Below are 72,089 nucleotides of genomic sequence, written 5' to 3'. Positions count from 1 at the left end.
TTTCTGCCTTATTGACTATGCCAAAGCCTTTGACTGTGTGGATCACAATAAACTGGAAAATTCAAGAGATGGTAACAACAGACCACCTGACCTGCCTCTTGAGAAACCTGTATGAACGTCAGGAAGCAACAGTTATAACTGGACATGGAACAACAGACTGGTTCCAAATAGGAAAAGGAGTACGTCAAGGCTGTATATTGTCACCCTGCTTATTTAACTTCTATGCAGAGTACATCATGAGAAATGCTGGGCTGGAAGAAGCACAAGCTGGAATCAAGATTGCTGGGAGAAATATCAATAACCTCAGATATGCAGATGACACCACCCTTATGGTAGAAAGTGAAGAGGAACTAAAAAGCCTCTTAATGAAAGTGAAAGAGGAGAGTGAAAAAGTTGGCTTAAAGCTCAACATTCAGAAAATGAAGATCATGGCATCTGGTCCCATCACTTCATGGGAAATAGATGGGGAAACAGTGGACACAGTGTCAGACTTTATTTTTCGGGCTCCAAAATCACTGCAGATGGTGATTGCCGCCATGCAATTAAAAGACGCTTATTCCTTGAAAGGAAAGTTATGACCAACCTATATAGCATATAAAAAGTAGAGACATTACTTTGCCAACAAAGGTCCGTCTAGTCAAGGCTATGGTTTTTCCAGTGGTCATGTATGGGTGTAAGAGTTGGACTGTGAAGAAGGCTGAGCACCAAAGAATTGATGCTTTTGAACTGGTGTTGGAGAAGCCTCTTGAGAGTCCTGTGGACTGCAAGGAGATCCAACCAGTCCATCCTAAAGGAGATAAGTCCTGGGTGTTCATTGGAAGGACTGATGCTGAAGCTAAACTCCAATAGTTTGGCCATGTCATATGAAGAGCTGACTCATTGGAGAAGACCCTGATGCTAGTAGGGATTGGGGGCAGGTGGATAAGGGAATGACAGAGGATGAGATGGCTGGATGGCATCACCGACTCGATGGACATGAGTTTGGGTAAACTCCAGGAGTTGGTGATGGACAGAGAGGCCTGGTGTGCTGTGATTCATGGGGTCAAAAGAGTCGGACATGATTGAGCGACTGAACTGAACTGACTGAAGGAAGATAATGGAGATCTCCTTCAAAAGGTCCCATGCAGGCACTGCTGCACTCAGTGCCCTTGACCCTGTAGCTGGCCACTATCGACCTCTCCCAGAGACTCATGGACACTCATGGGCAAGTCTGGGTCAGTCTCTTGTGTGGTCACTGCTCCTTTCTCCTGGGTCCTGGTTTGCACAAGGTTCTATTTGTGCCCTCTAAGTGTCTGTTTCCCCAGTCCTGTGTAAGTTCTGGCAGCTGTATAGTGGGGTTAATCACAATCTCCTTCAAGTGGGCTTGTGCCATACCCAGGTCTGCTGTGCCCAGGGCCCCTGCCCCTGCCGCTGCCCCTGCAGCAGGCTACTGCTTACCCATACCTTTGCAGGAGACACTGAAACACAGTTCTGGCTCAGTCTCTGTGGGGTCTCTGGGTCCTGGTGCACATAAGGTTTGTTTGAGCCCTCTGAGCATCTCTGGCAGATAAGGGGTTTGATTCTAAATGCAATTTTGCCCCTCCTGCCATCATGCTGTGGCTTCTCCTTTACCCTTGGATATAGGGTATCTTTTGTTGGTGGGATCCAATATTGTCCAGTCAACAGTTGTTCAGCAGTGAGTTGTAGTTTTGGAGTTCTCACAGGAGAAGATGAGCATATATCCTTCCACCCCTCTATCTTATGTCACCAATGTTAAGATTCTAATTATCTTAATATTTTTCTATATTTGAGGACATGAGCCCCTTTTCATTCCTAATATTGTGTATAATGGCTTCTCCCTATACTTAATCCATTTAACTGAATAGGATTTCTCAACTTTGACAATTTGGGTCAATGATTCTTTGTTAATAGGAGCTGTCCTGTGCATTGCAGGATTTTTACAAAATTATTTTTTAATGTATTGGCTGTGCTGGGTCTTTACTGCTGCACAGGCTTGTCTCTAGTTTTCAGTGAGTGGGGCTACTCTAGTTGCAGTGTGCAGGCTTCGCATTGCAGTGGCTTCTCCTGTTGTACAGCATGGGCTCTAGGCACTTGAGCTTCAGTAGTTGTAGCATGCAGGCTCAGTGACAGTGAAAGTGAAGTCGCTCAGTCGTGTCCTACTCTTTGCGACCCTGTGGACTGTTTAGCCCACCAGGCTCCTCCGCTCATGGGATTCTCCAGGCAAGAATACTGGAGTGGGTTGCCATTTCCTTTTCCAAGGGATCTTCCTGACCCAGGGATCGAACCCAGGTCTCCCACATTGCAGGCAGATGCTTTAACCTCTGAGCCACCAGGGAAGGGGCTTGAGACATGAACCTCAGTAGTTGCAGTTTGGGACTCTGGAGCACAGGCTCAATAGTTGTGGCACACTGGTTTAGTTGTTGTGGCATGTGGGACTCTTTTGGATCAGGGATTGAACCTGTGTTTCCTGCATTGTCAGGTGGATTCTTTAACAACAAGTCACCAGGGAAGCCCACATGCAGGATTTTTAGCATCATCTTTGGATTCTACCCACCATATGCCAGTGACACACCCCACCCCAGGCTGTATTTCCAATCACAGTTTGTCTTCAGTCATCGCCAGATGTTCCCTGGGGAAGGGTTGGAAGATGAGGAAAGCAAAATTGCTCTCAGTTGCAGATGACTGATATAGAAGCTTGAAAGTATTGACATTATATCTTATCAAAGAATTAATTTTGGCTTTGCAAATTCTATATCTTTTCCTAATTAATTGCTGCTCTTTGTTTCCTTCTCTATTTAGACTTATGTTTATCACCAACATTTTACAGTTGATATTTAATGCTTGGTTTTCACACTATTTTTTAACATGAGCTTTTAAGACTACATTTCCTTCTAAGTATCAATTAAAACAACCCAGAAGTAGGTGGAATCATAGTTCAGTTTTACCTCTCAGTTTTAACTTTCATTATTCTTTTATCCATGGGATATTTAAAAAATGTGTTTATCATTTACAAATTTTCTTACTTTTTTAACTTATTTTTTAACAAAATCAACTTATATCTTAATTGGCAAAGAATGTGTCTGTAATTCTGCTTTTTTGACATATACCAAGGCTTAGTTTATGGCTTAGAATGTGGTCAATAATTTTCATAACTGTTCTATGTGTTCCTGAAAATGTCCAGTTACTGAATATAGTTTTCTATAAAAGCCCACTGTCTCAGTTCCTCAGATGTTTTCATATCATGTATTAGTAGCATTAATGAGTGAGGTTACTTGAGGTCAGATGAGACTGGTCTGAGAGGCTCGGGACACCTAGTGTCAGCACTCCTAGGGCAGAGAGGCTTAAGATCTGGGCCAACTTGTAACCCTTTCACAGCATAACAGTTTGCCAGAGACAGCAGCTTATAAGTTTTTCATTGAGTCAATATTAACTATATTTTCTGCATCTTCCAAGTCGTTATTGATTTCTTTGTGTATTAATCCATAAATTACAGAGAAAGTTATGTTTAAGTTGATGTAGCTCAGGGCAGGCCATGACAAAATATGCCAAAGTGGCATATTGATTATTTTAAAGCTATTTAAGAAACAGCCAGTGCCAGAAGGACACTCTGACACTCTTTGTCCCCTTCCTTTGTTCCCCTGAAAGTAGGAGATAAATCCCCCATGAGAAAGGTAGCCTCCCTGTAGCAGGATGTAGAGAGACATCCTTATCACCAGAGACAGGGGATTAGGACTGAGAAGGCTGTGTAAACAAATTCTGTTAGATTCTTCACTAATTAGTACTCAGACCTAAGCTTCTTTGTCTTGTCAGTTCCTCATGAATTTATTGTTTCTTTGTCTAAAATGTATGAAAGCTTCCTTCTTTGCTTTGGTACCTTCTCTGAGTCTCAGGTTTCTGGGGGACTCCATAGTCACAAAGCTAAATTGGCTTTTCTTCTATTAATCTGTCTTATGTCAATTATTACACCAGCCAAAAGAACCAGTAAGAGTAGAGGAAAAATTTCCTCCTCAGAGTCTTACTTTTATACTTTCTCCTTTTGGTTCTGTAAATTTTGGCTTTATGATATTCAGTTCAGTTCAGTTCAGTCACTCAGTCGTGTCCGACTCTTTGCAACCCCATGAATCGCAGCACACCAGGCCTCCCTGTCCATCACCAACTCCCAGAGTCCACCCAAACCCATGTCCATCGAGTCAGTGATGCCATCCAGCCATCTCATCCTCTGTCATTTCCTTCTCCTCCTGCCCCCAATCCCTCCCAGCATGAGTGTCTTTTCCAATGAGTCAACTCTTTGCATGAGGTGGCCAAAGTACTGGAGTTTCAGCTTCAGCATCATTCCTTCCAAAGAACACCCAGGACTGATCTCCTTTAGGATGGACTGGTTGGATCTCCTTGCAGTCCAAGGGACTCTCAAGAGTCTTCTCCAACACCACAGTTCAAAAGCATTGATTCTTCAGCGCTCAGCTTTCTTCACCCAAATTAGAAACACTATATATTCTTAGTAAATGTTAAGTTTACCAACTGCAGTGCTTTATTATTGCTTTCTGTTGTCATGTCTGTTTTGCCTAACACTATTGTAACTGTCAATTTATTTTATGTTATTTGCTTATTATATCTGTTTTTAATCTTTATTTTCAACTTTTTTATCCTTTTTTTTTTTTTTTTGGATATTTTACTTGTAGGACACTTATAGGTGGATTATTCCTCCATTCTCAAAATATTTGTAAAATATTATTCCTGATAAGTTAGTTGATTCAATCTCCTAGTTAAAACAAGAAAAATTGCAGTCATTGGCTTTAAGTTTTTTGATCATGATTGTGACAAAATTGGAAAATGCTAATGATTATTTCCTGTTGTGACTTACTAATATGACAAGTATTTTTTAGGTTGGTACAAAAATAATTGAAGTTTTGGACATGAATTTTAAATCACAACTAGGCTGAAATACATCTTTACTAATAAAAATAGGGACCATTGCAATCAACACATTTTTGCCAACAAGAAATAAGTCTGTATATTCCTGTAGTGTAAAAATGCATGCTTCAGGATTTGCTGAACCCTTGGAAAGCATTTTCTGCCTCCTGCTGATTGTAGAAGCATTTTCCCTACAAAAAGTTGTCAAGATACTTAGAGTGGTACTCAGTTGGCAAGAGGCTAAGTGAATATGGTAGATGAGGCATAACCCAATTTGTTCAAATTTTGAAGCATTGGTTGTGCAACCTGTGGTTGGGCGTGGTCATGGAAAATAATTGGGTTCTTTCTGTTGACCAATGCTGGCTTCAGGCATTACAGGTTTCAGTGCATTTCATCAATTTGCTGAGCATACTTCACAGATGTAATGATTTCACCAGGATTCAGAAAGCTGTAGTAGATCAGACCAGCAGCAGACCACCAAACAGTGACCATGACCTTTTCTTGGCACAAGTTTGGCTTTGGGAAGTGAGCTGCTCATTGTTTGTTGTATAAAATACACTTCGCTGCACATCAAAATCCAATTGAGAAATGATTCATTGTTGTTGCATAGAATAAGGCACTTTAAAATGACAGTTTTTAAAATTTGCAGTCATCTCATGAGGCATTCACTTACTGAGCTTTTTCACCTTTCCAACTTGCTTCAAATGCTGAACAACTGTAGAGCGGTCAACGTTGAGTTCTTCAGCAACTTCTCATGTAGTTGTAAGGGGATCAGCTCTGATGATCCTCTAAGTTGGTCATTGTTAACTTCCAATGGCCAGCCACTATGCTCCTCATTTTCAAAGCTCTCATTTCCTTTACAAACTTCTTGAACCACCACTGCACTGTACATTCATTTGTAGTTCCAGAGCCAATTGTTGTTGATGATGTTGCAATTTGTCTCTGCTGCTTTGCAACCCATTTTGAATTCAAATAAGAAAATTGCTCAAATTTGCTTTTTGTCTAACATCATTTCTATAGTCTAGAATAAACAGCAAGTAATAAGTCATTAGCAAAAAAACAAAGTGAGAAATGTGCATTAAAATGATGTATAACATAACCACATTTATTTAAGGATGTATTCCAATATCATTGCAAAGTTCAATAATGCAAAACTATAATTACTTTTGCACCAACCTGATACAATCTTAAAAAACCCTGAGAAGACAGTTATAATACTGTCAGGTTGGGTAAAAGAACTAATCAGAACTGCAAATGTCTTTTGGTTATTATTACAAGACATGGAAACAATCTCTAAAGTCTTCAAAGTCTTACAAGAATCTTATCTTTAAATGCTGCTTCCAAGGACAAATTTATATTAATAGAACAGTTATGAATATTCACAAATCCCCTTGTTGCACAGGAAACACGATTGATATTCTTGTGAATACTCTCTGTTTAATACTTTATCAAATCAGATCATTTGAATTTGTTTTATGATGTAGAAAGCTCTCTTTCTGTAACTTCAAGAGAGAGGGGACATCATTTCTTTTAGACTCTTGTTAATTGTGAAGACTTCTACTTTTTTAATGCAAGTCTTTGTAAACTTCATTACTTAGCATAAAAAGTAAAAAGCAGGCCTGTGACCTCATTTTTATTTGCAAAAAAAATGGAATAAGAGATGAATGGGATTTTATTTATTAACAGTGAGAGAGGGTGCATATAGCATTAATCTTCCACATTCTGATTTTGCAAATGAGATATGTGCTATTCCTCATTGAGTGCAAAGTATGCAAGAATAGCAAAATTGACAAGACGATGTCAAAAGATCCAGGAAAAGGTATTCCTTTTTTTAGGATAACTAAAGTTTCAAAACTATAGAGCAGAGGACACTGCAGCAGTCCTAGCTGGAGGAAGAAGGAATCTTGCTTGCCTAAGTGCCCTGCAAGAGGCTGCAGACCTGCCTTCCTTCTTGTTAGAATCTGATCACCTCACATCTCCATTGCTTGCTCTGACCTGTATCAGAGTTGAACTCTGCAGGCCACTTGATTTACATCTTTGCTGGAACCTTGTCTTTCAGAGACAGCTAAGCTGACTGTATTAGGTCAAACTGATACCAACTCGGTAATTAAAAACATAGCAAGTGTTATTGTCCTAACAATTTTATACTAAGATTTAGAGTGGATGAAGTGTAATCAGTTAAGAGATAATTGTTGGTGTTTTAAAACTGGTTGTTTTAATATCTATTTAAAATGTCTGTAAATGTCTTGCTGAATTTTCAGTGATCTCCTTAAGGCACAATTCTTTTGTGTTTCCTCTGAACTTGTAATAACCAATAAAGGTATACAAGTATAGTCTTCAAAATCATATGTAATCGTCTAAATTTAAAAGAAGAAACAAGCTTATGCATATGTGAGAAATTTCAATATGCATTTTTCTTCCTAAAAAGTGGCTTTTCTATGATCTCTAAGATTATTCTGAGTAGTATAAAACAGATGCTAACCATGGATGTATGTCAATGGATCTCATTTTACAAACTTCCCTGCACCGTAAAGGACACAATTTTAGCACTTCTTATTTCCTCTTGGAGAAAAGTTAGGTAAAACGTGAAACCAAGGTATTTGTGGATGCATGACCTGGATAAGGCCCGCCTGGAAGTAAACAGAAAACTCAAAATAGCAATGGCTTAAAGAAAACAAATTTCTCTCACATTAAGAAAGCTGGATATAGTTGGCTCAAGGCTGGAGTGATGCTTCATGTGTTAGAGGCTTACATGCTTTCTGTTGTTTCTCTGCCATCCTTAGCCTATGGCATCAGTCCTGTGATCTAACATGGCTGTTCAAATTCATCCATCACATCTTTTTAATTGAAGTACAGTTGACCTACATAATTGTGTTAATTTCTGGTGTACAGCAAAGTGATTCAGTTTTATATATGCATGCTGCTGCTGCTGCTGCTGCTGCTGCGGCTAAATTGCTTCAGTCGTGTCCGACTCTGTGCGACCCCATAGATGGCAGCCCACCAGGCTCCCCCATCCCTGGGATTCTCCAGGCAAGAACACTGGAGTGGGTTGCCATTTCCTTCTCCAATGCATGAAAGTGAAAAGTGAAAAGTGAAAGTTAAGTCACTCAGGTGTGTCCGACTCTAAGCGACCCCCATGGACTGTAACCTATCAGGCTCCTCCATCCATGGGATTTTCCAAGCAAGAGTACTGGAGTGGGGGGCCATTGCTTTCTCAAGTTAAAATGCTAATGGTACATTTTTATTACTCAACACTTGGACCAGTTTTTTAATCTACTGTCTCAATCAATTTAGATGAAAACCAAACCAAATGTCTAACTCTCAAGTTTGGTGATGGATACTGACTTGTTAAGAAAGTTAATTATATCAGAAGTGGCCAAAGATAGTACTGACTGAAACACTTATTCCATTCTTTCCATTTTTGTTTAAATAAAAATTTCTAAATGAGATAGCTTTCCACACCCATGTTCAATATTAGACAAAACTGGGCACAAAACCAGGTGTTACCTGTAACACTGAAAAATTTTTTGCAAGTTTGTTTTGGGTTTTGTCTTTTATAGGTGTGAACATGACTTTAGCATCCAAAGTCACTGAAGTGATGACCTCTCTTCCCCCTAAAATTGGGATAGAGACTGGTAAAGGCAAGGCATTTAAAAGCAAGTGGCATTAATAAAATACTTGCCTGTGAAAACACTTTAATATGAACCTGTTGTGGCAGATGTCTTGGTGTTTATTAAAAGCTGCAAATTCTCATTTACATGGATTTATATTTAGATTCATCCTAAATTAGAGATGTTCTTAGTTTGTGAAAACTACAATAAATTTTTATTATTTTTCAACATTTCTAATACTTTTTCTTCAATTTGTCTTAGTTAACCTTTTTTACTTTTAAATATGAGAAACCCAATGTATTTAAAGTAGAGATGATTATGATTAAATAGGCAGGATGTAGGGACAATCAGGCCTTGGAGAAGGAAATGGCAGCCTACTCCAGTACTCTTGCCTGGAAAATCCCATGGAAAGAGGAGCCTGGTGGGCTATAGTCCATGGGGTCACAAGAGTCAGATACGACTTGATGACTAAACCACCATGGAGCTGTTAGAAAGGACCCTGGCTCCCTACGTTCATTCAGTCTTGGCTCTGTTGTCCCAGGTAACTGCTGGCACAATGGCTACAACCATCTATGGTGTCACCTAAGACAGACCCATGACCAGAGGAAGGAGAAGGGTGATACCTGAGAACTCATTACTCTGGAGTCAGGCTGCCTGTAATTAAATCCTGGCTCCAACACTCACTAGCTGTTTGACCCTTGACAAGTTTCTTAACCACTCTATACTACAGAGACTTCATCTGTAAAATGAGAGATAATAGTACCTAACCCAAGAAAGTTGAATGGGTTATTTTATTTAAAGCACTTAGTAGTAACAGTGCTTGGCAATGGCAAGTGGAGAAGGCAATGACAACCCACTCCAATACTCTTGCCTGGAAAATCCCATGGACGGAGGTGCCTGGTAGGCTGCAGTCCATGGGGTCGCTGAGAGTCGGACACAACTGAGCTGCTTCACTTCACTAGGGACAATCCAAAACTTGGGCCTAAGGTGCTTTTAACCAACTGAAGGGGTCAATTTCTCAATTTATCCAGCTCTGCACTTGGACTGCTATTTAAATTCTGAATCTATATTTGTGAAATATTGGGCAAGTTAATCTTTATCAGCCTTGGTTTTCTCATATGTAAGATTATAACAGCATCCATCTTTTAGGGCGTTACATGATTAAATTAGGTATGCAGGTAAGTACTTAGCCCAGGGTCTTGCCCTTAGTAAGTTCTTAATAAATAAGTGTTGTTATGATTTTCTTGATCAGAGTCTTGATTTCTGTTCTCTAGCAACAATCTTCTTGTGTTTACTCTTAGTTTCTGCCCCCTTGCAATTATGCCTTGTTTACCAAGCACCAAATTCTCTTTAATAGCATCCTGTTGGCTCTGCCCCCAATGATAGTGCATCTTCTACACCAATCTATAGATTAGACAGCTATCTTGATTCAGGTACCCACTTCAGATACAGTCAGCCATGACAGTAGAAGCTGTGAGTCGGCAGGGTGGCTTCTTCAAAGAGGTTAAAGGAACACAAGCATCATTATTACTGCATCTGTTGAATTTGTCTTATTATCTTCTGTAAATTTTAATGTTCTTGTTTTTCACTGTCTTAATATAAATTATCAATTCTTTTTATCAAATGAAGGCAAAAACCTCAGAGATTTAAGTATATGTCAAAACTAATCATACTGCCTTTAATCTGCTAGAAATAAATCCTTTAATACCAAAGGAAAATGAGTTACTGCTCCTACTCTTGAGATTTGAGTTGAGCTTTTTGGAACCTTAAGAAATTTTCAGTGAAAATCTTAAGACTGTGGAATTCATCTGTTTTTTGAGTCAAAATGTTCTCTGTTTTCTTTACATTTTTTCAGCTGAAATGTGAAAGTTTATAATGATATGTAATACTAAAATAACGGATTTATAACTAATAATCCAGCCATGAAAATAAAATGGAATCATAAAATACTGATATAATCTAGAAGCTGTCATAAAAAGAAGAAAACAAGAACAGATGGGACAAATAAACATATCAAAAGTGTTATTTTGAACCCAATAATATCAATAACTGCACTAAATGAAAATAAACACCCCAATTAAATGATAGATTTTCAGACTGGCTTTTTTAAAAAAGCAAAACTATATGTGGCCCACAAAAAGTGCACTTTAAGTATACAAGATATAACTAGGTTGAAAAGATATAAAAAGATATATCATGCTAACATTAATCAAAAGAGCTAAAACAACAATATTAATATTAGACACAGTAGATTGCAGAGCAAACAATACTACCAAGGACAAAGATGGTTATATCATAGTGATGAAGATTAAATTCATCTCAAACTAATGCTCTGAACATGTATGCCCTAATAATAGTAGAGCTTTAAAAAACATGAAGCGATAACCGACAGACTGGTACAGAGGAATAGACAAAAGTACAAATACAGTCAGATTTCAACACTCTCCTCTCAATAATTGATAGAACACAGAGGCAAAATCAGTAAGGATATGCATGTGTGTGCATGCTCACTCACTTCAGTTGTGTCCAACTGTTTGCCACCCCACAGTCTGTAGCCTGCCAGGCTCCTCTATCCACAAGATTCTCCCAGTAAGTATACTAGAGTGGGATGCCATGGCCTCCTCCGGGGGGATCTTCCTGACCCAGGGAGGAACCCACGTCTCCTGTGTCTTCTGCGTTGGCAGGGGGATTCTTTACCACTAGTGCCACCTGGAAGACTTGAAAAACTCTATCAACCAAATTGACCTAATTGACACTTACAGAACACTCTATCAACAATAGAATACACATTTTTCAAGTGCACACGGTTATCCACCAAGATAGACTATATTCTGACAGTAAAGCCACAATAAATATAAAAAGATTCAAGTCATATGTTCTATGACCACAGTAGAATTAATTTAGGAGTCAACAACAGAAATATCTGGAAAATCCTCAAATATTTGGAAACTATAAAATACATTTATAAGTAACCCATTGCTTAAAGAAGAAATCAAAAGGGAAATTGAAAGTATTTGAAATGAATGAGTATGAAAACATCAAAATTTGTGGGATATAGCAAAACAATATTTTAGAAAGGGGAAATTTATGAGACTGACTACTTTAGATAAGAAAGGTTTTTTATTAATGACCTCAGTTTCCACCTTAAAATGTTTTTTTTAAAAAGAAAAATGAAACATAAAATAGGCAGAAGAAAGGATATAATATATATCAGAGGGTAAGTCAATGAAACAGAAAATATAAAAACAACAGGAAATTGAACAATAACTTTTTCAGGGTATCAAAATTAACAAACCTCTGCTGCTAAGTCGCTTCAGTCGTGTCCGACTCTGTGCGACCCCATAGACGGCAGCCCACCAGGCTCCCCCGTCCCTGGGATTCTCCAGGCAAGAACACTGGAGTGGGTTGCCATTTCCTTCTCCAATGCATGAAAGTGAAAAGTGAAAGTGAAGTCGCTCAGTCGTGTCCTTCTTCGCGACCCCATGGACTGCAGGCTACCAGGCTCCTCCGCCCATGGGATTTTCCAGGCAAGAGTACTGGAGTGGGTTGCCATTGCGGGTGAAAATAAGAAAATTATCAGTATAAAAGAAAAGTCACTACAAATTCTACAGATATTAAAAGAATAATAGAGAGTATTTGAACAACTTAATGCCAATAAATTTAACAAATTCCTCAAAAGACACATTCACCAAGATCACACAATAAGAAATAGGTAACTTAAAGAGCCTTATATTTATTAAAGAATTTAAATTTGTAGCTAAAAATCTTCCTAATGGGCATCAGATATATCTGGTACACAAAACTTTAAAATATTTTAGAATTCAAATGATATAAACCAGAGGCAAAAAATTCAAATATTTCTAGATGCCAGGTAAATAATACAAGTGAATCCTGTGGAATAGTTACAGGAAAAAATAGCTGCCGTAAACACAATCTAACTTTATTTTTATTGAACCATGGTAATATATAAACATGTAACAACATAAACGTGATAGCAAAAATTTTATTTTAAATTAAACATTAAACACAAAGTCAATATGTATTATTAACTTCATTTTGGTTCTTTGGAATCAGAAACCTGACTTCTTCTGACCTTAGATATTAATATTTTTTCCTTTTCTATGGCACTGTGGACAACTTGAAAAATTTTATAATCAGCATTTATTTTTCTACAGATTCATAATGGAAAATAATTGATAGATGTAGGCACTTCCAAATAGGGATAGAAGTTTTACACAAAATGTGCTCTTTCTTCCTCTTTTTATGTGGGTGGTTCCTTCTCATTGTTCAGTTCTCAGAATTAAGATTTCCTTCAGAGATGCCCTCTCACTGTTATTATCTCTCATTATTTTTTCTTAATAGTATTTTTTTTTTTACTAGTAGCTACACTTTTCTTTAACCTAATACTCATCTTCTATTCAATGGGTGCAGAGCCTGTTTCCATCATCATTGTATAACTTATAATATCAACAGCCATGGGAGCTCCACAGGTAATTGAAGAGTCACTAAAATCTTCTAAGCTCTGGTCAGAGGGCAGGAGCAATAGCTGTCAAGTATAATGTTTTTGTTCAGTGATTTAAACCAAATTTTCTACTCCAAATGGAGCAAGATAGAAAGCATTTTAGAAAAAAAATTTTTGGAGAGCAATTTAAGAGTGCTTATTAGCGTTTAAACAGGGCACACACTTTGACCTAACTCTTAGCCTTTCAGAAATATAATCTATAGAGACTTACACAATGCACACCTTTTAAAGCAGCAATCCTTTTCCTAGACATTTGGCCACAAGAAGTCAGAAAAGTACCAAACATGTGCAAAGATGGATCCTCATTAAAATGTTATTTGTAAAAGCAAAAAAACCAGAGATTGGAAATGAGCTAAATGTACTTCAAAATTATTTAAGTTTTGGTGCAATCATCAATGAAATACTATGCAATCATTAAATTAAAATTATTAACTATAGTTAGTTATAGTTAAAAATAACAGTGGAAAGAAATTTATGATATATTAAGTGAAAAAAGCTTAAATAATAAGTGTACAATCATCATTCCCCCTTTTTCTTTTTTGTTAAAAAAAAAAAAAACTACTAGGCCTATATATGGGTATATGTATGGTCATGCTGAGAAAAATATCTAAAAGAATATATAGAAAGTTGATCACTGCAATTATCTCTGGCTAGTGGAATATCTAAATTATTTTTTATACTATTTGTTGTTATAAGGAGTATGCATTAATTTCATTTCTAGAACTAAAATTTCCATTTGTGGAAAATATTAAGAAGCTTATCCCTCTACTGTTAGCAATAAGTTTAAATGCCTCCCATGCCTTTCAATCAGAAATTTTCTCCAATTATGGGGTATTTCACATTCAGAAAGGAGAACTTTAAAAAAAAAATTGACTTCTTTCAACATGATCAAGAACATATGCTTAAAACCCTTTTTCGGGGGAGGTTTATGTCACTGAGTATTGTTGTGAAGTTATGGCTTCTATCAGGATCAATCTGCAAACTTGATTTTATTTACATTTTACTACATACGTGTTTTTTAAGTGAATTCAAATAACTAAATAGCTAATTTGTATGGTATTCCATTTGGCGTGCATAACATAACCTCTGGATAAAAGGTAAGCAACCATCCCACCAACAGACGATCAGATCATCACCATGACAAGTCATGCTGTGTCAAATGGGTCTTCATTTCTCTGACAAACACGTCCAGTAAGAGCCAGTTTACTGAGCTAGATCATAGTCTAGCGAGTGTAAACTTTCTTTCTGTGCACGGATCAATCCAAACAGCCTGATGGGATCATCATGAATGTTTTCCTCTATTGCCTCACTTTCTGGTGGGTAACTGTCCACCAAAGTGGTCTTAGAAAGGCTGATATCCTTTGCATGCATCTGCCCCTCTTCATCCTTGTCTGACAAATGAGATTTCTGTTTCCTGGGCTTTCTTCGCTTCCCCTCATTGTTGTGATCTAATGAGGCATAGCATACCCTTACTGCAGTTTCCTAAAAGAGAAAAGCATAGTAAGTTTTCACTGTTAGCCATTCTTTAACTTTGACCTCTGCAAAACTCTGCTGCTGCTGCTACTGCTGCTGCTGCTGCTGCTAAGTCACTTCAGTCGTGTCCGACTCTGTGTGACCCCATAGACGGCAGCCCACCAGGCTCCCCCATCCCTGGGATTCTCTAGGCAAGAATACTGGAGTGGGTTGCCGTTTCCTTCTCCAATGCATGAAAGTGAAAAGTCAAAGTGAAGTCGCTCAGTCATGTCCGACTCTTAGCAACCCCATGGACGGCAGCCTACCAGGCTCCTCCGTCCATGGGATTTTCCAGGCAAGAGTACTGGAGTGGGGTGCCATTGCCCTCTCCACTGGGAAACTCTAAAGCCTACCAAAAACACACAAGTTTGTTTTCTGGTCTTCACGGCCTTATTTGCCAAATTTGTCAATCAGAGTGATAACTACAAATAGTAAATTCAAGATTTTGGAGTGGAAAATGCTTAAAAGAAAGCAGTTTTCTTTCTTATACTCAGAATACACATGAACTTTTTAGATGGATTTTTTTAACCAGTTTCTCCCCCTGCATTCACCTCAGGGAGTGCCTGCCCTGTATTTCACCTACCAAGTAACAATACTCTGATTTGTTAAACTGGGAACAAAGCATGACAGGAAGGAATATAACCAATCAGATATGCTTTACATATGTTTAATAATTGGTTGATACCCACAAAAGTCTCTACTTTCTCTACATTTGAGACTCAGAAGTATAAGGTTAACAGGGTTTATTTGTATGACTGGGGCTTCCCTGGTGGCTCAGTCAGTAAAGAAGATACTTGCAATGCAGGAGACCCAGCTTTGATTCCTGGGTTGGGAAGATCCGCTGGAGAAGGGAATGACAACCCACTTCAGCATTCTTGCCTGGGAAATCCCATGGACAGAGGAACCTGGCAGGTTATAGACCATGGGCTTGCAATGGTTGGACATGGCTTGGCAACTAAACAACCAACAACCATTTATATGACCAGCATTTGGCAAGAGTTGCATTTCCCATTTTCCCCTATTACTTCCTTCCTGCCTACCTGTCCCCAGATCCTCTTTGAGCTCATTTAGGTTGGTCTTGGATTCATTTGCATCCAAGAAAGCCTGGCGGTCCTCTCTGGCCTAAAGCTGGGTCAGCACTAGATTAAGAAGGGCAGGAGACTAGAGAAACTTGCAGAAAGCAATAAGCCCGAAGACAAGATCTTTAATTTGGTGTTTGAAAGTTTTAGGATTGAATTCCAGCTGTGACATTCTGATCATGGGACCCTGGGCAGTTCTTTTTTTTTTTTTTTTAACTATCAATATTTTTAACCTCTTGCTATCAAATGAGAGTACCTATCTTAGAATGTTGGGTGGTAAGATCCCCTGGAGGAGGGCAAGCAACCCATTCCAGTATTCTTGCCAGGAGAATTCCATGGATAGAGGAGTCTGGTGGGCTACAATCCATAGGATTACAATGAGTTGGACATGACTGCAGTGACTTAACACGCATCTTACAATGTTATTAGCAAATGGAGGTAATTTACAGTTGAACAATGTGGGGGTGAGGGATGCCAACCCCTTGAGCAGGTAAATATATATATAATTTATATGTAATTTAATATTACATATAATTTTATAGTCTGCCCTCCATATCCACAGTTCTGTACCCACAAAGTCAACTAACCCCTTGCTGTATAGCTCTGTAGTATGCATCTAGTGAAAAAACCCAATGTTTTAAGTAGACTGCACACTTCAAACCTGGTTTTCGAACCAAGATAAGGTCCAAGGTATGGTGGTATTATAATTATCAGAGCTGTAGGCTAAAACTTTAGAACAGCCATTGAATAAACAAAAATAAGGGTTTACCATTCAGAGTAAGCCAAAGTTATATCAATTTGTGGGGTTTGGATTAAAGAAGCAACATTTGGATTAACACCCCCCCAATGCATGGATTAGCTTCTCCCTGTTGGCACTTGTTTTCATGCTAAAAGTTAAAAAGTCTTATCTCCTCTACCAGGCAGGGGGATGGTTCTATTTACAACCTCTCTGGTATCTTTGGTCTGACTTTATTTCTAAAATAATTTCTGGATAATTGTAGATAGGTAATTGGTATCATTGCCATCACATCTCTATACTCTGCCAGTTAGCCCATATACTATTTTCAAATTATCTTCCTAAGGCATAACTTTTATATTTTACCATCCTGGCCCTGAAACTTTAGCCTAGAGTCTGAATTTGATAGCATAACATTCAAGGTTTCCTATGCTCATAATTCACACCTTCTATTTGATTCCCAGTACTCTCCTACATAAACTCTGTATTTCAAGCAAACTGGACATTTCACTGCTTTCTTAACATAACTCATGTTTTAAGACCTGCTTTGCCTTTGCCTAGATAGAGAATATGTCAGTGAAGTGAGCAAAATTACCAAAAGGCATTCCGTAATAGAGAGGGGTGGGTAACTTTTTTGACTGTCTAGCACTTTGTTCTATTCTCTTTCTTTAATAAATTCCCCACTTTGTTTTAGGAAATTTCTTTCCTCTATCTGGTCCTGGAGAGACCATCAATTACAATACTGTATCCCATCTCAGCACAGGAATAAGCATTCGACCCAGGCTGGGACCAATTACACTACTCATCCTCCTGCCAACAGAAGCTGGGCCAAGAGTAGGCATATGACTTCAGCAGAGCCAGTTACATGGCCTTTTGGGGACTGAGGTACAGGTGCAGAAATAGAAAAGATATCTTTCCCTGGATTTGGGAAAAAGAAAATCTGGGTCTCCTATGGCTCTCCCAGCCTCAATGGAAGAGCCTGTTGGTAACAGAAGAGAATAAAGTCAGTAACAAAGAAATAGGGAGAAGAAATGGAGGAGCCCTCACATTCAATCATTTCAAAAACACAACACCCTCATATCTCAGTTATATGAGCCAGTGACTTCCCTTTTATGATACAGCTTGAATTGAGTTTTTGTACTTATTACTGAAAGCATTCCAAATGTTTGTCTGGTCAACAACTGGTCAACATTTATCAAGTCCTGCAGAGTTCATCGAATGTGAGTCTTGAGAAAAGACCACAAATTGTACGTGTAATGGTCATTTGTGATTTACCAAATATTGTTTCAGTTGAATAGATGGGTGGAAAATACACGTGCATTGCATGCTCATGCATGTTCAGTTGTGTCTGACTCTTTGCAACCCATGGACTATAGTCCACCAGGCTCCTCGTGCATGTAATTTTCCTGGCAAGAATGCTGGAGTGAATCACCATTTCATCCTTCAGGGGATCTTCCTGACCCAGGGATCAAACCTGTGTCTCCTGTCTCCTGCATTGGCAGGCGAATTCTTTACCACTGAGTCACTTGGGAGGCCCAGAAAACATATAGACAGGGATAAAAAAAACATGTGTATCTGTGAATATAAATGGGAACTGGAGCAAAGTAAAAACCAGTTTAGGAATTAGAGACAAAAACAGGTTGAAGTAAAAGTTTTGTTGTTTTGTGTTTTTAAATATTGCAGAGATTTGGGTATATTTGTAAGTCAATAGTACTTCATTCATTTAAAGAAATGGAGACAAATAATTGAACGTGCAAGATCTTGAAAGAAGTAGAAGAAATAGTCAAGAGCCCAAGTAGGACTATTGGCTTTGGAAAGGGGAAAGGGTGCTTCTGACATGGAGGGAAAGGAGGGATGGGTGAGGTTTTGATGTGAGGATAAGAGAAAAATAAGTTCACATTGATGCCCCTAAAATTTTTTAGGGAACTCTCATGAACCCATTTTGTCACCAAGTTTCCCAGTCAACTTTTCCTGTTTAATAGCAGACTTAGAGACTGAAATTGCAACTTTTGAATTGTACACATCATTTTCAAAGGACAAGGAGCTTTTTTCTGTTTCCAATATTTGATCCATAAGCTTTTTTTGCATTGCATTATGGATTCTTCACACTTTTGTAATGTAATTGACCAAAGTAACTGAGTACCATAGTAACTAACTGGGCAGTGTTTTGATGATAACTGTCATTGTGACCCCATGGACTATATGGTTCATAGAATTCTCCAGGCCAGAATACTAGAGTGGGTAGCTGTTCCTGTCTCCAGGGGATCTTCCCAACCCAGGGATCGAACCCAGGTCTCCCACATTGGAGGTGGATTCTTTACTAGCTGAGCCAGCAGGGATGCCCAAGAATACTGGAGTGGGTAGCCTATTCCTCCTCCAGTGGAAATCTTCTCCACCCAGGAATTGAACCACGGTCTCCTGCATTGCAGATGGATTCTTTACCAACTGAGCTACTAGGGAAGCCCTCTAATAAAATGGAATTGAGCAAATATAAGGAGATTACTTCTGGTGGGATAAATTGGGAAATTGGGATTGATCTATGCACACTGCTTACTATATGTAAAATAGATAGCTAATGAGAACCTACTGTATAGCACAAGGAACTCAACCCAATACTCTGTAATGACCCATATGGGAATAGAATCTATAAAAGAGTGAATATACATATATAGCCGATTCACTTTAATGTACACCTGGAACAAACACAGCATTGTAAATCAACTATACTCCAATAAAAATTAATTTAAAAGGAGAGATTACTTCTAATTTGTGCAATTAAATTTGTGAGAAGGATAAAGACTAATTCCCTTAGAAGTGTCTTTAAATATATAATTTATAAAATAACAGACTTTTAAAGACACTTTAAGGCTCTGCACAATTTCCTCTTGAGTACAAACTAGATGCAGCATAAATAAGGCTGACCTATTTAATTTACATGTATTAAACAGCAACTTCTATTCAAACAGCAACAGAAGTCTCAGCTCTATTACAGCTAAGGTGCTGTGGATCTCTGCATGTCCGGTGGTATAGTTATATTTTAACCTTTCTCAAAAGGTTTTCTTTTTATTATCGTGAATCTTGCAAATCATATTATAACAAGCAGTTTTTTTCATACCTGTTATCTAAAATACATTTAACAATTAATTGAATGTCACATGGCAGATTTGCCCATGAGAGAGTTACTTTACATTCTGCTTAAACTTCACCACATCTTGTTTTCATTAAAAAATTTTTAAGAATTTGATTTTTAGAAGGCTCCTATAAAGAAAAAGGAAATTCTATCTTAATGGGAAGTTTCCAAGTTTTGACCCATCTTTGGGAGGAAAATGTTTTCTGTCAAGTGGGACTAAGTTTGGATCTGTTTCCCTACTTAGTTTCTGAGTCTCTAGGGCAAGTTTTATATCATCTCTGTCAAATGGGAATAATCATGCTGTCTCCCTCATAGGAACCTAAAATGCTAATGCCTGTAAAGCACATAAGACAAGTCTGACGTATAATGACTACATAGGAAATGCTGGCCATATGCCTGTTTCTAGGAAATAGCATGAGAGCACATAACAAAAGGGATGGGATAGAGAAAGAGAAGAAAGAACCATTATAACTGAAATTCATAACACTTCAACCACACATACACTAAGAACTGTGAACAGTAGTGCTATGTCTGAGGAGGCTGAACTGATGTGGGTAGGAAAAGTATGCTGCTACTGCTGCTAAGTCGCTTCTGCTACTGCTACTACTAAGTCACTTCAGTCGTGTCCAATTCTGTGTGACCCCATAGATGGCCTCCCACCAGGCTCCCCCGTCCCTGGGATTCTCCAGGCAAGAACACTGGAGTGGGTTGCCATTTCCTTCTCCAGTGCATGAAAGTGAAAAGTGAAAGTGAAGTCACTCAGTCGTGTCCAACTCTTCACGACCCCATGGACTGCAGCCCACCAGGCTCCTCCGTCCATGGGATTTTCCAGGCAAGAGTACTGGAGTGGGGTGCCATCGCCTTCTCCTAGGAAAAGTATAAACTACTCATTTCTTCTTGGGTTTTTCTATTTCTGCTTATGCTTTAGTCCTGCCTATCCCCCACAAGCCGTGCGTAAATCTTGCCATAATACAATAGCCATAGAGCTTGTATTAAATTTACACTCATTTTCCTTATAAAATAGAGTATGTTCTTTTATAGTTAATTTCTTTTCACTAAGGTCTTTCTCTCCCCATCCACCATCCATTCCTGACATCCGGGTCTTCTGAGCACTCTGTATGTGTCACTTTTTATAATTATTTCTATGATATATGTAACTTTTCTTTGCTCTGAAAGAAAAAAAGCTTAATTATTTAGGAAGAGAATCCACTTTTCCCTTGAAATCTACTGCATTTGTAGTTGTACACAATTTTGAGTCTTTAAGTGCGGCTCTGAAAACTATTTGCCTTCTGAGTTTTTCATTAGAGCTTAGGTGCTAGAATTTGACAGCAGTTCAGAATGCAAAATTTCTAACAGGCTGCTTCTGATGTTTATCAGAATATGCTGCCTTTATGCTCATGAAACAGGCGGTTGTGCCGTGACCTAGGCTGAATCTGGCCCGTGATACAGAAAACAAAACCCACCTGTGAAGGTGGGGCGTCTTGCAGTTTGTTCGCAGATCTGTCTGGTCGTGCTTTCATCTGTTCATAGCAGTTTTCATCCACCGGTTCTGGGGAGTTGAAAAGAGATTTACAATGGAAAAATTAAAAAATGCTGGCACAAATCATAATGCATGACCCAAACACCACTTTGCTATAAATGTGAAACCCTCAGGAGTCATTTGATTAGTCTATTTTTGTGGCAGTGCAAAGATAAGGAGGTACAAACTGCTCTCTGCAGGTCAGACTGTGGAGAAGCCTGTTGCCCAACAGTATTAACAATTAGACAAAATTGGATATTACTTGGTCACTTGGATATTACTCTTCTTATACCATCACAGGACATGACAGTCTCTGCTCAAACTACCCTTTATATGTTACGGGGATCCCATGAGTTAAAGGCTTACCTGTGCCCTCCTATTTAAGTATGATTACAAACGGTGCAGGTGGCATAAAGTACGGAGCACATATATTGATGATCAAAATTTGGTAATTTTTTCCATAAGAAAAATATTTTACTCAGAGGCCTTTTTAACCCTATACTATTTTTGAAAAAATATATTTTAGATTATGTTTGTTATCCCACATATCAGTGACAGGACAGTTCATCCAGGCTGTTTTGAGGGGTATACAGTGGGGTATATAATGCTGATACTAAGTTGCTGGGGGGGGTTTCGCCATGTCCACCAGCCAGCAGGCATGACCCTATTTCCTTCTGTGGGGGATGCTTACTGAGTCATCCATACCTTTCTTTCCCCAGATACTCTATTTAAAAGGGAGAGGAAGGAAAGCTAATGACTTGTAGGATGGAGAATAATGTTGCAGAAATGTTGATTGCACCAATTTGACCCCATAGATGAAAAGATGTGTTTATAATACAAGGTACTTTGTAATGCTCCAACCCTTTCTGAAAAGCAATGTAGAGAACTGGCCCATAATGTTTCTCAAAGATAAACCACGGGAAACATGAATTAGAATCACCCAGGAGGCTTGTTAAATAGGAGGTTCTAAGTCCTACTGTGGAATTACTAAGTCAGAACCTGTAAGAGAGGCACCTGTGCTCACTGCTCATGAAGACTGCAGATATGCTGGGCTTTGAGCTACCAGGATACAAAAGAAATTAAGTTCTCAAATAGTATAAGTGGGCACCACAATTCTGCAAAGGGAAACAGGAAGGAAAATTCTTTAATAGTCTATTCCTGTAAAATAGTTTTGATTCCTCAGAGAGCAGATGATTAAAGGATACTTTACAATGGTGGCGGGGGGTGGGGAGAGACAAAGATTATTTAAATTCTTGACTCCTATAAAATTCTCATGTGTTTAACTTTAGGAGATTTCATACTGTCTTGATATATAGAGGTTCAGATAAATTTAATTCATTACTGGGAATCTGTGTTTGAGACGCCAATCAACAGGAGTTAACCCCACCTACCCACCCTCCACCAATCATGAATTAAGTGCTTACAGGGCAAGGATAGAGATCATTGGTAGTCCTTGTCTGACAGCTTCTCTCCTCAGAGGGCTGGGATCAGATCAGATCACAGCTGTTTGTTTTGAGACATTTAGGGGTTTTTTAGTTGTGGGGGAGTGGAACGTTTCAAGGAATAAAGGATGCTGGGAATTGAAGAGTACTTGTTACAAAAGAACAAAAAGTGTACAACCCATCACTCAGTGATGGTTTGGCTCTTCTCTTTCCCTGCTTGTCATCAGTGTAACCCTATATTCGCTACTTTAAAAGAACCAGTTAAAACAAAGGAAATCAGAGAATCTGTTTTTTGTTCCAAATTATTCACTGTAGATATGCTTTTGTATACAGAGCATAAAGCACTGTTCCCCTGGGCAATCTTCTGTTCTAGAAATAGCTTTATTTCATAGAAATCTGTGTGTGTCACAATTCATTGTAATTGAGTCTTCCGGTATTCTTACTACAAACTAGAGTGAAATAAAGAGAATATAGAAAAACAGGATGTTGATTCACTGTTGCAATACAACTTACAATATGCAGCTTTGAAAATACTTGATAAATGATATGCTAAATATACTCAAATGTATGGTTACCCTTGAAATATTTAAATATGATTGTGACAAAAAATAAGCTACCTCAAATTCTCTGTGGAATTATGTGGGGGTAATTGATTTATAGGTAAATTTAATTTTTGGAAAAATAAAACTTACCTAAGGCCACATTATCTACATTACCATAAATTGGTGAGTCTTCAAGATCATACTCATCTTCCCTATAAGAAGAAAATAATTTGCCTTGTTAGAATCTACATAGTTCATATCTAATTTCTCAGCTATTTTCAGTATTGGGTAAATTATTGCACATTCTTATCCAGCCTTGACCACCCAAGGTAGATATGCAAGTAAGTCAGTAAATACAAGTGTGCATGCATGTGTGTGTCTGAATTTGAAAAGTGTATTCTGGATCTTCTTTTAGTGAATAATAGCAAATACTTATTTAACATTTACTGTGTGTCAGGAGTTATTTGAAGTGCATTATATATATTCATTCCTTTTATATTTCTCACAATAATTTAACCAGACAGGCACTATAGCATTCCCATCTTATAGATAAGGAACCTGAGACACAGATTGGTTATATAATATGCTGAAGGTCACAGAACCAGGAACTGGCAGAGCTGGGATTAGAACCTAGATTATCTGTGCACTAAACAAAATCACTGCAGATGGTGACTGCAGCCATGAAATTAAAAGACGCTTACTCCTTGGAAGGAAAGTTATGACCAACCTAGATAGCATATTCAAAAGCAGAGACATTACTTTGTCAACAGAGGTTCATCTAGTCAAGGCTATGGCTTTTCCAGTGGTCATGTATGGATGTCAGAGTTGGACTGTGAAGAAAGCTGAGGGCCAAAGAATTGATGCTTTTGAAGTGTGGTGTTGGAGAAGACTCTTTCAAGTCCCTTGGACTGCAAGGAGATCCAACCAGTCCATTCTAAAGGAGATCAGCCCTGGGTGTTCTTTGGAAGGAATGATGCTAAAGCTGAAACTCCAGTACTTTGGCCACCTCATGCGAAGAGTTGACTCATTGGAAAAAACCCTAATGCTGGGAGGGATTAGGGGCAGGAGGAGAAGGGGATGACAGAGGATGAGATGGCTCGATGGACATGAGTCTGAGTGAACTCCGGGAGTTGGTGATGGACAGGGAGGTCTGGCGTGCTGTGATTCATAGGGTCACAAAAAGTCAGACACGACTGAGCGACTGAACTGAACTGAACTAAACTGAAACTATACACTGTACTTCCTGTTTGCTTGCCAAGAATATCACTCTGACCCCAACACTGTTTACTAAATATTGGCAGTGATTAAAAAATAAGAGGCCAGAGAAATATTGTAGACTCAGCTTGGCAGATGCAATAAAATGATTGATTACCTATTACATCCAAATACTGTGCTGTTTTACATACATTTTATAAAAAAACCCAGGGAAATTCTACAGAAATATTATTTCCCACTTTTCAGGTAGATTAACATATTTTCCCTAACCTTATGTGTAATATCAGCAATAAATAGCAAATGTCAAAGCTTTTCTTTATGCCAGTGCTCATTCAACCCTCAGGACAACTCTACGAGATTCATTTTTCAGAACTCCCCCTTCGTGCGCATAAGGAATGTCCAAGCTATAGAGGCAAATTGTCAAAAGACATATAGTAACTGACAGTGCTAGGATTGTGATTCAAGTCTGGCCCTAAAGCTCTAAATATTATTTGCTCTTGATGTTTGATTAAATTTCCTTATTGCTTCATCCAAATAATCCTATTAGGATTATAGTAGACAACTACTATTGTCACAGGCAGTGACGATAGTCCTGGTGACCAGCTTTCACAATAGCAGGCTGGCAACAGAAGAACATTTTAGGCAGTGAGTGGCATTTCATAAAATAGCAGCAACTGCTTTAACTTTGAGATTATGTATCACCAAGAGCTGGAGGGAATTGCATCAAAAGGAAAAACTCTTATCACAAGGCATAACACCTATGTTAGTCCCATGCTTCTGAAAGAAGACAGTATACTTAAATATCAAGAATGTATCCTTAAAAAAAGATCAAACGATACCTGTATGATATTATTTGAAAAGTCCAGTTGCTGGTATGTATTTGCCTTATTTGATAACAAAGAAACTCGTCCATACCCTTTCTGTCTGTTGGTAATTCACTACAGCTTAATATTGGGATACAAAGTTAAGTCTCTGCTAATGGTTTTTCTCTGGCTATGCAGAGAATAAAATAGCAAAAGGTGAGGAATTTTTAATAAGACAATCCATCCATTTTCCCAGCGCACATGAATAGCAGATACAACCTGCAGATGATAAATCATGTCCAAAAAATGAACATTTCATTCCCTATGAAGAAAATAGGACGTGATTTATAATGCAGTGGCCTGCGTCTGCAGGCAGGTCTCAAATGATTAATCATCACAAATAATCTATTACAAAGAAGCAGTCTAACCAACAAATTAATAAGTATATTTTTACTTGGCAATGCCAAATAGCTCCAGCCTATTGCAAATATCTAATAAACTTCAAGCACAAATGTTTGGCAGTGTTTATGCTGAAGACATTACTAGTTAGAGTAAATTAATAAATATGCCCAGAGGCTAGTGCACCACTGAGTTTTGGGCCAGATCAGGTTCTCTATTGTTCTCAACATGCCTGAAATGATCCTCTAACCAATTAGCACATTTACTGACACTCCAACATTTAAAATAATATTGTGATTGTGCTGTTCAGTCACTGAGTCATGCCCAGCTCTTTGTAACCCCAGGGACTGCAGCACGCCAGGCTTTCCTCTCCTTCACCATCACCCGGAGTTTGCTCAAACTCATGTCCATTGAGTCAGTGATCAACCATCTCATCCAACCATCCAACCATCTCATCCTCTGCTGCCCTCTTCTTTTGCCTCCAGCCTACATCTTTATAGTTCAGATTTTCCACTTTCAATTTTAAATTTTCTCTAGTCTCTATTTTTAAAGTTCTTATTCATATTTTATCATTTTTATTGTGAAGTCCTTTTAAAGAAAATGCCTCATACTTTATTATTTCAGATTAAATAAGTGAGTTCAATTTTTTAAAAAATCATTACTTTTGCCTGGGTGACTTTAAACATAAATTCCTGAAGTTTAAATTTCCTGATTTAAAAAAACAGAAATATTAAATTATTCCCTATGTTGTTCTTTTCAGCTTCCAAATTCTAAGACATAAATGTGGGTTTCAACATCCAAATAAAAATGAAAAACAGTTCTGGAAAACTAAATAAAACTATTTTAAGGGTCTGGAAAGTTGAAAGATTGAGCAATGTCTGTCAGACATTGGTTTTGATCAACTTTATTTGTTTAATAGATATTTGTTTGAAAGACTTCCCTGGTGGCTCAGATGGTAAAGCGTCTGCCTACAACGTGGGAGACCCAGGTTCAATCCCTGGGTCAGGAAGATCCCCTGGAAACGGAAATGGCAACCCACTCCAGTACTCTTGCCTGGAAAATCTCATGGATGGAGGTCTTGCTAGGCTACAGTCCATGGGGTCACAAAGAGTCAAACATGACTGAGTGACTTCACTTTTTCTGAGTAGGCAGATAAAAGTTTGGGCTTTGCGCAGTGTATAAATGTTACTTAAAGCCATGAGAGAGGATGAAATTACTAATGACATGAGTGTAGATAGAGAAGAGGTTCACTAGATGAGCCCTGGGCACTCTGTCATCTATGGTTTAGGAGCCAGCAAAGGAGAAGGAGCTGCAGGTAATTGAGGAAGAAAGCTAAAATGGAGGTGGGCCTCAGAGCCTGGATAAGCAACTGTCTCAAAATTGGCACTAGTGGTAAACCCGCCTGTCAGTGCAGGAGACCTAAGAGACGCGGGTTCAATCCCTGGGTTGGGAAGATCCCCTAGAGGAGGGCATGGCAACTCACTCCAGTTTTCTTGCCTGGAGAATCCCATGGACAGAGGAGCCTGGTGGGCTACCGTCCATAGAGTCACAAAGAATCAGCCATGACTGAAGCAACTCAGCACACACACAAGGAGAGAATGACAATGTGTCACGCTACAGATGGCCCACATGTGAGACTAAGATTTGCCCCACATATTTCACGGGTGACCCTGACAAGAGCTGAGTCAGTGGATTATTGAGGACAGAGAGTTGAATAGAGTAGGTTCAAGAAAGAAGAGGAAGAGAAGCCAGCAAATATGGACAGAATGTACGTGGAACTTCCAAGTTTTCCTGTAAAGAGTACAGAACAATGAAGAGGTGACTACAGGCAATCTGGTATCAAGAGAGTCTTTCTTTTCTTAAAGATGTAAGATGTTACTGTCTGTTTATATACTGATGGGAATCAGACCAAAGAGACCAAAAAAAAAAAAAAAAAATGATGCAAGAAAGAAAAGGGGAAGTTGCTGCAGCAATATGTTCCTGTGTATACGCTCAATAAAATTTTACTTTGATTGGGACTGTACCATGAGTATAGGTTTCCTGAACTTGGCATGAGCAAACATCAAAGATAGACACTTGATCCAGGAGAAAAACGTAAACCCTAGCGATTTTTGTATGGCTAGGGTTAGCTACGGAGAAGGCAATGGCACCCCACTCCAGTACTCTTGCCTGGAAAATCCCATGGACGGAGGAGCCTGGTAGGCTGCAGTCCAGGGGGTCTCGAAGAGTTGGACACGATTGAGCGACTTCACTTTCACTTTTCACTTTCATGCATTGGAGAAGGAAATGGCAACCCACTCCAGTGTTCTTGCCTGGAGAATACCTGCTGTCTATGGGGTCACACAGAGTCGGACACAACTGAAGTGACTTAGCAGCAGCAGCAGCAGCAGGGTTAGCTAAGAACCAGTAGTGTTTCCTATGAGGACATATGTTAATAGGATCTCAGAGATATGACATCTAATACCAAATTTTTATTTTGATCAGTGTTCAAGTGCTGTTCTAATAATACCCACTTTTTATTTTAAATAAACTCAAACACAGAAGCTTGTATTGCCAGTGCTTTGGAGCACTTAAAGGACACTTAAAAAGTGTTTTTTTCTCAAAGTTTGAGAGAAGGGAGGCTGGAAAGTTCTGCTATTTTGAAGAACTGTAAAGAGATGGGAAAGAAACCTAGAGCAGTGACACAGAGCTAGCCGTGCCCCAAAGACAATCAAGAATAAGATTTTTGAAACCTGTAAGTACATTTTGCAGGATTCTCACAAAGATTTGGGCAAGGGATGGGACTTCTTGCATTCACACAGGGTTGGAGTTTGGATTATGGTTACTTGTACATTAAAACAAACAGAAGGCTGGAGAACATGGATATGTTTTGGTTCCAAATGCAGCAGTGGTCACAGTGAGGGCCTCTTCTGTGTATCTACTTGGAAATCTGATGCCAGGGAAGGCTACCCAGGAGTTCCACTATCATTAGGATGTTCAACTCTGGGAACAGGTGGAGATGACGGCTGAGACTAAAGTCTGTTCCAGGGCACCAGGTCAGTATATTCAGCAAAGAGGGGAAGTGAAGTGGGGTCCTCAACCTGCAGAGCTCTAGAAATCCAAGAGATCATTTTAGGTAGAAGAATAACTGAGATGAGATACGTTTTGTGATAAAAGCACCTTTCAGTGCCATGCAGGAGACCATGCAAAAGTTGCTGGAAATTTGTCCTAAGTCCTTGAGAGAGACTCTGAAAACTAAGGAGCTATAATAAGCTTAATGTAAATCTGAACTGCTTTCCTAATTATCTGAACTGCTTTCTTTAATTAAGGGGTAAATATAATCCAAATGGGTGGGTATTTTCTTAGACCTTAATTTAGACCTATAGTCAGCTTTTTTTTTCTTTCTTACCAGCTACTCTCTGTAAGTGTAGTATTATGTTATGATTCAACTTCAGAAATGCTCATTCCCCAAGATTACAAACCTAGTAATTGCAAGAGTTTGATTAAAATCCAGAACTGTTTGGATCTCAAACCCATGTTATTCTCACTGCATTATCCTCTTAACACAGATCATAAGACAAGAATCGTGCAGAATTACATTTAAAGGAAAAATAAAGTGCCCTGGGATATACATACCAGGAAGCAGGTATTTAACTTTCATTAGATGTAGACACTTTGCTGTCCTTTAAGTGATCATGTTCCTGACTTACTAATGCAAGAAGAGAAGATCAGAGAGGCAAATTTCTTTCCCCTCTAGCATAGCTTCCCACCTAAACCAGTTGCTGAGAAGGAGCAGGGAGACAGGGCAGCAGGGAACCCAGGGTAGGGGGAGCTTGCCTCCCTTCTTCTGGCCTCAGACCATGTAAGGAACTGTGGAAACATCCACTATTATAGCCCTACCTAAGAAAGATACCTACCTAAGTCCTACCTAAGAAAAGTCAGTGCCACCTAGGAAAAGTCAGTCCTACCTAAGAGCCTCTTGATGAAAATCAAAGAGGAGAGTGAAGAAGTTGGCTTAAAACTCAACATTCAGAAAATTAAGATCATGGCATCCAGTCCCATCACCTCATGGCAAATAGATGGGGAAACAATGGGAACATGACAGCCTTTATTTTGGGGGGCTCCAAAATCACTGCAGATGGTGACTGTAGCCATGAAATTAAGACACTTGCTCCTTGGAAGAAAAGTTATGACCAACCTAGACAGCATATTAAAAAGCAGAGACATTACTTTGTCAACAAAGGTCTGTCTAGTCAAAGCTATGGTTTTTTCAGTAGTCATGTATGGATGTGAGAGTTGGACTATAAAGACAGCCGAGCACCAAAGAATTGATGCTTTTGAACTGTGGTGTTGGAGAAGACTCTTGAGAGTCCCTTGGACTGCAAGGAGATCCAGCCAGTCCATCCTAAAGGAAATCAGTCTTGCATATTCCTTGGAAGGATTGATGCTGAAACTGAAATGCCAATACTTCGGCCACCTGATGCGAAGAACTGACTCATTGGAGAAGACCCTGATTGATGCTGGGAAAGATTGAAGGTGGGAGGAGAAGGGACAGAGGATGAGATGATTGGATGGCATCACCAACTCGATGGACATAAGTCTGAACAAGCTCTGGGTGTTGGTAAGGAACAGGGAAGCCTGGCGTGTTACAGTCCATGGGGTCGCAAAGAGTTGGACATGACTGAGCAACTGAACTGAAAGAAAGGTAGCCCTTATTTCCACTTGCTGTTTTATTTATTTATTTTATTTTTTTTTGGGTGAATTAGCGCTTTATTATAGCTAGGTGTATTCACTTGTGATTTCCACTTATTACAAAATAGTTTACAAAATATTGGAAAATAGTACAGTAATGCAAACTTGGAATACAGTATGACAAAGCCTGATACTGATTCTCTCCTTGCTTTTCTTTTTAAAAATAAATAAAGCCCTCCCCATGTAAATAGAAGTTAAAACATGGTATATGTCTTAATGGCAGGAGATAGTTCATTTGTTTTTTTGTTTTTTCCCTGAAGCCTCCATGCTCTCCTATAAATGTGACTTTGGCTTCCAAACTACATAATCAGAGAAATAGACAAGCTGTGAAGTACATACATAAACTTGTGAATTAATAAGATAGCCTCTTTATAGATACAATCTGCATTGTATATTCAAATTCTGCCTAAATGGAGATTTATTACAGTTGATAACAGATTATTAAATCCTTGAGGGAAGGATCCTCATCTTTTCATCTTTATATCTCTATTGTCTAACAAATGCTTATTTGTTAAATGAATATTTATTGAAGGAATGAATGTTATAAAAGAACCAGCCTTTTTCTCTGAATTTTCTCTGCAGCCAAGAGCTTGCTTGTTTTGAGATGGGTATTTTACCAATTTTTCTTTCTGATTTCTTATCATCCTAATTCAAAAACCACCAGTCCCGTCTTTTTGGTAGAATGATTGTATCACATTACTTTCTATAACAATGCATCTTAATTACCTTTCAAGTGAAGAATATAAAGTCAATTGTCAGATTAAGTTCTGCATGGCTATGTAGGATTTTTTTGTCACATTTTTTTGTTGTAACTGAATCAGCAAATCACTCTTGATATGAACCAATGACTTAAATTATCTCATGTTGTAAAATATGTTAAAAATAATCATAAAATATAGATTTTCTTTATTGTGTGGGTCTTCCTGTAGCCCAGATCTGAATCTTCCAGAGACATTTTCACATGGAGAAGAATTTTTTAAAGGACGTTTTAGAGGACAATAAAAAGCTTACATCCCACTGCTGGGCATACACACTGAGGAAACCAGAAGGGAAAGAGACACGTGTACCCCAATGTTCATCGCAGCACTGTTTATAATAGCCAGGACATGGAAGCAACCTAGATGTCCATCAGCAGATGAATGGATAAGAAAGCAGTGGTACATATACACAATGGAGTATTACTCAGCCATTAAAAAGAATACATTTGAATCAGTTCTAATGAGGTGGAAGAAACTGGAGCCTATTATACAGAGTGAAGTAAGCCAGAAAGAAAAACACCAATACAGTATACTAACGCATATATATGGAATTTAGAAAGATGGTAACAATAACCCTGTATACGAGACAGCAAAAGAGACACTGATGTATAGAACAGTATTATGGACTCTGTTGCAGAGGGAGAGGGTGGGAAGATTTGGTAGAATGGCATTGAAACATGTATAATATCATGTATGAAACGAGTTGCCAGTCCAGGTTCGATGCACGATACTGGATGCTTGGGGCTAGTGCACTGGGATGACCCAGAGGGATGGTATGGGGAGGGAGGAGGGAGGAGGGTTCAGGATGGGGAATACATGTATACCTCTGGCGGATTCATTTTGATATTTGGCAAAACTAATACAATTTGTAAAGTTTAAAAATAAAATTAAATTAAAAAAAATAAAAAAATAAAAGTAGTTACTACCTAAAAAAATAAAAAATAAAAAGCTTACAGTGTTACCCTATACCAATGAGAAAGCTCTATGTTTTTCAAAGGCATTTTCAACCTTTCAGTTTGCCATTTCAAAAAGGTCTTAAAGAATCTTCTAGAAAACTTTCTATATTTAGATTTTCTTTTCCCCCAAAAGAGAAGTTTCCAATTTAACGACACACTTGGGTCAGAATATACTAAGAAAATGAAACTTCTTTCCTGTGACATCATAAACCTTCTCTTAAAAACGTATTATACAAATTTATCTGCAACTTGCTTAATAAATATAAGAGGTTAAGTTATGTTACATCCATAACTGCATATTATTTAGAGTTATTTGTTGGCAATACCCTTAAAATGGCACGGCATTCTTGTGTATGTGCATGCATATCTTAAATTGTATTAGGTATTGTCAGATTTCCTTCCACCTTGAATTCTTAAGAGCCACACAATTCTATATTTAATTATACTACATTCTTACAGTCTGAACTGAATCATAATCTAGGATATCTTCTTCCAAAGTTAACGAGGATTCTGCAGATACCAGATTAGTTTCATTTTGTCCTTCATCCAGCTCTCTCATTGACTCAGGGAGAGTAAATAACTAGGGTAGATAATGTTATAACTATTAATCTTCAGATGGAAATAAAAGTAATTAAAACTCATTTTTTATTTTAACCCAAGTGAAACATTCCTAAGTCAAACCTATAAAGCAATATAACACTAGTTACTTTCCACATTATTTGGGAATCATAATCCATGATTTATTTTCTACGTACCTGGGAAAGTAGTCGTCGGAGTATGTGCATATTTTTTCTGAAAGATATTCAAAATAGACAAATTAAGAGAAAATTTGACATGTGTTAAACATTTTAGAGCATGTTCTGAGAGGAGCTTAGTCTCAATGTCAGTTAACATCTTTAATCAAGCCACTTAACTATCACTTAGGGGTAAAGATATTCTCTGATTTGGGCCAATCACGTTCTGTCTTGGTAATCTGGAATGCAGACATAGTACAGCTTGGAGATGACGCAGAGCTCGAGTGAGTGGCCACTTTATGCAGGGGAAACACCAAGCTGAGACCAGGGGAACCCTGTGCCTGCCTTTTCTGTGGTTCCAGTCTGTTGTGGGGCACAGCTGTACTTTTCTGCCTTCAGGTTCCACAAAACACCTCTGCTTCTTACTGACAAATTGTCCTCTTTGCCCTTGCAGATTTGAATAGGCTTTTCTTCCTATCAAAAAACAAACAAAAAAGTCCCTAGAAGACACTTCTATTTACTTATCTAATTTTGGAGTGCTCGTTAATTTTTCTTGGTGTGTGACAATCACATAAAAATTATCTGACCATCAATAAAATTTCTTTGAACTGGATAGATATATATATTGTGATATTTATTATATTTTGATTGCATGTTATTAACCTGGCATTAAATAAAAATCTTGCAAAGGCTATCACACGAAAGTGAAGCCCAGTATTATCTATCTGACAGTGACTCAGAGACAACTGTGTGTTGGTAATAAACTAACAAATATTTCCAAATAATTGAACAAGTCACCAAACAACTACCAAAATTATTTTTAGATTTGTGTATGACAAAGTTATTATCCAGAGAAGTCACTAAATGTTAGAGAAATATTATTCAATAATGTTTCAAATTATTAAAATCACCATATTGGAGGGTAAAATAGACATGCCACATGTCAATATATTTGGAAGAATTCTGTTAATGACCAAATGTGGGAATTTTTTGCAAATCACAAACATCAAGCAGCTATGGGACCAGAAGTGGTGAATGTAACCTAGTTGGGATCTGTCACAAATATGCGTCTTTAGCCCACAGTAAATGTCTTACCATGGACTGCATCTGAAAGATGTAGCTGTTTTCAACTACCTTCAGATTAGTCTTATGAATATGAATGTAACACGGATGCTGGGAGAAGCCTAGAGGAGTCTACTGCTGCACAGTACCCACAAGTTAATGGAAGCCCAACAAAATGAGAAAGCTTGAGAAAATGTAAATAAGTTCAATAAGCATAGGAATAAAAATTAGTTAATATAGACTAGAAAATTGTTAACTGGAAGATATAAAGTATGTATTGATTTCTTTTTATATGAACTACCTGTTTATACTCAGGTCATTATTATTCAAATTTGTCTGAAATTGAAGTGCATACACAAGAATTTAGTCAAACTGTAGCTTGATGTATTCAGGGTTAGGAATCAGAACTGGATTTGGGTACCAGCTCTTCAATGTATTTCATTGCAGACAAACAAGCAAATCATTGTAGAACTCATTCTTGGTCCATCAGTAGGGTTAATAATGCCCCTATCATGGAGTAGATGTGGGAGATAAATGAAGTAATTTATATAAAACCATTTTAGAAAATGACAAAGTTGGCTATCAATATTATACATTCTAAGTCCACATCCTGTAACAAGCCACATTTAATTGTGCTAACTTGAATTTGGGAAGTTTTCTGATTAAATGGATTAGCTGAAAAGTAGCTGATAGAATATAATTTGAATGCTATTTTGAAGACTTATAAGTAAATCTTGATTTGAGATGAAATCTTCTTTGGGGAAGAAGATTGTCATCAACTGAGTAGTAAATTCAAGGAAAAGATGAAAACTAAACAAAAATAGTGATGGTACAAGAAAAAGAAATAGGTGCAGAGTAAAAATGTTTCTCCAAACTGACTAATACTTCTTAAAGATGATGTGGGTTTTCCAACTGGAGGTGCTTAGAGTATAAATGATGGTGCCTGGAACATACACTGCTGTAATATGTAAGAAGGATAGCTCTCTAGAAGGAAAATGTAGTTCAATGTATTGGCAGCAGAGAAAAGCAAAACAAAGATTTAGACCAAAAAGTTTTGTGTGAAAAAGGAAAGAGAAAGGGAACTAAAATAATGTGAAGAAGAAAATCAATAATGGGTAAAGGACTTTGCACATCAGAAAGAATCATACTGAAGAAGCACCCTAAAAGGAAACATTAAAGGTTCAAGGTCACCATATCACACTACTCTTAAAATTTAAATGTATAATCTGAAGCGAGACCATCAGTACTTATGTCCTTTTAGCCTTACAATGCTTATCATAAGAAGTGTGATAGAATATGATCTCTTTAAATAGGGGTACTACAATCAAAGGTTTAGAGGTTACAGCAAAGGAAAAAGATCTGTAAGTTTAGACCCCTGAAAAGAGCTTGCCCTGTCCTGAGTGCTTATAGGTTTATTTAAAAATAAATGACATGATTTAAAAGCTACTTAAACATTTCAGTTATATTTAATAAAACACAGTTTTTATTTTATTACAAAGCAGGTATGTTTGCAAGACTCGGTTTGAGAAAAGCTGGGTGAGTTTTCATAATCCTCTCCTGTGATTCAGATATAAACGCTGTGGTCAGGTTCATGGTTGAAAGAGTGTGAGCTGACATTTGCTTTTGTTTTCCCTTTATGGTGTTCACCCTTCCATGTGCAATACAGAACAATAAGAAACAAGAGTACGTGGCTTAAACTCCATAATACAAATTTTATGATACATCTTTTGTTGTGAAATATGTGCCGTAATTTTCTAGCAAATAGGAGATACACTGATAGGACTTTGATATATGAGCAAACCATACAGTTGTTTATCCTTCTCAAAACAGAGAAGAAAGGTTAAAGGATATTTTTTAGGCTTAAAGGAAGAAAAAGTGGATGCATTCCTATTAGAAAGAGAAATAAATATGATCCTCCTAAAGAACATATTTGGACAAAGAATCACATAAAAATGAAAGATTTTCTTGGGGGGGAGGGAGAACTCCATTTCAAAGTTTCTACGGAGCCCTGCCTGCTACAGAAAACATCAAGGAGAGACTTATCTTGTCTGTCTGATTGAATGTGTAGATACTGCACTGTTGCTGGAATAGAGATTTTCTTTTGCAAGCTATTTAATACAACCAGAAAAACTTATTCACTAACAGTTCACCGAGGTGGAGTCATATCCTGTAAGTTTCTTAGCTGCAAAGAATAGCACAAAGATGTAGAAATAAAAGTTACATGAAGCCAGATGTAGGAGCATTGTGTACACAGACCAAGGGACAGAAAAGCTGGCTAAATAGGACAGAATCTCTGGTAGTCTGTCTGTCCAGGAGAAACAAGTCAGGGAGAGTCCTCAGGTTGACTGCCAAGGAATCAAACAGTTTGCAGGACTAATCCCAAATCCCCTTGGAATCTCTGGATAAGAAAGAAAGATAGTGTTCTTTGCTCATGTGAAGTAGAAAGGATGGTGATCATTTGTAATACCGCAGTGGTTGGGAATGGGCTACAGAGAGAAAAGGGGGAGATGGGATAAGAACATCCACAAACACTGTTCCAAGGTTAATCTTAGGTCTGCACACCGGTGAAGTGCAAGACCCGAGGTAATGTGCTCCTCCTGAAGAGTGAGGATCGAGTAAAGTCAAAACAAAAAAAGTCTTTAGTTTTTCCTGGATCCATGAGCTCAAGGGTGAGCCCATCCATGACTCAACCCCTGCCCAAGCCCTGGTGGAAGAGGGTGGTACCATAATTTCTAACAGATTGCAGGTCTAAGGGATTGTGGAGCGGGTGTGGGAGAAAGAGGGTATCTAAGAATGGGAAGGTGCACATAATGGTGTGAGGTAACACCCATGTGTGAAGTTGACCCTGTGCTGAAACTTGGGACTCCCTTCCGAAAACCTCACCCTGCCTGGAGTAGTCAGACAGTCTGGACCTGGCTCAGACCTCGGGAGGGTGTAGAGTCCTGGGCTGGAAGCGATGGGGCACTGCTGCGTTGAGGAGCCTGAGCATCAGGGGCCTGTGGCCGGAGTGGGATACTCTGGCATGGCTCCACTCCCCTCCCTCTAGGTGTCTGTTTCTCCCCATCCCCGGGGTCTCTCTTTCTCACCATCCTTAGAAAGGGAGACAAAGGGTCTGCAGCAGGGCAGCACACTGGGCTCATACATCTGCAAGCATAAAATCACCATGAAGGAATCGGTGTGGATACAGAAGAAGGACACACTCCAGAAGTCTTTAGCTCGTTACTGCTCAAATAAATTAATTTGAGCCAGGTTGATATTTAGAAGGAATTCTAAGAAGCCTACAGAAAATTCTCTAAAATGAACCTGTATGTGATTTGAACAAACTATTATCACTAAAACCCAGGTTATTGTACAGACGTGTTAAATAAGAGACAGGGCAGAAATTGGGAGAAAGCTGGAGAGTTTGGGGACGGTAGGAGGGGTGACGAAGCCAGAGGGATGGATAAAGGAGATGTGGTACACATATACAATGGAATATTAGTCATAAAAAGGAAAGAAATTAAGTCATTAGTAGAGATGTAGATGGATCTAATCTGTCATACAGAATGAAGTAAGTCAGAAAGAGAAAAATATCATATTAACATGTAATGTGACAACTACAAAAATGGTACAGAAGAACCTATTTGTAGGGCAGGAATAAATAACGCAGATAGAACGGATTTGTGGGTACAGGAGGGGAAGGAGAGGGTAGGAAGTACTGACAGAGTAGCATCGACATATCCACATTACCATGTATAAAACAAGTAGCCAGTGGGAAGCTGCTTGTAGCACAGGGAGCTCAGCTCAGCGCTCTGTGTTAAACCAGAGGGATGGGAGGTCCAAGAGGGAGGGGATATATGTACACAGAAAAATGATTCTCACTCAGCTGGTAAAGAATCTGCCTGCAATGAGGGAGACCTGGCTTTGATCCCTGGGTTGGGAAGATCCCCTGGAGGAGGGCATGGCCACCCACTCCAGTATTCTTGTCTGGGGAATCCCTATGGACAGAGGAGCCTGGCAGGCTACAGTCCATGAGATTGCAAAGAGTTGGACATGATTGAGCGACTAAGCACAGCACAGCACATAGCTGATTCACTCCATTGCACAGCAGAAACCAATATAACATTGTAAAGCAACTATACCCAAATGAAACAAGGGGTAACATGAAGCCATAGTAAGACTTTAGCAAACATTTGTGGAAGGAAGGACCAGAGCCACAGAACAGTGGCGTGGGCTGTGCCTTGTGCAGGACCCACCTACTAAATCCCCAGGACTGTGCTAAGGTGACTACATACTTCTCACAGAACCCCACGGTCTAGATAGTATTTCCGACACTTTGGAGATAAAAAATCTGAAACTCAGAAGTTACATTACTCCAACAAGATCTCTCAGGTAAATAGCAGAGTTCTAATACAGGTCACCTTGATTTCAAAAGTCATGATTTTAAAAACAATTGAGGGAACCAAAGGCAGAGGAACCAGAGATCAAATTGCCAACATCTGCTGGATCATCGAAAAAGCAAGAGAGTTCCAGAAAAACATCTATTTATGCTTTATTGACTATGCCAAAGCCTTTGACTGTGTGGATACAGCAGAAAATTCTGAAAGAGATGGGAATACCAGACCACCCGACCTGCTTATTGAGAAACCTATATGCAGGTCAGGAAGCAACAGTTAGAACTGGATATGGAACAACAGACTGGTTCCAAATAGGAAAAAAAGTATGTCAAGGCTGTATACTGTCACCCTACTTATTTAACTTCTATGCAAAGTACATCATGAGAAACGCTGGGCTGGAAGAATCACAAGGTGGAATCAGGATTGCCGGGAGAAATATCAATAACCTCAGATACGCAGATGACACCACCCTTACGGCAGAAAGTGAAGAGGAACTAAAAAGCATCTTGATGAAAGTGAAAGAGAGTGAAAAAGTTGGCTTCAAGCTCAATGTTCAGAAAACGAAGATCATGGCATCTGGTCCCATCACTTCATGGGAAATAGATGGGGAACAGTGGAAACAGTGTCAGGCTTTATTTTTGGGGGCTCCAAAATCACTGCAGATGGTGACTGCAGCCATGCAATTAAATACGCTTACTCCTTGGAAGGAAAGTTATGACCAACCTAGATAGCATATTCAAAAGCAGAGATGTTACTTTGCCAACAAAGGTCCGTCTAGTCAAGGCTATGGTTTTTCCAGTGGTCATGTATGGATGTGAGAGTTGGACTGTGAAGAAAGCTGAGGGCCAAAGAATTGATGCTTTTGAACTGTGGTGTTGGAGAACTCTTGAGAGTCCCTTGGACTGCAAGGAAATCCAACCAGTCCTTCTAAAGGAGATCAGTCCTGGATGTTCTCTGGAAGAAATGATGGTAAAGCTGAAACTCCAGTACTTTGGTCACCTCATGCGAAGAGTTGACTCATTGGAAAAGACTCTGATGCTGGGAGGGATTGGGGGCAGGAGGAAAAGGGGACGACAGAGGATGAGATGGCTGGGTGGCATCACCAACTGATGGACATGAGTTTGAGTGAACTCTGGGAGTTGATGATGGACAGGGAGGCCTGGCGTGCTGCGATTCATGGGGTCGCAAAGAGTCAGACATGACTGAGCGACTGAACTGAACTGAACGTAATTTACAATTGTCTGGTTTTTTTAAATGTTCTTTCCCACTCTGCTGATTTTAGGCATGAGTCATTTATAGCATGCCTGATGTGGTAAGGGATTGTGCAATTATAAGGGGAAAAAATGTCTGTCTTTTAAAAAACCTGCTTTTTTTTTTTTTTTTTTAAAGTTTAGGCAACATGTCTTTTAACCATGGCCAACTAATCATCATAAACAACTCCCGATAAAAGTTTGTATGGTGGGAAAATGGTATGAATATGCATTAATAAATTCCAACGCAAAATCAAAAATGAGAACTGGAAAACCTATTCACGTTGTGTTGTAACAGACAAGCACAGCCAAATACTTTTGGGGCAGCACTAACAGGTCAGTAAAATTAGACCAGTCCTGATCTTATCGTGTTAATGAAAATTGATTCTACACACTCATATTCACCACAATTCAATGCAGTCATAGGGCTGAAATAAGAGACTACATGGTTGAAAGTGGGCTTCCCAGGTAGCTCTAGAGGTAGAGAACCTGCCTGCCAATGCAAGAGACTCCCTGGAAACTGACCTTGGTTCCAAATTAGCTTCATGTACTTTTTTTTGAACACGTGTCTAACTCAATTTTGTTAACTTTATTTATTTTCATCTGTTTAAAGAAACTGTATTTACATTTTCTGTTTATCACTTAAATGTCCCACTTCCAAGAGTTTTTTGGTTCTAGAATATTAAGAGCACTTAGAAATAGTTGAACTTTCATTCCTCCATCCACCCATCTTTGTATTCAACATACATACCTACGTTGAGTGCCTAGTGTGTGCAAATACTGTGCCACTTACTGGGCATCACCCTAATTCAATCATGGCACAAGAGGGTGAAAGCCACATGGTTAAAACTTCTGCCCCGTTTATTGAAAAGAGAAGTTGTCAGTGGCTGACCCTGGGACTGTTTGATCACAAGCCTGTGGTTCAATCTATCACTTTTCCATTCCCTTCTGATCCTCCAGCCAAGCCTGCTGCACTTTAGAGGCCCTGAATAATCCTGAGAAGCCTGAGTAGACTTGAGTGGAACCTTAAAGAGCTAAAATTGGGACTCTGTCTACATTTCTAACATGAATACATGCTTAAGCAAACCCTCAGGGTGAAAAAAATGTATCAAATAGATTTTCTATAGATAAAAACATATTATGAATAACATTCTATAAAGTTATCTTATTCTACAGATTTTCCAGTGACTCCATCTCCATTTAAGCAGGTATCATATGGCTATTTCTCAATGTCTTACCTTGTCGCTGCTTTTCTACACAGTGAAAAATGTTGAAGATCAGCGATATAGTCAGAGCTAAGCCCAAGAAGGCTAGAATTGCCCAGATGGAAAAGTGGCATTCAGCGTTTCCTGCAAACAAAAGCAAACACATGCTTAGTAATATTAGCTTACTCATTTTTTTGGAACTGGGTATTCTCAAAATCAAAACCACTGTATTTTTTCAGAACGAAGGACAAACCCGTCAAGAAATAAGCTAGCATTTGTTAGTCTAGCTACTAAAGATTCAGTTCTAAATCAAGAACTTCAAATTATGCAGAATCATAATTTGCCGGGGACCAGCCCCGGCTGATCCAGGGTACTCGAAACGGGGACGGCGTCGGCGATGATCGGGATACAATAGCTTCAATTAGATGTTAATTAGAGATGTAAAGAGTAATAGAATAAGGATAGCCCAGTAGGAAAATTCAGTGAAGAAAAGAGGCTGAATAAAATTCCAAAACAGGGAATTAATGTCACCTATGAAGGCCGCAGGCATCCTCCTGTTCTCCTGAAGGAGAGGAGACACTAAGGCCTCCCCGGTCGGATCTTAGAAGCCCAGGCAAAATTAGGAAGCATGGCGGATTCCGCGCTCCAGATGGAGACTCAGCCAGAATTTGAGAGAGAGAGCGACATGGGGAGACCAAGTTTCAGTGAACAAGGCCCGCACTTTATTTTCCAAAGTAGTTTTTATACCTTAAGTTGTGCATAGAGGATAATGGGGGAAGGGGTGGAGTCATGCAAGGACAGCAGTTCCTGGTCCTAATTGAAGCCAGGCTTTCAAACTAATCATATGCAAAAGTTCAGGTGAATTACATCATCTTCTGGCCAGGAGGCCTGTTAACATTTTAAGAAACTTATCTTTCTCTAAAGGTGATTATTCCAAAGTCAGGCACCAGCCTCCAAAAAAGCACTGGACAAAGCTGCATTCCTATAGGGCAAAGGTGAGGTGGGCTCAATCAAGAAAAGACTTAACTCAAGGGTCCAAGGTTACAAACACTGAGGCCACTACTTACATTTCTATACACCCATTATATCAATCAATACACTGCCAAGGACACAATAGGTAAGGAGTATAGAGACTTAGCAGCAAACATTGGCCCAAGAAGTGAAAAACTCTTCACCAATACAATTTCTAATCAATCTTTTAACTACTCAAAGGAATCTGTGTTTAGACAGTTTAGAACATCTCCTGCCTCTCACAGTTGGGAGGCTCTGAACAATCACATGTGGCCAGAAAAACCTATTCAGGCAGGCTAGAGGATTTCCCAAGGAGTTTGTAGGTTAAACACTGTCACACCCAGGAATTATTAACTGGAGCTGTAAGCTAACTCTTTTTTCAGAGAGAGGTAGTGGGGGACAGCCCCCCATAAAGTCAGAGGTGTAGGTGAAAGCACAAAGCAGAAAGTAGGCAGACTCTGGTTTTGGGGGTAGATGCTCGAGAATTTCCAGGGGGACTCCTGAGGCTCGATCCCGCCTTTGCGTATGCCGAGCCTCCTTCCTCATGACCTTTGCCATGGGCAGAGCTCGCTCCCCACAATAATTGGCTACACTTATCCCCTTTTTTTAAATCCTCTGTGTGTAGTCATACATGCTTTCATTACTGTGGAGAATCACTTATTACCTTCTATTAATCCCAGTACTACAGGACGCTGTGTGTTGGGATAAAAACAATAATACTGGAATCAGAGTAACCAGTTTTGTCAAGACTAGTCATAAGGAGTTTTCTCATACTATTTGGAGCCCCAAGAAGAGATAATGGTGGGTTGATTACGGTTCTCCTTCCCCTCTGTGAAGGTGTTTCTTTGTTCCTGAGCTATAAAGGGGATTTTGTGAGATACTGACCATCAGCTCAGAGAAGGCAATGGCAACCCACTCCAGTACTCTTGCCTGGAAAATCCCATGGGCGGAGGAGCCTGGTAGGCTGCAGTCCAGGGGGTCTCGAAGAGTTGGACATGACTGAGTGACTTCACTTTCACTTTTCACTTTCATGTATAGGAGAAGAAAATGGCAACCCACTCCAGTGTTCTTGCCTGGAGAGTCCTGGGGACAGGGGAGCCTCGTGGGCTGCTATCTATGGGGTCGCGCGACTGAATCAACTTAGCAGCAGCAGCAGCAGCAGTGATCATCAGCTGCCCTGGGTTATTTATGTCAATCTTGACACATAGATGAGTGGCTACTAAGATAATTAGCCTAATTACAAATATATTATAAAATATAAATGAGATATATTTGCATACATGTATAAAATTCAACTAATTATCTTAGTTTCATATACCCATGTGAATGCTGACCCCAGAAAAATAGCATGTGATTCTATACTACATATTTGTGTATTCACTCAGTATCAATTAGACATTTCTTCATGCCAGGAACTATGCCCTATATTATGGAATCAAAGGTAAAGAAAACAGAATCTTTGTCCTCAAGGAACCATGTTTAGTTGGGGACATGATTGTGTAAACACATAATTAGAAGTGCAGTGTAAAAAGCAATCGCAATAGAGATTATGTTCCTTCATAGTTCCCACTCTCTTTCTCTCTGTGACTCCCTAAACATTTTAAGCCCCTTCAGAGAAATCCAAATACCACGATGTTAAACACAATAAATAGTAGAGGCAAAAACTTAATAGGAGGAAAATTAGTTCTATGCCCTTAACCTACCTTTAAACCATCAAATAAAGACTCCCTAGCACAAATGTTCTTTGTGTTGCTCTATTTCACTTATTTTTTGTATCTCAGATTTGACATTTGAATTGTTTAATTTCCTTTAAATTATTGACTTTGCAGTGGTTGTTGAACTGCCTTCTGTGTACTTGATTGCTTTATTTATTTATCAGAATCATTTATTTTTAAATGAGCATAGATAGGCATGCTGCTGCTGCTGCTGCTAAGTCACTTCAGTTGTGTCCGACTCTGTGCGACCCCATAGACGGCAGCCCACCAGGCTCCCCTGTCCCTGGGGTTCTCCAGGCAAGAACACTGGAGTGGGTTGCCATTTCCTTCTCCTATGCATGAAAATGAAAAGTGAAAGTGAAGTTACTCAGTCATCTCCGACTCTTAGCGACCTCATGGACTGCAGTAGCCTACCAGGCTCCTCCGTCCATGGGATTTTCCAGGCAAGAGTACTGGAGTGGGGTGCCATTGCCTTCTCCTAGTCTTCTTCAAATTAATTTGGTTTAAAACACTGAGATTTGGAGGGGCCTAGTTTACTCATCATGCACATAATCCATAAATATTTATAGAATTCTATAATGTAGTAAATTATCTTAAATATATTAGAAATTCTAGTTATTTCATGATACTGCATATATTTTTAGAAGAATTTGATTTTTATGTCTAATTTTTTAAAAAAACAAGCGCTTATTGAGTACAAATTTTAAAAAGTCTGACTATCAAAATATAGAATAACATTCAAGGCCCTCTATTAAAAAATAATAGAGAAGGAAATGGCAAGCCACTCCAGTATTCCTGCCTGGGAAATCTCCTTGACAGGGAAGCCTGGCGGGCTACAGTCCAGGAGGTCACAAAGAGTTGGACATGACTAAGCAAATGAACAGCTTTAAAACAAATAGTGGGCTTCCAAGGTGGCATTAGTTGTAAAGAACCTGCCCACCAATGAAGGAGATATGAGATGAGGGTTCGATTCCTGGGTCAGGAAGATCCCCTGGAGTAGTAAATGGCAACCCACTCCAGTATTCTTGCCTGGAAAATTCCATGGATAGAAGAGCCTGTGGGCTACTGTCCATGGGGTTGCAAATAGTCAGACATGACTGAGCACACATGCACGCAGGACACTAATATTATACTTAGAAAACGAAGATCATGGCATCTGGTCCCATCACTTCATGGCAAATAGATGGGGAAACAGTGGAAACAGTGTCAGACTTTATTTTTTGGGCTCCAAAATCACTGCGAATGGTGATTGCAGCCATGAAATTAAAAGACGCTTACTCCTTGGAAGGAAAATTATGACCAACCTAGATAGCATATTCAAAAGCAGAGACATTACTTTGCCAACAAAGGTCCGTCTAGTCAAGGCTATGGCTTTTCCAGTGGTCATGTATGGATGTGAGAGTTGGACTGTGAAGAAAGCTGAGTGCCAAAGAATTGATGCTTTTGAACTGTGGTGTTGGAGAAGACTCTTGAGAGTCCCTTGGACTGCAAGGAGATCCAACCAGTCCATCCTAAAGGAGATCAGTCCTGGGTGTTCTTTGGAAGAAATGATGGTAAAGCCGAAACTCCAGTACTTTGGCCACCTCATGTGAAGAGATGACTCATTGGAAAAGACTCTGATGCTGGGAGGGATTGAAGGCAGGAGGAGAAGGGGACGACAGAGGATGAGATGGCTGGATGGCATCACCGACTCGATGGACATGAGTTTAAGTGAACTCTGGGAGTTGGTGATGGACAGGGAGGCCTGGCCTGCTGCAATTCATAGGGTCACAAAGAGTCAGACACGACTGAGCAACTGAAGTGAACTGAACTGAGACTTTTTAAAAAACCTGCCAGAGTGTTTGGCAGATTTTTACCATGTTAGTATGTTACTTTTAGTGGTTATATAGAATTTCGTAGTGTTGCAGTAATATAAATTACATACCGGATTCTCTATGACAGACATTCTGATTTTTTAAAAACATTTTTCTTTTATAAACAATAATGCAAGAAACTCTATCAGATGGACATTTACCATGTATGCAGGCTTATCTGCAGAAAGGTTCCTGGCAGTAGAATTGCTGGGTTAAAGCAAATTTTTAAGGCAAACTTTCAGAGCTTAATTGTTCCCCACCTCCTTTTGATAACAACCCCTTTCAGGTGGTTGATTTAACTGTAATGAATAATGGAACCAGCAAGCTCTCTCTTGCCAGATGGCTCTCAGTTTCTTTCTTTGCTGTCATAACGTCTGTGTGTATGTGCTGAGTGATGTCCGACTCTTTGCAACCCCATAGCCCACCAGACTCCTCTGTCCATGGGACTTCTCAGGCAAGAATACTGGAGTGGGTTGCCATCTTCCCAACCCGGGATTGAAACCTTGTCTCCTGCATTAGCAGGTGGATTCTTCACCACTGCACCACCTAAGAAGCCCATGCTTTAATTGCCACTGTCGCAATACAGGGTTATTAATTTCTGACTTCTGTTATTAATCATTAAACTAATGATTTTTATTATTAAAGATTTTTCTTCCTTTCTTTTCCTTATATATGTCCCTTTAGGACCACAGTCTAGATACAGTCTAGATTCTTCCACATTTTAAAGCAATTTGAGTGCACACAGTCTTTTCTACTGCGGTATGTCACAACTATTATTTTAGGTTGTTCACGAAACCAAATGTAGACTCTCATCATCACCTCTACACTCACTGTGTCTGCTGCTGTTGCTGCTGCTAAGTCACTTCAGTCATGTCCGTCTGGTGACACTTAAATAAATGAACTTTAATTGCTACAAAAAAGCCATACTTATACAATCATCCATATTCAAAGTTAAAAACAATTAGTAAACTCAGATAAGCAAAAAAAGGATAAGAATCAACTATAATCCTACTATCAAGAGACAGTCACCGTGAACACTTTGGTTAATGCACTTTCAAACTTATTTTCTGTGTAGAAGCTGTTTTGGTCATGAGGCGTATGATTTAATTATACTGACTATACTGTTATCTGCTTCCCCCTGATAATTAATACAGAATGCTCCTTTCCTATAAGCTAAATATTCCTTCATTTCTTTTAGCTGCCCTATATTCCATTGTATGGATTTCCCATAATTTAATCAATCCTTTATTTTTAGACATTTAAGTTGCTTCTAATTTTTAGTTATGTAAGAAATTTTGTGATGATTATCTTTAACCAAAACTATACACCCAATCTTAATTTATTTTAAGGTAAAAATTCCTGAATTACTGGATAAAAGAATTTTGCCATCTTGAGGGCCAGTGTTTGAAAACAGAGTACTAAGCAGACCCTTCTCAGGTCAGTTTGGCCTCTGTTCCTATTAGTTCAATCGGCCCTGACTTTACGGCTCTTTGTGTTAATCCTTGCTCCATCAATCACCACTCTTAACCCAACTACTATCTTTACACACCCTGTTCCCATACACTCCTTTTTTCCAGAGTTTCTGGAGAAAGTTGTCCCTTTATTTTTTTCTCTGGAGCCTGTGACATAGGTCCTTCAGGAGAAGGTGGCTGCTCCTACCTCTGCCCTAAACATAGAGGACATCACACTTTTCTTTGCATATTGTGTGCTCTGCTGCTGCTCCTAAGTTGCTTCAGTCGTGTCCGACTCTGTACGACCCCATAGATGGCAGCCCACCAGGCTCCTCTGTCCCTGGGATTCTCCAGGCAAGAACACTGGAGTGGGTTGCCATTTCCTTCTCCAATGCATGAAAGTGAAAAGTGAAAGTGAAGTCGCTCAGTCATCTCCGACTCTTAGCGACCTCATGGACTACAGTAGCCTACCAGGCTCCTCTGCCCGTGGGATTGTCCAGCCAAGAGTACTGCAGTGGGCTGCAATTGCCTTCTCCGATTGTGTGCTCAGGTGTGTCCAACTCTTTGTGATTCCACAGACTGTAGCATGCCAGGCTCCTCTGTCAATGGAATTTTCCAGGCAAGAATACTGAAGTGGGTTGCCATTTCTTTCTAAGGGGAACTTCCTGACTCAGGGATTGAACTCGTGTCTCTTACATTGCAGATGGATTCTTTACCACTGGGCCACCTGGGAATCCCTTTTCTTTCTTTACCATGAGTTTTGTCATTGTTGTTCAGTCACTAAGTCATGTCCGACTCTTTGCAAGGCCATGGACTGCAGCCTGAGGGACCTCCCAGCCCATCAGTGTCTCCTGGAGTTTGCTCAAGTTCATGTCCATTGAGTTTGTGATGCTATCCAACCATCTCATCATTTGTCACCCTCTTCTCCTCCTGCCTCCAATCTTTCCCAGCATCAGGGTCTTTTCCAATGAGCTGGCTTATTCCCATTAGGTGGCCAAAGTACTGGAGCTTCAGCTTCAACATCAGTCCTTCCAATGAACATTCAGGGATGATTTCCTTTAGGATTAACTGATTGGATCCCCTTGCTGTGCAAGGAGACTCTCAAGAGTCTTCTCCCAACGCTGCAATTTGAGAGCATCAGTTCTTCAGCACTCAGCCTTCTTTATGGTCCAACTCTCACATCCATACACAACTACTGGAAAGACTATAACTTTGACTATACAGACCTCTGTCGGCAAAGTTATTTCTACAAAATATTACTTTAAGTTTTCTGTCTGTCTTTCAGGACTTGTCAACTATACACACCCAATAATAGACCATGCTCCAATCATTCTGAAGCACTTGCAATTTTCAATAGAGACCATACTTTATGTCTTGACATTTGCCCCTTTTCCTGAAATACCTTTCTCCTTGGCCATCTGACAAATTCCTTGTCATCCTTCAAAAGTGCCTTCTCTCTGAAGCACTCACACAGTACCACCTGTCCCTCACCAAGTAACATCTCATATATCCCTTTACATTTCAACAAATATCAAAATAATCATTTATGTATAAAAACTCCTCCCTGCTAGACTGAACTTCCCAAAGGAGAGAAAGAGTATCTTATTGATCTTTTATCTTCACACTTCAATTTCCTCAATGCACCTATTGTTAATAAGACTCATATAAAGAGATTTGTGTAATGATGTTTCTCACTAATAAAATGCTCAATAAATGGTAGCTATTGCTATTGTTATTATCTTATTACTTGGGTCACCTGATGTGAAGAGCTGACTCATTTAAAAAGACCTTGATGCTGGGAAAGATTGAAGGCAAAAGGAGAAAGGGGCGACAGAGGATGAGATGTTGGATGGTATCACCAATTCACTGGACATGAACTTGGGCAAACTCCAGGAGACAGTGAGGGACAGAGGGGCCTGGTGTGCTGCAGTCCACAGGGTCACAAAGAGTTGGACATGACTTAGCAACTGAACACACATAATAGTAAGACTCCTACTATTATTTCTATATCCTATTCAGCACAAGTAGGTGCTCACTAATTATGTGTCAACTGACTAAATGAAGAGTAAAGTGAAGAGGGCAACTTAATAAGCAGGGCCAACAGAAGGGTTCTGCTCAAGTATAAAATCTAGACACATCCACAACCCAGGAAAAGACAGATTGAAGATTCTGTTACATTTGTATCTAGTACTATTGAGAAGAAGACCTATTTCCCAGAAGCTAGGAAACAACCCCTGAGAAAGGAGTAACTCATTGTCGCTTTGGTGAGGCTACTCATCAATTTACCATCCTAATTCTCTTTGCCCTGAGCCTGTATTTGCAAAAAATCTACCTATAAGTTGTATCCTAGGATACAAGTAAGCTAGTGCTAACAGCTGGCTATCTGATTAAATTTATGGGTGGTCACAACTATAAAGGTAAAATTTTATTTTCTGGTTTAAAAAATCAGTCTTTGAGGAGTTTGAGTAGTGTCCATTAAAATCTCGTGAAAAAAGTAATTTAGAAAATACCATTAGCTGAGCTAAGCTGTGAACTCTATTGCAACCCAGGATACATATGCTTGCATAAAACTGGGATGCTTGCATAAAACATGAGAGTCAGGGTGAGTAGAAACAGTTGTCACAGACCACATAATCATGTTGAAAAGCATGAAATGGAGATGTGCTTTCATTCTCTTCTCAATCTTTACCTTAAAAAACTCATATGTTTACTTTTATGTATTAAATGTACACTTTCCTACTATGAGAACAGAAAAATGGATGTCTTCCTATAAGCTGACAACAAGGTTCTATCTACATAAATCAAGAGTTGCCTCATGAGATAGTTGTTTTAGCTATTCTTTGTCAGAAAATAATGGAAGACTAACTCCTGCATTTAAAACTCAAATAAGTTTTTGGTAGATGTTCTTTATGATTTATTTTTATTTGGGGCCTAGAAAATGATATAGTGTAGTATAGTATAACTTATCTAAGAATATAGCATATTAACCAAAAAGCTGCACTGCCTACAATTAAGAATTTAATAGATGTTTTAATAATTTACCTTTGGCCAAATTAAGGGTGACTTGTAGTCTTGCTTGGGCTTCCTGGTGGCTCTGTGATAAAGAATCTGCCTGCGGTGCAGGAGTCTCAAAAGCTTCGGGTTCAATCCCTGGGTCAGGAAGATCCCCTGGAAGAGGGCATGGCAACCCACTCCAGTAATCTGGCCTGGAGAATCCCCTGGACAGAGGAGTCTGGCAGGCTACAGTCCACAGGGTCATAAAAAGTCAGACAGGACTGAAGTGACTTAGCACAGCATAGCCTTGCTTTAGAAATGGTCCCTCTAGAATTCAATTCAGTTCAGTGGCTCAGTCATGCCCGACTCTGCAATTCTGCGGATTGCAGCATGCCAGTCTTCCCTGTCCATCACCAACTCCTGGAGCTTACTCAAACTAATGTCCATCGAGTCAGTGATGCCATCCAACCACCTCATCCTCTGTCGTCCCCTTCTCCTCCTGCTTTCAAACTTTGCCAGCATGAGGGTCTTTTTCAAGGAGTCAGTTCTTCGCATCAGGTGGTCAAAGTATTGGAGTTTCAGCTTTAGCATCAGTCCTTCCAATGAATATTCAGGACTGATTTTTTTAGGATGGACTGGTTGCATCTCCAGCACCACAGTTCAAAAGCATCAGTTCTCCAGCACTCAGCTTTCTTTATAGTTCAATACTCATATCCATACATGACTACTGGAAAAACCATAGCTTTGACTAGACAGATCTTTGTTGGCAAAGTAATGTCTCTGCTTTTTAAGATGCTATCTAGATTGGTCATAGCTTATGTTCCAAGGACCAAGCGTCTTTTAATTTCATGGCTGCAATCACCATCTGCAGTGATTTTGGAGCCCAAGAAAATAAAGTCTGTCACTGCTTCCATTGCTTCCCCATCTATGTGCCATGAAGTTATGGGACCAGATGCCATGATCTTCATTTTCTGAATGCTGAGCTGTAAGCCAACTTTTTCACTCTCCTCTTTCGCTTTCATGAAGAGGCTCTTTAGTTCTTCTTCACTTTCTGCCATAAGGGTGGTGTCATCTGCATATCTGAGGTTATTGATATTTCTCCTGGCAATCTTGACTCCAGCTTGTGCTTCATTCAGTACAGCATTTCTTATGATGTACTCTGCATATAAGTTAAATAAGCAGGATGACAATATACAGCCTTGACGTACTCCTTTTCCTATTTGGAACCAGTCTGTTGTTCCATGTCCAGTTCTAACTGGTGCTTCCTGACCTGCAAACAGGTTTCTCAGGAGGCAGGTCAGGTGGTCTGGTATTGCCATCTCTGTAAGAATTTTCCACAGTTTGTTGTGATCCAAATAGTCAAAGGCTTTGGCATAGTCAATAAAGCAGAAGTAGATTTTTTTTTTTGAATTATCTTGCTTTTTTGATGATCCAGCAGATGTTGGCAATCTGATTTCTGATTCCTCTGCTTTTTCTAAATCCAGCTTGAACATCTGGAAGTTCATGGTTCACATATCACTGAAGCCTGTCTTGGAGAATTTTGAGCATTACTTTGCTAGCATGTGAGTTGAGTGCAATCGTGCAGTAGCTTGAACATTCTTTGGCATTGGTTTTCTTTGGGATTGGAATGAAACCTAACCTTTTCCAGTCCTGTGGTCATTGCTAAATTTTCCAAATTTGCTGGCATATTGAGGGCAGCACTTTCACAGCATCATATTTTAGGATTTTAAATAGCTCAGCTGGAATTCCATCACCTCCACTAGCTTTGTTTGTAGTGATGCTTCCTAAGGCCCACTTGACTTCACATTCCAGGATGTCTCGTTCTAGGTGAGTGATCACACCATTATGGCTTTCTGGGTCATGAAGATCTTTTTTGTATAGTTCTTCTGTGTATTCTTGCCACCTCTTTTTAATATCTTCTGCTTCTGATAAGTCCATACTATTTCTGTCCTTTATTGTGCCCATCTTTGCATGAAACCTTCCCTTGGTATCTCTAATTTTCTTGAAGAGACCTCTAGTCTTTCCCATTCTATTATTTTCCTCTATTTCTTTGCATTGATCACACTGGCCATCTAGAATTACTGCATCTAATCATCATGTCATATATTTTAGGGATTTGATCATTCATTTATTTATACAAATGGTTAAAAGGTGCAAAACAGATTTTGGAAGATTTTTTGACTCTCCCTGCAGATTTTCCTTAGGTCAACCTCTGAATGGAGGCTTTGATTATTTCTACACTAGGACATGCCCTAGTTAAGTTCCCAAGATTTCTTAAGAGAATATAGAACTTACTTCCATCTCAGCTGATGACCTGTGTACTGCAGATGGCGATTGCAGCCATGAAATTAAAAGACTCTTGCTCCTTGGAAGAAAAGCTATGACCAACCTAGTCAGCATATTAAAAAGCAGAGACATTACTTTGCCAACAAAGGTCTGTCTAGTCAAAGCTATGGTTTTTCCAGTAGTCATGTATGGATATGAAAGTTGGACTATAAAGAAAGCTGAGCACCAAAGAACTGATGCTTTTGAACTGTGGCATTGGGGAAGACTCTTGAGAGTCCCTTGGACTGCAAGGAGATCCAACCAGCCCATCCTAAAGGAAATCAGTCCTGAATATTCATTGGAAGGACTGATGCTGAAGCTGAAACTCAGATACTTTGGCCACCTGATGCAAAGAACTGACTCCTTGGAAAAGACTCTGATGCTGGGAAAGATTGAAGGCAGGAGGAGAAGGGGATGACAGAGGATGAGATGGTTAGATGGCAACACCAACTCGATGGACATGAGTTTGAGCATGCTCCAGGAGTTGGTGATGGACAGTGAAGCCTGGCGTGCTGCAGTCCATGGGGTCGCACAGAGTTGGACACAACTGAGCAACTGAACTGAACTGATAGTTCAACATAAAAGTTCTGATATTACAGTCTCCATGGATTCTACTCATGAAATGAACATTTCTTATTGTGGTGATCATTTGGTTGCAAACTAGGCACATTACTGATGACTCTTTGTTGCACACTGCCACTGTCTACACAGCCTCTGCCACTACTGTCCATATGCATTATCCCATCAATAAAAGGCATTAGAATCATGGACTGGATCACTGGAAGAGATTCTCAAATCTAGTCCCAGGCTTTCAAGTAAATAATAAACTTGTTAATGCAAAAGTTGAAAACTGCCAAACTTAAATGTGCCTATTATGAATAGGTTATTTGAAAAGTGAATGATACATGTTAGGAAGGGGCCATGATGGGAAGAGGGACATTAGCAATATGAAGCTTTGGAACGTCTGTTTTGGAACAGTGTATAGGGAAAGAGGCAGAAGATGTGACTTTCTGCAGATCACTGACCCTCACCATAAAGTGAAAGTGAAAACCACTCAGTTGTGTCCGACTCTTTGCAATCCCATGGACTATACAGTCCATGGAATTCTCCAGGCCAGAAAACTGGAGTGGGTAGCTATTACCTTCTCCAGGGGATCTTCCCAACCCAGGGATCAAATCCAGATCTCCAGCATTGCGGGTGGATTCTTTACCAGCTGAGCTACAAGGGAAGCCCGACTGTCACACTAAGCCAACTATAAATCTGGTGTTCAGAAACCATTTATGTGACACAAAGGTCCCCTCTTTCTAGTACATCATGATTCCTATTAACCAATACTTATTGATTTTACCTGAGGAAAGTGTACATAGGGGAGTGAGACAGAGGGTAGATTTTAAGACAGCATGTTATGATTCCTCTAGTATTAGACTCGTCATTTCTTTCATAATTAAACTCAGAATTGGTAAGCTTGGGAAGACCTATTGGGATTTTGAAGTCTGCCAAATTCCTTACTGTAGATGAATTTGTGTTTTTCTGTACTTTTAGCTGCTCCATCTTGTATATGTACTTACTGTTTCCTGCGGGAGAACCACCTTGGTAAGAGCCTCTGAAGATGGCACAGGTGTGTGCAACTTCATCCAACAAAATACTGTAACTACTACACTTCTTTAATGTTTTAAGAAGGCCTGTTAATTGTTTCTTTCCTTTTTAAGTCAGGAATGCTGAGAAAATTAAATGAAAAAAAATGTCTGGAAAAGAGTTCAATATTTATTTATTATTAACTAGCAATTTGTAGGTATTTATTTCTTAGAGTTGTGAGCTTTATGTGACAATCATTGCTGGGTTAACTGTTCTTAAGATCACTATCAATTATTACCTAATTAAATGACTGTGTTGGACCTACTTTTAAAGAACATCTGCGTTCAAAAGATTCATAAATAAGTCCTATCTAGTCTCTAAAAGACAAGCTTTCATTGCTCTCAAAAGATGACTGAGACTCAAGGGAAAAGAAACTGAGTAAAGACAATGAAAATCTTTTTTTTTTTTCCTTCGAAAAACAGCAATGTGTAACTAGAGTGAATCATTGTTTAAAATAAATTAATAGCAGCCCAAAGGAGTTGTTTTTGCCATTTGATTCAGCGAATCCTGATTATGTGAATACAGAAGCACAGTAGGAACTGGGATGCTGGCATATTTACTGATGCGGGGACTACAAGCCATGGGTGCTGTGCTGTACTTAGTCGCTCAGTCGTGTCCGACTCTTTGTGACCTCATGGACCGTAGCCCGATAGGCTCCTCTGTCCCTGGGGATTCTCCAGGCAAGAATACTAGAGAGGGTTACTATGACCTCCTCCAGGGGATCTTCTGGACCCAGTAATTGGACTGGAGTCTCCTACATTGCAGGCCCATTCTCTACCAACAAGCCATTTAGGTAGGAGAGAAGGAAAACTTTGGATTTTATTTTTCATACATTGTTTTCACTCAACTAGGAATAATCTCACTTTTCCATGGTGTTCACATTTATTTTCTCTTTTACTTCACCTATCTAATTTAAAAAATACTATAATCTGAGTCTCTCCTTTCATATTAAGCATGTTTCATTTTGTTTCTTGGCTTTTAAGATCTATGAAGCTTTAATGGCAAATACTGTACATCTTTTATCTTCTGTGGAATTTTAGGTCTTAATTGTTAATGGAGGAACTCCTGCATTACACTGAAAAAATCTAAATATAAATTATGAAATCCTAAGGAGAAAATTTTATCATCTCCTCCAAATCTAAAATTAATTGATGGGAAATAGTTGAATGTCATATTCACTGCCTTCAGCCTTCCCACACTTGCCAAGTTCCCCATGACTGTCAGCTCATAGCAATTATTCATAGTATTGTTATGTTCATTTCTGCGGGGCACTAGCAAAACTGGTATAATTGTTTTCGTTCTTTGCTAATATATGTACATGTACCTGGGAAAGATAAAGAGAATTGTGAAAATCATACATCAATTTATGTTCCCTGTGGAATAATCCAATCAATCAATTTTAAAATCCATCAACCAAAACACTGGGAAGCAAATTCACAGATATTATAATATCTATTATCTTCTACAAATGACTCATACATATTGATATTAAAAATACTATTAGCACAATTAAAAGCAAAAGATATAATCAGATAATTCACAAATGATAGAATTATAAACAGTTTAAAAACCCATGCAAAAATGTTCATTTTCATTATAATCAGAGTAATACATATTAAACAATGGCTTAGCATGTTGTGCTTATCAAATTAGTAAAGATTTATAAAACTGAGACCAGCTTGTTAAGGAGAAACACTTCTAGGATGAGAGTGAATTGACAACAACCTTGGAAAAGCAATTTGACAATAATGATATTTAAAATGTTCATAACTTCTTATTCAGTAATTCTATGTCTAGGAATCTTTCCTAAGAAAATATCCTTAATATAGAAAAAGCTACAGAGTTGTTCATCTCTCTGTCATTTAAAATACAAAAAGACTGGATGCAACATAAATGTCTAACAATAAACAAATGACTAAGTAAACTATAACTCAATTGATGTCACTGTGCATTCATATAAAACAACTAAGCAGAAGTTACCATGAAGATGGAGATGGTGATAATGTTAGTGAAAAACACTGAACATATGATTTTATAAACATTATTATTTTAGTTATGAAAAGCAAACCAAGTAGAATACAGAGAAGCAAAAGTTGGAAGGAAATATAACACAATATTTTCTAAAGTGATGGAAACGAAATTTTTTCATTTGTATTCCACACTTCTCCCACTTTATATATTATACATATCTTCTCTTATAATGGGGCTTCCTGATAGCTCAGTTGGTAAAGAATTCGCCTGCAATGCAGGAGACCCTGGTTCGATTCCAGGGTCAGGAAGATCGGCTGGAGAAGGGATAAGCCAGTATTCTGGGGCTTTCCTTGTGGCTCAGCTGGTAAAGAATCTGCCTGCAATGTGGGAGACCTGGGTTCGATCCCTGGGTTGGAAAGATTCCCTGGAGAAGGGAAAGTCTATACACTCTAGTATTCTGACCATAGAATCGCAAAGAGTTGGACGGGACTGAGAGACTTTCACTTTTCTTTTATAACATTTATTTAAAGAAATTAAAAAGGAGGGAGGAGGGTTCAGGATGGGGAACACATGTATACCTGTGGTGGATTCATGTTGATATATGGCAAAACCAATACAATATTGTAAAGTTAAAAAAAAAAAAAACTTAAAAAAAAAGAAATTAAAAGTACATTAAAGAATAAAGGAGGAATGATAGTCGATGTGGAGCAGAAATTAGGCTAATAAATGTGGATTCAACCCTTATAGTCCATTCCAAAGGTGATGGTATTTTCACTGGCCTTTGCAAATTGTCATCTCTCTGAAAGTTGATGATTGAATTGATTTCTGGGAAGATAATGCCTAAAGTGTAAGGAATTAGAATGTTGTTACTTCTAACCTGCTTTATTTTTTTGACTTTATTTTATATTGGAGTATAGTTGATTAACAATGTTATTAATAGTTTCAGGTGTACAACAAGGTGATTCAGGTATATGTATACATGTCTCTGTTCTTTTTCAAATTCCTTTCTTGATTAGGCTGTTATAGAACACTGAGCAGAGTCCCCTGTGCTATACAGTAGGTCTTTGTTGGTTATTCATTTTAAATATAGCAGTGCATAAATGTCAATCCCAGAATGCTTTTCTTGCTTTATAATTAAACTATAAAAAGGAATATGCAAGGTCAAGGAAAGATCCTCTAAAAATAACAAGTACTTTAAATGGGATGATTATCAAGGAACAGGGGCTTCCCCAGTGGCTCAGCAAAAAAGAATCTGCCTGCAATGCAGGAGACCAGGTTCTATCCCCAGGTCGGGAAGATCCCCTGGAGAAGGGAATGGCTACCCACTCTTGCCTGGAGTATTCTTGCCTGGAGTATTCTTGCCTGGAGAATCCCATGGACAAAGCAGTCTGGTGGGCTACAGTCTATAGGATCACAAAGAGTCGGACGTGACCGATGCGACTTACCATGCATCAAGGAACACATACCCAATAGCTACATTTAGCTTTATGTTATAAAATACTATCCAACTTTTTTAAAACAGGCAATTTATGATCATTGATATACTTCAAATACATTCTAATTATTATAAAGTTCATCTCACACTTTTAAAATAATTGTGTAAACTTACTTTCCAAATCTTTATTAAGTATCTTTTTGCTAGAGGCTTAGACATTATTATGTAAATTCTTAGGCATATGAATTGAGCAAAATTTAAAATGCCACTTACCTGACATGCTTTTTTTCTTTGAGAAATCCTTATGTAGCCATAAGCAAGTGTATGAATTAAAAATACTCCCGCAAGCTTTTTTTTCTAAGTAATGTTGCTCTGTTGTTATAAGTGTCAGTAAACTTTATCTGTACCTCAGTTTTTTCTCTCTTCTTAAAATCTTCTGCGTGTACTTTGTTCAGTTACAAACAGGAAATGTGGTGATGGAGGCTTCTAGAGTTTTGATCTGAAACCAGTAGGCTGTTAAACTTTTCTGTGAAATGTGAGAAGCAAATCCCACAAGCCTCTGTACCCTGGTATTTGAACTTTTATCAGCACTTAACAAACATTAAAACAAATAATAAAATCAATGGGTAAATTAGACTAGGCAGGATGAGATGGTTGGATGGCATCACTGACTCGTGAGTTTGAGCAAACTCCAAGAGATAGTGAAGGACAGGGAAGCCTGGTGTGTTGCAGTCCGTGGGGTCGCAAAGAGTCGGATACAACTTAGCGATTGAACAACAAGGATTTCCCATCTCTCAGAAGAAAATCTAGGGATCTCCTCCCAAGTGAGGTCATATGAAGACAAAATAAAATACACTAAACTGAGGAGAAAACGGTAAGAAGCCCCCAGGCATGCTCAGCTGCTGGTTGTGTTATATTTGAGGTGTGGCAGAGGAAAGGAAATTAACACACTTGGAACACTTACTTATCAGGTACCTTCTGTACCTAACTCCACTGGGAGATTGGGTGCCCGCCTTCTTGCCTGCCAACCTTGCCCCTGCAACATGAGTCTCTCTATCCAATCTAGGGCCACATGGTGACAAGCTCCAGCTCTCTCCTATCCTGGAGTCTCAGTATCAGAAGTCCTTAAATGTTAGTGTGCATAAGTATGTTACGTACCATTAGTTTAACATGCATATTCCTTAGCCCTGCTGAATCAGAATATTTGGAGTACAAATGTGCATTTTCACAATTACCGTTGCTTATTTTAATATATGGAGAAGGCAGTGGCACCCAACTCCAGTACTCTTGCCTGGAAAATCCCACAGACGGAGGAGCCTGGTAGGCTGAAGTCCATGGGGTCGCTAGAGTCGGACAGGACTGAGCGACTTCACTTTCACTTTTCACTTTCATGCATTGGAGAAGGAAATGGCAACCCACTCCAGTGTTCTTGCCTGGAGAATCCCAGGGACGGGGGAGCCTGGTGGGCTGTTGTCTGTGGGGTCACAGAGTCGGACACGACTGAAGCGACTTAGCTTAGCTTATTTTAATATAAGTGTTCTGGATAATTCTCTGAGAAATCCATATATGTGTGTGTGTGTGTGTGTCAATAATAGCATTTTATTTCTAATGTTAGATAAAAAATTGTCTTGGTCATATCTATGTATACAGTTTATAAGTATTTCTGTGTATATATATCTGCTGCATATTTGCTTATGTGCTTATGATATTTGCTTATGTACTTTGCCACTTTTCTTTAATTATAAAGAAATGACAAACCTGAATCCAGTTTATTACAAAAAGAGATGTACTTAAAGCTTTAAGAACTCAAACTTAATATAAAATTAAAAATAAGACTTTTGATGCACAAACTCAGAGCAAAGATATTATATGGCTTGCTTTAGCTTCTCTAAGATTCCTGAGGGCAGGGAGAGCACTGATCTCATCTGTCCGTAACACTCCAGCATCTAGAATAATGACTAGCATGCTGTAGTCTCAATAAATATTCTCACAATGATTGAATAAATAAAAGAATGTTAGTTTTCTGCTTTCTCCCGGCTCCATCACAGTAAAGAACTTCCCAGTAAATAAAATACAGTGTTTCTCTATTCCTTGGATAGAGTCAACTAAGTACTAACAAATTTTTCTACCTTGATCACTTTTTTCCAAAACACTGAATTGGCCAAAAAGTTCTTGTGAATCTTTGAATCAGAATCGATAAAACTGAAAGAAGTCATGGGGAATCCCTAGCCTAATCTTCTAAAAAAATTTTTCAAAATACATTTCATAGAACACATTTTGCTCTAGGTTTTCAAGAAATCCTTGGGAAAAATACTCCTTTAACCAATATATTTGGGGAAATTGTATATTTTCATCTCTGTGGATGCATATTAGTATATTAAAGTCTTGGATATAATCCTACAAAAAGGAAACCTGAAAAACATTTTTTATCAGAGCTTTTTCTAAACTTCTTTGTCCAGAGAACTTTTTGTTTGGCTGCCATCCATTAGTCAGATGGCAGATTGTATAAAATGGGTCTGGATGCCCACAGACAAAGATCTCAAGGAGACAGAAGTCTCGGGTACATGTAGGGACAAAAGGACAACAAAAATCAGAAGGATCCATCCAAGATTAGATAGAATTTAGGAATGGAGACTGAAGAGATGACTCCCAGATTTCCATAGAGGTTTGGACACCTGCAATATCAGTTCAGGAGGAGAAGGCTGGCTCAGGTGGCCATGAGGGGTTACCCTTTGGTCTTAAAACAGGATGATTGGAAAGAAGGATAGAAGGCCCAGGTTCCGAAAGGAACTGTACAGATTCCCCAAGCAGGACCTTAGCTTGGGGGCAGAGTATTGATAGATTCCCATTTCTACCAACTGGGGCATGCAGAGGACATGGGAGAAAGAGTTTCAAGACTGGACATTGAGGTACGAGCATCCCCTTGTTAGAACAAGAACAGTGCTGAGGATGGGAATGAAGGTGCGAAGATACCCTCATCTTGGCTGATCCATAAAGCACAATTCTAGAAACGAGAAGGGTGTTCAGTAGTTGGTTTTGGATGCAGAGAAAGTCAGACTCAGCAATAATGACTCAGGTCAAAATACAGGAATTCCATGGTGTAGCTCAAGAGGTGTAACTCTCAGTACAGACCAACAGGGAAGGAGACAAACGCTTGTGGGACAGTGCCTGAAGATGGCTAAGGCTTGCCTGTCTCAAGTTTGCAGCCTCACAAAAACACAAGTCGGCAAAGATCGAGAAAAGACAAGGGCAGAGGAGACAGGCAGGGACTAAGCAAGGGTATACCCCCTACTTTGGGTCAATAAGGCAATCTGTGGTACCTGCTGAGTGATTGCCTACTGGCTTAAAAGAGTTAATGTACTTGATTGTACATAATCTGCATGACCGGCATTTCTAAAATTGTCAAACTTCGGCTAATAAATCCGAACCACTTCACAATTTCTAATTATTGTAATGTTCCTGAAAAATGACCTGCATTACAGTGTTCCCCGAGTCATAGTCTTACATATTCAGGAGATAGAACAAGATTGTCCAAGGTCATATGCAAAGTCTGTGTCTGTGCATTAGCTTAGCTCCACAGATGTTTGCAATCTGCTAGAGAAAAATGATAGTTTTTCATCAAATATAGATGGCTGAGCACATGAAGACATTATCAGAATATAAACACCTACAGATATGCTTGTTATGAAATATATTAGTGCATTCAGAGATTTGAATCATGCCTTCATGAGTCATGTTCAAATAATAAATAAACATGAGGCTTCTGTACTACTGTTTAATGAGACAGGTGATCAAAATGAAGTATAGAAGATAGCTAGACAAAGAAGAAATGTCCTGACAAGATTGAAGCAATTAGATATGTTGTAGAAAATTTAGGGGAAAGGTGTGGTTTTGATGGGCACCTGTCAAGAAATAAAGACTTTAAGGCCAACAAAATTGAGGTTTTGTTGCCAAAAGAAACTAAAAAACATGTCAAAATGGCAAGAGGTTCCATACTCAGAAAAATGGGTCATGGAGTATAAAAAGAGACACAGTTTCCTACCTGTATTTTATGGTTATCTATTAGTTTTTTAATTACTTTCTATCACTGTAGTTGCTTATTTATATCTGCATATACACATGCATATATTATACACACATATATTTAAGGTGTTACAAAATGTTTTGCTTTTCTCAAAGAGTTCCAAAATGTTAAGAGTAGCTATTAGCAGGGGATTATCAGGGACTTTGACTTTACATTTTACATGGTGATCTATTGTTTAAAATTATTTACAATAACATGTACTACTTTTATAATTGGAATAAAAAATGCTTCCTAGTTTTAAAGGCTCATTGAAATACCTTGTTTTATAGAATTAGAATTTCTCTCTCTGTGATTTTTTTCCCCTTATTCTGGAAAATCATTCTTTAGTAAGACTGAAGCTAGTGCAAAGCAAGCAAACAACTTTATGAAAGACAAAATGGAAAGGGCCCCTGTGCTTCCAATTATGCTGTTTTAAAGTATGAAATTATTTAGAATTAATTAGAAATTAATTAGAATGTTACAATTGCATCTGATTAAACCATACTGATTCATATTTTCATCAAGTTTATACTATAAGATCCTTCAGAAAACATAATTACTCAGATGAGTAAAAAAAAGTTAAAAGCAATAGAATGCTGCATAGATTTGGCCTAAGATTCTCAGATCTTTTTATTACATTTATAATAGCCTTGTAGAACCAAAAATCAAACACTGGAAAATCAAACACTGAAATAAAAGTAGATAAGAAAAATTCAGAAATGAAAGAAATTTTCATTTTCCTACATGTAAAAGGCTTAAACACCCATATTTTCTGGAAGAAAACAATTTGCCCCATTACACAAATTTCTATGTGATGTCCTTTAACAAAGTTAAGCATTCTGAGAAATGTTGTTCTTATTTGAAACACAACTGGCTCAAACAAAGCAAACCAGTTTATCATAAAACTTCTCATAATTTTAGTGAGCTAATATGCAATTTCACTTCTCGGGAGGATATATTATGCAGCGTTTCCAAAACTTATCATATAAGAGAAGCATTCCTTTTTTTTTTTTTTTTTTAACATTTTGCAGAACTACTGTTCTGAGGTATGTATTTTAGCAACTTTTTCTTCCTATTGAGCTGGGTCTTACTTTCTGCCCTCGTTCCACATTTGGAGCCTGGTTTATTCGAGGAGTACCATGGAGAGTATCAATTTTACCATCTTTATAGAAATTTCCATCTTGAGATGTTTTGCATGAGATCATAAAAGAATAGGCCCTTAAAATTCAAATGCTCCTGGACAGGTAGCAATTTAGAATTCTCAGTATAGCTTGAACAGTGAGACTAGTTCTAGTGGATCTTCCTTCAAGGAAGGCATACATTACATTAAATTTTGATCAAAATAAGATTTAGGACTCAGACTTTTCTAAGGGAAGGTAAGCTGTAGTTGGAGGACCCTAAGGAGTAGGAACATAGAGTAGAAACAGGAGCAACAAGAAGTGATGGGCAGTAAGAGTCCTGGCTGAAAACATGTGCATCTTCAAAAGGAGGCATGGAATGACTTTAATGAAGTGACTATTGGCAGAGGTGCAGTCAGGGCTGATGGAAAGAACAGGACATGGTGAAGCCCTTGCCAGGTAACAACAGAGGGAACCCATGACAACTCCTAGGCTTAAAGGTATTAGAGGAGTATCAGTTACTGGAACCAAGTAAGATATATAGCTGTAAGAAAGGGCTGCCAGGCAGGGACTATGGCTTTGTTAGCGCACCCCAATGCCCACCCCCACCAAGAAAAACAACCAGTGCCAGTTATGACCAGGCAAAGGGAAATCCGTGGAAAAACATCCCAATTTTGTTCTCTGCCCTCCAATCTCAGTCTCCCATCCATTTTCCTCATTAAACCCAGTCAATCCAGGGAAGGCAACCCGCAAGAAACAGTCTATAGAGGTCAGCTTCACATGGTCTGAGAAAGGTGAAGAACAAAGAGTAAGTCTGGAGAGAAAACGTGTGAGTAAGTGGCTGAGAATGAATTTAATTTTGATAGGTACTATCTCTCCTGATGGGGCTTCGCTAGCATCACAGATGGTAAAGAATTAGCTTGCACTGCAGGAGACTTGGAGAAGGCAATGGCACCCCACTCCAGTACTCTTGCCTAGAAAATCCCATGGACAGAGGAGCCTGGTAGGCTGCAATCCATGGGGTCGCTAAGAGTCGGACACGACTGAGCAACTTCACTTTCACTTTTCACTTTCATGCATTGGAGAAGGAAATGGCAACCCACTCCAGTGTTCTTGCCTGGAGAATCCCAGGGACGGGGGAGCCTAGTGGGCTGCCATCTCTGGGGTCACACAGAGTCGGACACGGCTAAAGTGACTTAGCAGCAGCAGCAGGAGACTTGGGTTCAGTCTCTGGGTCAGGAAGATCCCCTGTAGAATGGAATGGTTCCCCACTCCAATATTCTTGCCTGGAGAATCCCATGGGCAGAGGACCCTGGTGGGCTACACTCCATGGGTAGCAAAGAGTCAGATACAACTGAGCAACTAAGTACACACAAATATCTCTCTTGACACACATAGACTTTACAATTTTGTAAGTAGACTTACTCTGCAGAGCACAGAAGAGTAAATAAGAGCAATCAATTTTGAAATTTTTAACTAGATTCGTCAAGGCAGTTTTATTGACCTTATAATAATAACCTGAGTGAGTGAGTGATAGTTGCTCAGTTGTGTCTGACTCTTTGCAATCCCAGGACTGTTGCCTTCCAGACTCCTCTGTCCATGGAATTCTCTAGGCAAGAATACTGGAGTGGGTTGCCATTTCCTTTTCCAAATAATAACCTGAGATTCCTAAAAAATAAGTTGGTTCTGGCACAAGGAAACAAAACTAAGGATAAAATGTATCCCAAGATGATACCAAAATGACTGAAGGGAGTACATAATAAAGGAAACTATATGTGAAAAGTTCCCAGGGTTTAAGAAAAATAAATTTTTAAGTCAAAAGATTCAAAGGCAGTGGGAAGGGGAGAGAGATAATAAAGCCAATGTGGCAAATGGTTAAATCTGAAGAATTTAAATGAAAAGTACATGAGAATACTTTGTATTATTCTTGTAATTGTTTTGTAAAGTCTAAAATCATGTCAAATGTACAAGTTAATAAATACATGTAAATTACTTAGAAGAGCATATGCTACATATGAAATAGTAAGTATAGCATATGCTGCATATGAAACAGTAAGCATAGATGTTGATGCTGTCAGTATTAACCTGATAGCAAAATCAGATAAAGACACTAAAAGAAAAGGAAATGACAGAAAAATTATTCCTCATAAACATACATAGGAAAATTCTTAAAATTTTGGCAAAACTAATCCAGCATTATATTAAAAGGATAATATATCGTGACTAAGTGGGATTTATTCCAGCAACAAAAGATGGTTTAACCTTAGAAAATCAATGTAAATCATCAGGTTAACAACTAAAAAACTCAAAAAACAAAACAACCATGTGATTATTCAATAGAGGCAGAAAGACTACTTGAAAAAAATCTCAACATGCTTTCCTGACTTAAAAAATAAAACTCTCAGGAAAATAGGAATAGAAGGGAGCTTCCTTAACAGAATTAAGATACTTAAAAAAAAAAAAAAAAAAAAGCCTACAACTTACATCATCCTTAATCATTAAGTAGGGGCTTCCCTGGTGTCTCAGACAGTAAAGAATCTGCCTGCAATGTGGGAGACCTGGGTTCATTCCCTGGACTGGGGAAGATATCCTGGAGAAGGGAATGGCTACCAACTCCAGACTTCTTGACTGAAGAATTCCATGGACAAAGGAGCCAGTGGGATACAGTCCATGGGGTCACAAAGAGTTGGATACAACTGAGCGACTAACACTTAATCATTTAGGAGGTCACCTTGTCAGTTACTGAATGTTTTCCCTCTAATATGGACATAAGGCAAGGATATATACTCTCACCACTTTAATTCAACATGGTACTAGAGGTTCTAGCCCAAGCAATAAGCAAAGTAAATGCATTTGGATTGGAAAGCAAGAAGTAAAGAAAGAGGTCTCACCATTGACACGATTTTATGAAAATTACAAAAACAGTCTGCTACAATTAATTAGAAAGTGTAGCATGGTTTAATAATATAAAATTAATATATAAAATTTTATATTTCTAACAAAAAAAACATAAAATAGGAACAGAAATGAGATTAGTATGTTTGGGGGCTAGAAGTTGAAAGAGGAATTGACTACAAAAGGACAAAAGGGAACTCTTTGGGGAAAATGTAAAGAGGTCTATTTTGACTCATGAGAGTACATCATGATCTATGCAGAGTACATCATGAGAAACACTGGGCTGGAAGAAACACAAGCTGGAATCAATATTGCCAGGAAAATATCAATAACCTCAGATATGCAAATGACACCACCCTTATGGCAGAAAGCAAAGAAGAACTAAAGAACCTCTTGATAAAAGTGAAAGAAGAGAGCGAAAAAGTTGACTTAAATCTCAACATTCAGAAAACTAAGATCATGGCATCTGGTCCCATCACTTCAAGGCAAATAGATGGAGAAATAGTGGAAACAGTGACAGACTTTATTTGGGGGGGCTCCAAAATCACTGCAGATGGTGACCGCAGCCATGAAATTAAAAGATGCTTATTCCTTGGAAGAAAAGTTATGACCAACCTAGACAGCATATTAAAAAGCAGAGACATTACTTTGCCAACAAAGGTCCATCTAGTCAAGGCTACAGTTTTTCCATTAGTCATGTACACATTTGAGAGTTGGACTGTAAACAAAGCTGAGCGCCAAAGAATTGATGTTTTTGAACGGTGGTGTCAAGTCCCTCGGACTGCAAGAAGATCCAACCAGTCCATCCTAAAGTAAATCAGTCCTGAATATTCACTGGAAGGACTGATGTTGAAGCTGAAACTCCAATACTTTGGCCACCTGATATGAAGAATTGACTCATTTGAAAAGACCCTGATGCTGGGAAAGATTGAAGGCGGGAGTAGAAGGGGACAACAGAGGATGAGATGGTTGGATGGCATCACCAACTCAATGGACACGGGAGTTGGTGATGTACAGGAAGGCCTGGAGTGCTGCAGTCCATGGGGTTGCAAAGAGTCAGACACAACTGAGTGACTGAACTGAACTGATTTTGACTCTATGTAAAATTATACTTTGATAAAGCTGCTGCTGCTACTGCTGCTAAGTCATTTCAGTCGTGTCCGACTCTGTGCGACCCCATAGACGGCAGCCCACCAGGCTCCCCTGTCCCTGGGATTCTCCAGGCAAGAACACTGCAGTGGGTTGCCATTTCCTTCTCCAGTGCATGAAAGTGAAAAGTGAAAGTGAAGTCGCTCAGTCGTGTCCAACTCCTAGAGACCCCATGGACTGAAGCCCACTAGGCTCCTCCGTCAATGGGATAAAGCTAACTTCAAAAATTTGGAGACAGGAAAGAAAAGAATCTATGAGTCCAATGTTGATAAGTAAAACAAATAAATAAATGATCAATAAGTAGTAAGGGGAGTTTTTTTTCATAAAATAGAGTGGAAGGAATAATGATGGTAGAACATCCAACATTTTGAAACTATCAACTTAGTAACTGATTCAGAGAAGGTGGTCAATATGTCCTAAACTAGTAAGTAAATGACCAAATTTTAAGAAATTACAAACTTTGACAAAAGCTCTACAAATTACTATTTTAAAGGGAAAATATTAATTTATTGATAGAGAAACCTAGCAGATATAATCTTAAGTAAGTATTACAGTTAATGCTATCAATAATGAAACAAACTAAAGTCATGTATCTACTGATAATGTACACCAAGGTAGACTTGAGAACTGACTGCAAGTTTGAAGGTGTTCGTCACACACATAATCTCAGTTGGCAACATCTGGGCAAGTCTTGGAGAATTAAGGTGTCTGCTCAAATCATTGACTGACCACTAAATTATGTAGACAGAGCAGCCCCAAAAAAGAAACACTAAAAGAAAATGACCAGATACATTCAGTTTCAAAGATGGTCTGTGGTTTAAGTCCAGGCAGGTTATCAAAACAAACAACAGAAACCCACAATACAATGAGCCTTAGAAAAAAAGAATACACAGCTGCTACAATTTTATCTAAAATTCACAGTTATCTGCCCTATTACCACCACATCAGTCTCAAAATTCACACAGTCATGACAAGACATGTTAAGAAACGGAAGACTGTGACCCATATTCAGCGGGCGGGGGAGCGGGATGCGGTCAATAGAAATTGACTCTTGAGAACCCAGATAAAATAGCCAAATGGAAATTCTAGATTTGAAAAGTACAATAACTGAAATAAAAAATTCACTAGATAGACTCAACAGCAGATGTTAAATAGCAAAAGTAGAAGATTTGTTAAAAAGGAATAGTCTCAAAGATCTGTAGAACAATTTCAAGAATGTATGTATTGGGAGTCATAAAAGGAGGAGTGATAGGGAAACAAGACATTATATTAAAAATATAATGACTATACACTTCCCATTTTAAAGAAAAACATTTATTTCCAGACCCAATGAACACTAAGAAGCTCAATGAACACAGGCAGATATACAAATAAAACACAACTAGGCACATCATATTCAGATTCCCAAAATCCAAAAAAAAAGTCTTGAATGCAGCAAGAGAAAAGCAACTCATATAAAAAGGGGCTACAGTATGGTTAATACTTAACTTCTCATAAGAAACAATAGAGGCCATAAGAAAGAAATGACATACTCAAAGTGCTAAAAGAAAAAAAAAAGACCAACAAGTAGCCTACCAAAATTAGCCTTAAAGAAAAATATATTTCTAGATTTAAAAAAATTAATAGTATTTATTGCTAGGAAACCTAGAAACACAAGGGAAATTCTTTAGGTTGAAGAAAATAACCCCAGACAGTAATTCAGATCCACAAGAAAAAAAGGAGGTCACCAGAAATATGTAAGTAAACAAAAACTATAAGCACATATGTATAATGTTTTTCTTCCTTAACTTCTTTAAAGTTAGAAGATTGTTTAAAATCTTAATTCTAACACAGTATTAAATTTACAATACATATATGAAGGTTTTATATATATGCTGCTGCTGATGCTAAGTCGCTTCAGTCGTGTTCGACTCTGTGCGACCCCACAGATGGCAGCCCACCAGGCTCCCCCGTCCCTGGGATTCTCCAGGCAAGAACACTGGAGTGGGTTGCCATTTCCTTCTCCAAAGCATGAAAGTGAAAAGTGAAAGTGAACTCGCTCAGTCGTGTCCAACTCTTAGCGACGCCATGGACTGCAGCCTACCAGGCTCCTCCGTCCATGGGATTTTCCAGGCAAGAGTACTGGAGTGGGGTGCCATTGCCTTCTCTATATATATGTCAACACAAAAAAATAAGGAGAAATGATATAGACCTTTACTAGTATGCTACATTTTAATTATGTCAGTGCTAACTTTAAGTGAATTGTGAAAGTTAAAAATGAATAGTTTGATCCCTAGGGCAGCTAACCACAACACAAAATCTCAAAGAATACAGTGAAAATAATGAACAGAGGAATTTAAGTGGTATCAAAAAAGTTTTTGCTTAACATAAAAGACAGAAATTGAGCAATAGAAGAACAAAAGAAAGTGAGATATTAAGAAAACAAATAGCAAAAAGGCAGATATAAATCCAACTATATCAATACTTACATTAAATATGAATTAGATGAACACTCCACTCTAAATTTAACACTTAGATGAAATGGATAAATTCCTAGAAATTCACAAAGTACTAAAAACTGACTTGAGAACTAATAGAAAATCTGGATATACTTATGCAAAATAATTAAATATCAATTAAAAATGAGGGAAGAGGGGGAATGCAGGGAAGGAGTTTATGAAGCTCTGTATTAGTTGAATCTTTTATAGTAAGAATAGAGTTCTGAATTATCTGTGTGATAATAGAAACGTCAGTTTCCTCTAGTTGTAGTTATTTAGAGTTCAACTTAACAATTAAACTCATAGGGCACATCAGACTTCATCCAGCACCAGTGGTTATTTAGTTTTAAGAAAACAAACAGGAAATAACCCAGCATACAACAAAGCTGTGGTCTTGGACCTCCCAGTCATAGCTCGCAATGTGCCAGCCATGCTGTTTACAGAACACACATGGTCATAGAAGTGAAGCTGAAAATACACAGCTCCAAGAGCTCAGGGAATCATCAGCTCTGGGGGCCTGTAAGCTTTTAGTCCTCATCTCTTTGTTCTCATGTGTATGCCATTAGCCCCACATCTCTGCAGCTTCATCTCAAATGCCAGTTATTCATCACTCATTCTCAATGATGAGGTATGGTTTGGTCCTCTAGTCCTCGTCCAGATCCTCTTTAAGCATAGAATTGCTCAAGTCCTGTTTCTAAAAATTCTTTCAGTTAAGGAAGGAAGGAAGACTGAACATGGATCAAATCTTCAATCATAAGGTTGAACAAAAGTCAAAGAAACAACTGTTGCTGCTGCTGCTAAGTCACTTCAGTCGTGTCCGACTCTGTGCAACCCCATAGACAGCAGCCCACCAGGCTCCCCCGTCCCTGGGATTCTCCAGGCAAGAACACTGGAGTGGGTTGCCATTTTCTTCTCCAATGCATCAAAGTGAAAAGTGAAAGTGAAGTCACTCAGTCGTGTCCAACCCTCAGCGACCCCATGAACTGCAGCTTTCCAAGCTCTTCTGTCCATGGGATTTTCCAGGCAAGAGTACTGGAGTGGGGTGCCTGTTAGCTCCTTTTAAAAGGTCTGGACAGATATCACTCAAAGATTAATAACAGGTATGTGTTAAGATTACAGGCATTTTTTTCTTTCTTATTTAAACTTTCACCTTTTTTGTAACTTTACAATAAGCACTAATTAATTCAGAAAAATGAAGCTATTTTCCAAAAAATTTATAAGGAATATGTATACTTATGGCTGATGCATGTTGATGTATGGCAGAAAGCAACATAAAATTGTAAAGCAATTAGCCTTCAATTAAAAATAAATTTTAAAACATTTATAAGCAATCAAGGGTTTGCTCAGTTGAGGAAATGAATAGTTGGCACAGATGGCAAATATTCTTACACTTGCCAATGTTAGAGTGACAATGAATGTCAGTGCTGTGTGGTATCCTTAAAAATTACATTTTAATTTTAACTAATTTTTTTTTTAAATTTAAGCTTCCAAACAAACTTTAAAACTGGATAAAGGAACCTATTTAGAGTATATCTAATTTCTATTTTTGTAGCAGGTTGGGTTCTCAGGAAGGTGGCTCTGAGATAGGTTTACCAGAAGCGTACTAGGGATCAGGTGAATCTGGAGAAGACAAGAGACTAAAGCAAGGCAAAGGAAAAGGTCAAGGGGCAATACAGTCTCAAGCTCCACGATCCCCAGCTCTGAAGATAGGATGAGCTTTCAGAGCTGTTTTGAGAATGGAGAGGGCTGGGAGGGGTAAGCGAAGGGATAGAGGAAGGGTAGGGCCATAACAAGCCTGTGTTGAAGATGGCCTTGAAGCGGTATATCCTTGGTAAGGTGACTCTTCACATGCAGAGATACCTGAAGGGAGCTGATAGCTGGAGGCCTGTTTTCCTTCCAGCAAACCTCCCAGAAGCTGGGTAATTAGTCCTTAATTCCTGAACAGGAATCTGGGCAGTACATTATAATGTTCACCACAATCAGAAAATGCAAATGAGTTAAGCTGAGTTTTTCTGGTAACACAGTCTGTGCAGCAGATACTATTAGTTGCCCCGTCAAGATCCAGCTTCTCCTTGTGTCTAATTCGTTTGAAGCAGGATGTGCTTAAGTCAGGTGACATAAGAGTGGTGTCTAAACCAACTATGAGAATCCTGTTCTCTGCTTCCCAGAACCTCCCCCTACCCTCCCAGCCTCTGCAGCAGTTACTTGTGGTCAGGGGGCCTGATGGTAATAAGATAATGAGACTCAGGAGTCTCATTATCACTATAATAATACACTAGGAATTTTGAAAAATATTTTGTTTTCTTTTTTAAAAAGGAACAGATGAAGCTGGCGTCCTCTTACCTCTTCCTAATTCCTTCTTCCTTTTCTTGTACACAGCTGTGGTACTTACAGCTGCAGGAATTATTTTGCAACTGAGAGGAAAAGAAAGGTCAAGAGAATTTTTGAGTTTGTTCTGACATTCATGAGCCACTCAATAAAGCCACAAACCCATCTCTTGGTTTCTTGCTCTTTGAAGAAAATAACCCCTAATTACTTCAGTAGCTAAAATTGGATATTTTGCCACTGAAAGCAAAGCATAACCCAAACTGACCCAAGTTATATGCTAGAATGATGACTCTTGAAAATATATAGTTGATATACATGTGTGCATGTTTATCAAATTATGTTTTCAATAAGTTGGAAAACACCAAATACTGTATCATTCTCTGAGACTTCACACTGCATATTAGCATGAATGATATTAATTATTTGTATTAAGTATTCTGCCAGGGATAAACCTACTTCAACAAAGTTTATGCTACTTAAACATATTTGACAAAAAGTACCTTTTGAAACTTCACCTATTACTATGGAATGGATTGGGAAACATTATTTAGTATGGTTCTGATCCATCATGATGCATTAACTTGCTCCCTTTTTCTAGGATTATTTTCTGCAATAATATTCCTTGGAACATCCAGTTGAAGTTGAATTAATCAAAAACAGTAAAACGTGGTCATATTTTTTCTTATGCTTATGACTAAATTACTCAAGAAGGCAAACTGGCTCAAAAAAATCCATATGCTGAACTGTGTTTTAGGATGTGGTCAAAGCCCAAAAGATAAACATGTGTAGCAGCGCATTTGCAGGTTACAACTAACTTGCAAACTTTGTTTGCTGGTCACAATTAGCATCCTGTGTCTCTCTACCATGGTTATTTTTATCTGGCTGCAGTCAGCCCCCTTTCACTGCTGAGCTGGCTTGCTCATTGACAGTGCAGAAAGAGAAGTGCAGCTTCCCACGCTGGAGAAGGAGGTTGCCCTCTATTTTGAGACAGAAAGTACTGATTGTTGTGGCCACTTTAACAAAGGTCCTGAGTAACTTCACAGCCTGGCCTCTGTATGTGTGTAATGTATATATATCATGACGGGCTTTGGTGCACTCCCTCCAAAGCCATTCTAGTGTGAATGACTGCATACTGGCCTTGCCTTTCTCCTTGACCTGGGTCAGCAATGGGCTGTT

The 72,089-nt window shown here is 38.8% G+C and overlaps 1 protein-coding gene across 1 annotated transcript; it reads right to left on the bottom strand.

The window, feature by feature from the left end:
• Positions 1–12,235: 12,235 nt before the first annotated feature.
• Positions 12,236–57,361, bottom strand: LOC113876167 (T-cell receptor-associated transmembrane adapter 1). The gene is made up of 6 exons (XM_027515118.1): positions 57,157–57,361; positions 40,527–40,637; positions 32,622–32,658; positions 23,155–23,216; positions 20,965–21,050; positions 12,236–14,526 (listed from the first exon to the last, which is right to left on the bottom strand). The coding sequence occupies exons 1-6, from the start codon at positions 57,161–57,163 to the stop codon at positions 14,248–14,250; spliced, it is 582 nt and encodes a 193-aa protein (XP_027370919.1). The 5' UTR covers positions 57,164–57,361; the 3' UTR covers positions 12,236–14,247.
• Between the last annotated feature and the right edge of the window lie 14,728 nt (positions 57,362–72,089).

Source organism: Bos indicus x Bos taurus, chromosome 1, assembly GCF_003369695.1.
Source record: "Bos indicus x Bos taurus breed Angus x Brahman F1 hybrid chromosome 1, Bos_hybrid_MaternalHap_v2.0, whole genome shotgun sequence".
NCBI classification, from domain to species: domain Eukaryota; kingdom Metazoa; phylum Chordata; class Mammalia; order Artiodactyla; family Bovidae; genus Bos; species Bos indicus x Bos taurus.
Note: the sequence above shows the minus strand (reverse complement) of the source record. Positions and strands in the feature narration are given on the sequence as shown.

Bases quoted from the DNA above. Each gene is read 5' to 3' on its own strand.
- LOC113876167 (XM_027515118.1), bottom strand. The intron at 23,217-32,621 runs GTACGTAGAAAA...TTCTTCTTATAG, and splicing joins TCCGACGACTACTTTCCCAG to GGAAGATGAGTATGATCTTG. The intron at 21,051-23,154 runs GTAAGTTTTATT...TCAACTCCCCAG, and splicing joins TGTAGATAATGTGGCCTTAG to AACCGGTGGATGAAAACTGC.